The sequence below is a fragment of the Rosa rugosa genome, chromosome 2, assembly GCF_958449725.1.
Source record: "Rosa rugosa chromosome 2, drRosRugo1.1, whole genome shotgun sequence".
Classification (NCBI taxonomy): domain Eukaryota; kingdom Viridiplantae; phylum Streptophyta; class Magnoliopsida; order Rosales; family Rosaceae; genus Rosa; species Rosa rugosa.
In genome coordinates this window covers 15,896,264-15,968,352 of record NC_084821.1, presented here as the reverse complement: position 1 = coordinate 15,968,352, position 72,089 = coordinate 15,896,264, and the positions used below count along the sequence as shown (strand labels likewise).

At 37.9% G+C, this 72,089-nt stretch overlaps 5 protein-coding genes, 1 non-coding gene and 1 pseudogene across 9 annotated transcripts; 3 read left to right on the top strand and 4 right to left on the bottom strand.

The window, feature by feature from the left end:
• LOC133733704 (wall-associated receptor kinase-like 1) overlaps nt 1–7,062 on the bottom strand; it is a 13,023-nt pseudogene extending 5,961 nt beyond the window's left edge.
• Nucleotides 7,063–15,682: 8,620 nt separating this feature from the next.
• Nucleotides 15,683–16,238, top strand: LOC133732043 (18.1 kDa class I heat shock protein-like). Its single transcript, XM_062159499.1, has one exon. It carries the CDS (start codon nt 15,749–15,751, stop codon nt 16,211–16,213), a length of 465 nt encoding a protein of 154 aa, XP_062015483.1. The 5' UTR covers nt 15,683–15,748; the 3' UTR covers nt 16,214–16,238.
• Nucleotides 16,239–41,190: 24,952 nt separating this feature from the next.
• LOC133732033 (18.1 kDa class I heat shock protein-like) lies at nt 41,191–41,715 on the top strand. Its single transcript, XM_062159491.1, has one exon. It carries the CDS (start codon nt 41,226–41,228, stop codon nt 41,688–41,690), a length of 465 nt encoding a protein of 154 aa, XP_062015475.1. The 5' UTR covers nt 41,191–41,225; the 3' UTR covers nt 41,691–41,715.
• A 4,665-nt stretch (nt 41,716–46,380) lies between these two features.
• On the bottom strand, nt 46,381–47,898 carry LOC133733814 (uncharacterized). Of its 2 annotated transcripts, none has more exons than XM_062161452.1 (2): nt 47,548–47,898; nt 46,381–47,263 (listed from the first exon to the last, which is right to left on the bottom strand). In XM_062161452.1, the coding sequence occupies exons 1-2, from the start codon at nt 47,602–47,604 to the stop codon at nt 46,622–46,624; spliced, it is 699 nt and encodes a 232-aa protein (XP_062017436.1). In that variant the 5' UTR covers nt 47,605–47,898; the 3' UTR covers nt 46,381–46,621. The 2 variants fall into 2 exon arrangements, with proteins under 2 accessions (XP_062017436.1, XP_062017437.1); XM_062161453.1 differs by having other exon boundaries at nt 46,381–47,264; nt 47,665–47,898.
• Nucleotides 47,899–52,765: 4,867 nt separating this feature from the next.
• Nucleotides 52,766–54,841, bottom strand: LOC133733370 (glycine-rich RNA-binding protein 4, mitochondrial-like). Of its 3 annotated transcripts, none has more exons than XM_062161009.1 (5): nt 54,637–54,841; nt 54,105–54,173; nt 53,902–54,008; nt 53,759–53,802; nt 52,766–53,648 (listed from the first exon to the last, which is right to left on the bottom strand). In XM_062161009.1, exons 1-5 carry the CDS (start codon nt 54,737–54,739, stop codon nt 53,561–53,563), a joined length of 411 nt encoding a protein of 136 aa, XP_062016993.1. In that variant the 5' UTR covers nt 54,740–54,841; the 3' UTR covers nt 52,766–53,560. The 3 variants fall into 3 exon arrangements, with proteins under 3 accessions (XP_062016993.1, XP_062016995.1, XP_062016996.1); XM_062161011.1 differs by having other exon boundaries at nt 52,766–52,892; nt 53,907–54,008; XM_062161012.1 differs by having other exon boundaries at nt 52,766–52,892; nt 54,637–54,840.
• A 566-nt stretch (nt 54,842–55,407) lies between these two features.
• Nucleotides 55,408–55,490, top strand: TRNAL-UAA (transfer RNA leucine (anticodon UAA)). The gene has a single exon. It is a non-coding gene; the product is annotated as a tRNA-Leu (tRNA).
• A 9,200-nt stretch (nt 55,491–64,690) lies between these two features.
• Nucleotides 64,691–70,622, bottom strand: LOC133730431 (uncharacterized). Its single transcript, XM_062158023.1, has 4 exons — nt 68,386–70,622; nt 66,216–68,277; nt 65,411–65,651; nt 64,691–65,268 (listed from the first exon to the last, which is right to left on the bottom strand). The coding sequence occupies exons 1-4, from the start codon at nt 70,620–70,622 to the stop codon at nt 64,691–64,693; spliced, it is 5,118 nt and encodes a 1,705-aa protein (XP_062014007.1).
• Between the last annotated feature and the right edge of the window lie 1,467 nt (nt 70,623–72,089).

The window sequence follows — 72,089 nt, the reverse complement described above, 5'->3', positions numbered from 1 at the left end:
TTTGAGATAAGTGGTACTTAAGCGAGCTTTGCTCTACCGACATCTCTCTACTCACCTAGTCATATTTATTTTGGAGTTACTGAAAGAAGTCAAATGATTACCTTTGTTTTGCATTAGCTAGCATTCAGATTAGATTCTCCTAATGGTTAAGAGAAAATGATGTACTCCGTTGACTTATGAATAAAATTTCGAGTTCTTTTCATCGCACCTATGAGTAACCAACGGATTCCATGCGAAAATGCATGTAGAGAACAGAAATGAGTAACTTTGCAATGCCTCTAACAATTACGAACAAAGGCGAATCTTAGAGAAGTTTATGTGTCTCTCTAGTGGACTCTATGTCACTATTCGAGCTATTAAATATAATAAAGTTATGAGAGAAGATCTCTTGGATTTAGACACATTGGCTTTGTCATGACAGGATAGGTCATCCTAGTCATGACATGATTATCCGTCTACTAAAGACTTCACATGGATATCCTTTCTCTCGAGCGAATTGAAGTATGAATCAAAAGTTGATTATTGGACTAAGTGTGACCGTTGTCGCTGCCTCTGGCGCCGCCGCCATCCACCACCAGCCTAGGGCTAGCTTAGTCTTTATCCATGATGCCATGGATAGCATACATCATGGTGATGACGCCCCAGGTGATGTTGCGATCACCAATTTTGCTTCAAATAGCGTTTCAGACGCTTAGGCTCAACCAAAATCCTCATTGGTTGCTTCTAAAGCCTCTCGCTTGTCTACAAAGCTTGTTCCTTAGGGAAATTAGGACTGAGACCGTCCTATGCAAATGATATGAAAATACTCATTCTGTTCTTACATAGAATCCGTGGGGATTCTGTGGACTGATTCAACCAACCTGCGAACGTTTAAATATCTCATGATGTTGGTTGACACGCAAACACGCTGATCACGTGTTATGCCATTGTCCACCTGTAAATACTGCTTATATTACACTCCTAGCACATATAACAATGGGCTCACTCCCCGAATCATCCTATTCAGTCAATTGGATTTGACTATGCTAGAGAGTTTACATCGAAGACTTTCGATAGTTATTGCAATTGGACTGATGTTGGACATCATGTTCCCTTGTACACACCCAAATGGTCTCGCGGAAACAACTACGATGGTAGTCAGAACATTGGTAATGCGCACCAATCTCCTTATATCAGCTTGGGGTAATGCAATATCGCATGCAGCTATGCAAATTCGTCTACGACCCACCGCCACTCAATCTACCTCTGCTTTACAGCTAGTGACTGGGTACAAGTATCGTACCTACACATATTTGAGTGTGCCATTTATGTGCCAATTGTGCCGCCACAGTGCTCTATGATGGGTCCTTACAGACGAATGGGCAACTACGTTGGATTTGAGATTCCAACAATCGTCCGCCATTTAATGCTCTTGCTAGTCAATCTCCTTACCGCTATATTTGCGGATGTTACTTTGATGAGACAGTCTTCCCACCGTTAGGGGGAGATAAGAACACAAATGTTCGGTAGGAATGACAGGAATTGCCATGGCTTGTCCCCGCTATGTCTCATCTCGATCCCCGTTAAAGTGACAAGATCACACAAGTATGCTGCAAACATGCCTGCAAGGATGGACGTCCTTACGAGAGGACGTCACACCACCTTACACGGAGGTAGGCATGGCGCCAAGGCCAAAGACAGTTGCACTCTGGCTTTATAGGTCATTGCCCCAGCTCGGATGCGTGAGAGGCCCGTGGATTCAAAGGATACTTTGGCACAACCCAATCCTTGGATCATCGACACTTAAAATCCGTCTCATGAGAATCTTCCGGATTATGGTTATCGTTGGGGGACACCTCAATGTCAAAACCTATTCTTGAGAATATAGAGCTCTTTGAAAATTACACTAGTGTACCTGAGACGTGGGATAGAAACTCTATCATAATTGATGATGTAGTCACGCATTTCGTTGCGCATGAGTCTGTTGAGTTTGATGATATCGAACCACGCTCCGTTGATGAATGAATGCCAACGTAGAGAGATTTGACCTAAATGGAAAGATGTGATCTAGGTTAAGTTGGATTCTCTAACGAAGAGGAAGGTTTTTGAGCCGGTAATGCCAACACCTCCTGACATAAAACTTGTTGACTAATGGGTCTTTGTTAGAAAGCGTGATGAGAAAAAGAGATAGTAATCTCGCCTTATGGCGAAGGCTTCTCACAGATCGCCGTGGAATCGACTACGATGAGACATATATAGTCTCTCGTAATGGATGTCATTTCACTCCACTACCCTGTCAGTTTGGTAGTTTCTGAATAACTGAACATCCAGCTTACAAATGTGGTCACTACGTATCTCTATGGGGATCTAGATACAAAATATACATGAAGGTTCATGGTGAACTTCATTTACCAAAGTTAAGTGGCTCTAGATCACGGAACGCGTTTACAATAAGGTTGAAACGCTCACTAAAGTGACTACTTGATTGGGAAGGGATATGCCCACGCGTTTCCGCAACAATAGACTCTCCTCAAGATCAAAGTGAACTAGGTTCGATCTAAGGACAGTATGGCAGACTTGCTCACTAAGTCATTGCCTAAATTCTACTTTCGAGAAACATGTTGGTAGCATAGTTTGCGAAAGTTATCCGAACTCCCATGACCATAGTCATTAGGGCGATATGCAGACATCAGGGGGAGATGTCTACATGTATGGTCTCGAAACGTAAAGGGTGTGTTGTGCTCTTTTTCCCCTTTGACAGAGGTTATTTTTGTCCCACAGGATTTTTGTTACTCGATCGGTAAGGTTTTTAATGAGGTAATGAGAGGAGCACCACGTTTGGGCGACACAAGGGGGAGTGTTTAAGTAAAACCAAAATATGTGTCTGGTCCAAACTCTAGGTTACTTGACCTAGTTGTAATAGGGTTTAGAATTAGAGATATTCATAGATATCCGATTAATTGTACGATTATCTTTCCTTATGCAGCTCTGATTCTATGTCTTGTAATCCTCTATATAAAGAGGTCCCTATTATCAATGAAAGCATGACTCAATTCTCTCCCAATTCAGTTTTCTTTAAACAGATGTTTCATTAAAAAAAATTATTTTAAGTATTCAATTGATTCTATATGACGTGGCAAGTTTTAATAGAATAGTGATATCACCACAAAATAAAAGTGGTGAGCAAAATAAAAAGAAACAATTGCAATATGCTTCTCAAAACTACTTTCAAGTACTTTTAAAATACATTCTATATTTTACAATTTCTTTATTTATAATTAATTGTTTAATTACTGGAAAACAAATTGTTTAATTAACTCAAAATGTTTTTAGGTCTCCAGAATTCAATTGTAGCTGATAGGCATGGATGGTTTTCAAGCAAATTGTATAGACATATAAATAATGGCACACATGGTAATCAAAATATCTCTAGTTTGGTTGGTTTTTTCTGGAAAAGAATTTTTAAATAAAGCTTTGAAACATGGAGTAGTCCGATTGGCATACCTGAGAGGACCCATTTCACAACATGGCTATCGGCCCCACAATAATACATTGCAGGATGGTTCACACACTTACTGCCCGGTGAGCATACACTGGGCCGAATTGCGCATTCATCAATGTCTAGAATTTAATCACAAAAAGTCAAGAACAATAAAATTGAAAGAGAGTTTTTATTGGGACCTCCAAATCTGCTCACTTGACCTCACTTTATTATGAATTATTAAATGACATATATAACCTACTATAAAATGACAATTAAGGACAATAATTATACCAAAAAATATTATATTTATTTTATGTAGACTTTCTAATTCAATAATATTAGATTGTATTTCTTATTATTTTCCTTATCTATTTTCATTTTCCAATTTCACTACATACTCATTAAAACATTCATATATATTTAATAAGAATTAAAAATATGATTAAGATTATGCATGTGACATAAAAATGTATGATATATATGTTGAACGCATATTGGTGAGGGGAAACAAAATAAATTCTCTTATGATTTATGATCTAAATCTAAGTCAATCCATTATATTTGTAAAAAAAATTTTTTAAAAAAAACTAGCAGTTAAAAAAATATATATATTTAAATAATTAATCATGTGGTACAAAAAATACAGAAAAAAAAAAAACATTAAAAAACAAATGATTTTTTTTTTTGAGAATAAAAACAAATGATTTCTTCATTTTTTTTTTTTGCACAGCTAAAATAGAAAAACAAATTAAAAAAAAAAACAGAATAGTTCATGGCATTTTCTTATTGATTAGACATTAATTTTTGAAACTCAAGTTTGATTAAGAAATGTATATTTAGTTAAGATTTATAGAGTGATTAAATCATTGAAATGACTAAATTTTTTATTTTAAAGATAATAATTTGTTTACAAATTATATGAGTGAGGTTATTTGAGGAAGTTTAATGAGGTTTAGTGAGTAAATTTAGTATTTGAAAATTTGATCAAAGGTGTAAAAAGCATAGAGGTCAAGTGAGTAAATTTGGAGATTTCAATAGAAAAACTCAAATTGAAAATGTAAATATAAAAATACTGAATAGTTGAAAATATAAAATTAAAGAGTTTTCCTATTGGAACCTCCAAATTTACTCACTTAACCTCTATGTTTTTTGCACCTCTTATCAAATTTTCACATACTAAATTTACTCACTAAACCTCACTAAAGTTCCTTAAATAACCTCACTCATATAATTTGCAAACAAATTATTATCTTTCAAATAAAAAACTTAGTCTTTTCAATGATTTAGTTACTCTATAAATCTTAATTACATATACATTTCTTAATCAAACAACATGCATAAATCTCTTTTCCAATAAATAAATGAAAAAAAAATTTAAACACAAGGTATTGAGTTTCAAGAATTAATTTCCAATCAATAAGAAAATAAAATGAACTGTTCTGTGTTTTTTTTTTTTTTTTCTATTTTAGCTGTGCAAAAAAAATATATGAAGAAATCATTTTTTTATGTTTATTTTTTTCTCTATTTTTTGTACCTCATGATTAATTATTTAAATATTTTTTTAGTTTTTTTTTTATTGCTAGCTAGCTCTTTTTTTTTCCTTTTTTTTTTTGCAAATATAATTGATAGACTTAGATTTAGGTCATAAATCATAATATGATTTACTCACCAATATGCGTTTAACATATATATCATACATTTTTATGTCACATGATCTTACTCATATGGATTCAAATTTGCTCACTACCACCACTCAATATAAAACTGTCATGTGTTATAAAACATAATTATAGTTAATCATGATGTTTTATTAAACAAATTAATTTTAAGTATTAAATTAATTCTACATGACGTGACAAGTTTTAATTGGGTGGTAATATCACCACAAAATAAAAATGGTGAGCAAATTTGAATCTTTACTCATATTTTTAATTCTTATTGAATATATATGAAAGCTTTAATGAGTATGTAGTGAAATTGAAAAATGAAAATAGATAAGGAAAATAATAAAGAATACAATCTAATATTATTGAATTGGAAAGTCTACATAAAATAAATATAATATTTTTTTGGTATAAATATTGTCCTTAATAGTCATTTTATAGTAGGTTATATATGTCATTTAATAATTGATAATAGAGTGAGGTCAAGTGAGCAGATTTAGAGGTCCCAATAGAAATACTCAAAATTAAATAGACATATTTACACATAATAAGTCACTTTATTTATTTTTCTTATTTTGTTTCTTATTATGTATCACTGAAACACACTTTATATGACAAGCCTGACGCCCTGACATATCTAGGGCGTCTAATTTCAACTACAGGTCATAAAACATCAAGAAACAAAATGTGCAAGCTAAGGGCAAGTTACAATGATACTTCGAGGCCTATTGAAGGACACAAAAGAACAACGTAATGTCCGCAGCTCATGCTCAAACATGCATTTGAAAAGCCTGACTTAGTCACGGTGTACACAGATTAACCTACCCCGGCCTGTGTAGGATAAGTTATGTCTACAACTTTAGTTGGTGATCTAGGAAACTAAATTTTTAATTAGTGAGATATCAAAGCTTTGTAAAGATGGATAGATTTTATAAATCAATGGATTTTATCTTTTAAAATGAAATGGGAAGAACCAATATCTAAATACTAACAAAAATATTGAAGGAAAGGAAAGAAATAATGGCGGCTAACTAGAGGTTTTATGAAGTACTTACCACGACAAGGCGCGAGAAGGTATGGATTTCCTTCGAAGCCAGAACTGCAGTAACAACTGAATGTTGTTCTTGTTCGATTGCTTTGGTAAATCGAGCAAAAGGGTGTTGGATCCGTGAAATACCACTCGGTATCTTCTAGGAAAGATTGAAATGGTTGAAATGAAGAAGTAGCTTGATCGTTGTTTAAAGTCCATTCCAGCACCACAGGAACGCTGCTCATGTTCTCAATGGCATAGTAACTTGTAGCAGTAAACCAATCTTGGTCAACCAGAAACGCCCGGTCTTTGCAACCAGCACCACCAGGTGCGCTTCCATTTGGATCCCTCTGTATGCTAGCATTGATAACTGTGAGAGATGAAGGAATAGTAGTTTGGCAGCAGTTATTACCAGTGTCACAGGGCGTGTCAACGCTGTAGCCGTTCTCTTGACATCTTGACCTGCACCCACCGACGATTAACTCATCGGAGCTAATCACGGCAAGGAAGCCGCAGCTCACTGCAGTAAATCTATTGAATTTCTGAGAGTAGACGAAAGGGCTGCCCGTGAAATCTCTTGGTTGCTTTGCTTCAGTATTGGGGCACAAGGAAGTAACGGGACTGTACGCCTGAACCCTGTCTGCATTTTCAGCAATGGTAATGTTCCCTATCTCGATTTGGGTGTGCCTCAGGACGGGCTTCCACCCGGTGGACTGGTTACAGTCGATTTGGAACCACACATCGTAAAAGCAATCTTCACCGCCGGATTGGCCAATTCCGAAAGGGTATTGAATCGAAACACCGCTGCAATTTGTTCTGCACCCAGGTTTTCCTATCGGCATGGGTGCCAACTGATCTGATGCTTCTGCTGTAAAGGACAACACCAAAATGAATACCAATATATGATGATGAACTAGCATTCGCATTGATCGATACCTCTCGTGAGTATAGTTTCTTTGCAATGAAGAAGTACACTACATGAATCTGTAAGCAAAATCAGTGACCACTGACCACTATCATAGTTTAAAGGAAAACCATGAACTTGAAAACCCCAAAAGAGAAAAAAGAACATGAAAAATTGTTTTTGTTTTTGGTGGATAAAGATTTGTTCACGGCTGCTTCATGTAGAGAAATGGCACAAACAAATAAACAATAGAAACACAAGTGAACTAGTGGATAATGAATTAAAATATGGGTAGATCTTAGATATGGCCTCTCAGGTCAAATAAAAACACAGCAGACATGTGTTGGACTGTTGGTCCAAAAAAACAAACGGCAGACACCTCCTTTTTTGAAATAAAAATATCCAACAATCTTTACTTTTTAAAGAATTTCTGCGCGTGAAATTTCTTATTCGGTGGTGGCAACTCGCAAGTGTTTGTTGGTCCCAAAGACCCACTCGTAACTTGGTCATCAGCATAACTCATGGATCACGTCCTCCTCCAAGTGGGTTTGCCGTTTGTACTCAAAAGTTGTCTGTGCTCCTAGATTTTTAATTGGTTGTATCATTTTATGTGTCCTTGTACTCTATCAATCATCAGTCTTGTCACCAATTCAGTGAACTTTTCACTCAATTGTGTTTAAGGTTAAATAAAATTATAAAGAATAATGAAGCAAAACTTAAACACATTCTAACTGTATCATTAGCCAACTTATCTAATCCGTCAATTAATTTATAAATTGTTGAGTGGTGATCCCCTCAAATTCGTTTTCGGCCTTATCTCACCCAACAAACACATCATATAAATCGTCAAGGCTAAAATTGAATCTGAGTGGGCCCCATCATCAATTTATAAAAAAATATGAAACTAGAATCTGAGTGGGCCCCATCATCAATTTATAAAAAAATATGAAACTAATGACCATGATTAATTAATCAAATTAGAGCATATATAAGGGCATATGTTATCCAATTAGATGCCTATAAAAATAAATAATTTTATGTGTAAAGTATAGAGAGGTGAAATAAATTTTTCTCTAGATCATGATCAAATGTTGGGGAATAATTCATTGCTTTTGATTGACAAACAAATAGTAATTGAGTGCTAGTGAGGATTGATGGTTTTGGAAGGCACTACTAGCAAAATAACAATACACACGGATTTACTGTATCTAAAAGCCACAGATATCCGTGTGAAACATAAATACTAACAGATAACCGTGTGAAATGATCATAATTGGACCCACAATAATTTAAACAATAACAATATCAACGGAAATCTGTGCGAGTTAACACCAGTAACAGATGTCTGTGTGTAAACAAAAACATTTTCACACGGTTATCTGTGTGAATATCAATTCACACTGATTTCTGTACACATTACAAATTAGTTTATTTAGAAATCGTTAATTTTTTATGATATGTGAATTATGGAGGGACGGATTTCCGTTACAATAACTTTTTGGTACAGATTTCTGTGTGAGATGAGCAATACACGAATATCTGTGTGAAATTAAGACACGGATATCCGTGTGAAAAGAAAAATCAGCTACAGAATTCTGTGTGAAAAGAGGAACTAGATACAGATTTCCGTGTAATTAATCAAATGACAATTAACATGACACTTAGCTATTGAGTTACTGAGATAAATACACACGGACATCTGTAGCAAATGTTAATGTATTTCACACGGATTTCCGTGGCTATTCTACTTAATGTTACAGACATCCGTGTAAAAAAGAAGCTACATACGAAATTCTATGTAAAAAATTCAAAATTGATGCGATGTTCTTTCAGGTAGCTATCTACACACTGATATTTGTGACTTGTGAGAATTTTGAATGTATCTCACACGGATTTCAGTGATTACATTGCTTATACCTCCCCCGCCGCGCTCCCAATCTCATCAAATCCTCCATCTTCTACTCTCTCCTATCCATTCCCAATCCTATACTTTCACTTATCCCCTCAGAGACCCAAGTCCAAAATCCTAAACTTGGAAATTTATTTTTCAATTTTAGGATTTTCTTCACCAATCACCTCGCATGATTTTCTTCCTCTCATTGATATCTTCGAACCCAGATTCGATCTCGGATTTTTTTTTATTTTTTTTTTTATAAGGGTTTGGAACCCAGCCTAGCTGGGAGGCTCAGCCCCACGCCCGATTCCATTTATTTTATCAAAAATAGAATTTTGCATTGGGGGGGGGGACATAAAACCTGAACCCCGAGCTACAGAAAAACAGTGACAATAATCCTCGTAGAGAACATCCTGAATAATAGCAGGAGTCTCATCTAACCAAACATCATCAATAGCAACAACACTAGCAAGGTGTGCAAGTCTATCGGCAACATCATTTGCTTCCCGGTAGGTATGTAGAATTCTAACCGATTGAAAAGAAGAAAAGTACTCTTTACAATCATCTAAAATTCTACTTACCTCCGACAGATTCTCCTCCTTACTTTTAAGTGCAACAATCAGAGTGGTCGAATCGCTCTCAATATCTATGTCCGCCCAACCTTGGTGAATACCAAGAAGAAGACCAGCTCTACACGCCTCTGCCTCCATACTAAGGGCTGAGTGTGCATGTAAAAAAGGTCTAGCCATGGCCGCGATCCCCCTACCCTCATGATCTCTGACAACTACACCAATACCTCCACAACCATCGTTTCGATCTTGGATTTAAGAAAAAGTATATCGATTCCAGGTATGTTTTTAGATCTTATCCTATTACTCTGTTCAATTTGTTATTGGATCTTGAATATTTTTCTTTTTGTGGTTCTTGGTTCCAGTTGTTTGTGGTGGATTGCTTTAAATGTGTTCATTGTGAAAAGGTTCGTGAAATCTAGATTTCTTTTCTTTCGGATATTGATTTTATGGTTGGTTAATTTCATTCAATAATATTCTTGTTTCTCTCTACTTGGTTTTGCAGCTCATTTAATTTCATTCAAGTTTACTGTCTTTATAATTTTTTCATATATTTGGTTCATGGATCCGATCCTTATGGTAATGCTTTTGCAGATCCATGAATTTCATTCAAGATCCATCCTTATGGTTGCGTTCGCGGCAAGCATGGCCTGGGCTTGAAGCACATTTACTAGAGGGTTAACTTTTACAATTGGGTTTAGATGTAATTAGTAATTACTGGGAGGCTAGAAGTAGTTTTATCTCATGGTAATTGGGTACTTGAAGTGGTTGTTGATTCTGAATTTCTGACCAGTCATCTTTCAATTGTCTATAAGAGCAAGTTCACCTGTAGTCAAGAAATGTCAAGGTCGAAAAGTCAAGACGTCGACCAGTCAAGTAACTGTTCACTGTCATTGGACATGGGTTTCCACCCGTTTTTTTTCTTGACCAGTCAAGACTGTTCATTTATCACTATTCATCAATTTTAACTGTTCATTGAAAATTTTTAGAAATTTTCAGGATGCTCGAGGAAATTTTCATAAAGTGAAATCCTCAATCTAAGAGTTTGATAATAAAGTATACGACACGATGAGTTCGTGAGAATTTTTCGGACACCCGAAGTGTTTATAATGAATTTTCGAAGTTTGGAAATTATGAAAATGCCTTTAAATAAAAAGAAAATTTCTGCGGTGCGATCGTGGCCTTCCATTTTACCACCGCTTCATCCTAGCCATTGAAATATAGTGAACTTAGGGTTATAAATGCCCTTGATCAGATCAAGGATCAAGATCACGTACAGAGGCTTCGAGGTCTCCCAACTCGAAACCGAGAGTCAGCAACTCGATTCCCTAACCCGACCGGCGCTCCACTGTCAGGCCACCTCCGACCGGTGCACGAGCACCATCTTCTTCGCCTCGTCGTCACTGTTACGCCCGTGGTCTTTGATCGTCCATGCACGGGACGAGTGAGGAGAATCGATGGTGAGAAACTTGGAACTTTTCCAGCGAGTTTCTGCAGACTCCGGCCACCGATTTGCTTATATGTGGTATGAAACTTCAACTTCTCGTCATGTTGTACATGCCTATGTGATTTGTTTTTGAATTCAATTGGGTTCTGATGATTTTCACTTTTGGGTGACTTCGGCTCCATTGCAATTCCTCGACACTGGCGACTTTTCCGGCATTTCTGGTCTGGGTTTCGGCCTTGCTTGCAGCTCCATGCGAGATATTGTGCCAAGCTGGCAGCCACGATACCTTTGGGCCAAGCTGGCAGCCGACCAAGCTTGGGCAAGAAAAAAGTCACGGGCTTGCCTTTTTTCTTAGCCTCGATCATGAAAAGGCAAACCTTGGTTGGTCAAGCTTGGGCCGGTGGAAGTAAAATTTTCCTTCTGCCCGGTCACCACATCATCAATCCTTGCTGGTGCCCAGTCAAAACGAAACCGGTGGACTTGCTCTAAGAATATGATCTATTATGTAGTTCATGACCTGTGGGTTGGCTATGTGATTCGGATTTCCTGAATTTGGGCGTTCTTTTTGTGGTGCAATTGCTGTTGTGATTTTATGCGCTTGTTGAGAGAAAATTGCACACAGTGAGCAAAAATGTCACCCAACATAATTTCACTCGTATTCATTTAGTGAATAGAGTTTTTATTATTTCGGGTTCGACCCATTCAAGACAGAATGTGTCTCTTAATTACAATCTCTTGTTACAGGGAAACACCCTTTGATTCCATTTATGAAGAAACCAATTGATGAGATGTGTGTTTGTTTGTTTTTGCGGCTGCACCCGAACATTTGAATGGATTGCCTACGTACCCTTGGAGAGGGATCAAGCCACTCGTAGTTCAAGAGTTCCAATGAGTGAATGAGTCATTAGAGGGCTTTGATTTTGGAATGAGAGTAGTGTTTGGGATGAATTTGGTTTAAGTGGACCAGAGATTCGATTTTGTGTTTAGGACGCGGTTGCATCTAGATAAATTTGGTTCTAGATTGCCTACATACCCTTTGCGGGATCAAACCACATGTAGTTCCGGCATTTGAGATTTAAATGGGTAGATGACCCATTTATTTTGGATTTATGTTTGGGAAAGTGTCTAAAGCCCTTGAATGTGGTTTGGACTTTATTTGTGTGATTTGGGAATGAATTTGATTTTTCTGGTGTTGGGAGAATTTGACTGGAGTCAGTGATTCATTTGGGACTGGTTGAATTTGACTGGTGGAGTCAGGGATTCTGTTTGGAGTTACGGTTGCATCTAGTGGGTCGCTAGACTGCCTACATACCCCGTGAAGGGGATCAAACCACTGTAGTTCAATAAATTTGACTTTTCGGTTTTATACCGACTTTTGTGTTCAACGGATGTGTATATATTTTTTGAACCAGTCAAATAGACTTGTTGAGTGAGCACCCAACTTGGGAGAGTGTTCGCTAATTTTGATTTGGACACTCATCATGCCAAGCTGTGCAATGAGCTTTGTGTCACTTCGCTGGAACCATAGTGAACTGCTTCAAGTGATTAATTACCTTGGACACCCATCAAGACGAGCTTTGAGATTGGAGCCGAAGATTTGATATGGACGGGCTTGCTTCCATTTTTTGTAGGAGGCCCAACTTTGTTTGAGATTTGTCTGGAAAGCTATTAAATTAATGGATATATTTAATGAATAATCCATTAGTTTATTAGTTTTGTTCCCTATCTCATTTTCACGTTTTGGGTGTTAATTACCCAGCAAACTTTCATAGCATGTATTTTTGGCCTTAGCCTTGTTGTCTTGCTCAAAGACCAACACCGTAGATATCAAGTGGCATATTTCATATGGGATTCATAATTCCCATTCATTTATACTTGAAGGGGTGGAGTTTGTCTTTAATTTGTATCATTTCTCCCTTCTTGGATGAACTCGTGTCCCATTATTAAGATGGTGGAGCTGTAGAGCCTTGGCATTAAGAGATATGTTGCCATATAGCCACCAGCCATGTAGCTTCTTCGATGGTAGCAGTGCAACAATTGTCTTTCATTTGCAGACATAGTTTCGGAGAAGAACACCATTCTGACTAGCTTATTTCTTTGCAAACGTCGTATGAGCCATTGATTCGCAGAGGTAGTTCTTAACGTCACAGAGGTAGTTTTGCCATGGATTGAATGAATGTGTTCGATCAATCCTTCATACCGACTGGGCTTATTCCACCGTGTTGTATCCGTCGAACATCTCTGCAGCCATATTGTGAGGCAACTCCCATCTTTCTTCCATTTGTTGCTGCAGTCTAACTTGTGAGCCACTTTGTTTTCCCGAACGTGACTCTGGTGACTCCGTTGATGCAGAATGAAGCAACAACATGACGTTGAAACACTACACGAGGATCCTTCTGGAGCAGCTTCCCTACTGTTGTGAACTTGAGAACTTTGCAGAACCGTACTCGGTGTGAACTGGTAACCCCCAGGCGTTCACTTGACATACTTATTTTTGCCACCCATATGCAGGACGCACCGCGATACAGGCATCAAAAACAAGCATGATGAACCCCCTTGAACTTGAAGCTTGCTTCCGCCACCTATACGCAGGACGCACCGCAGTATAGGCATCGAAAGCAAGTGCAGCATGGAGTGACACCACGGCTGTGAATGAGGGCTTGATGTCGACTTTGTGTCTTGCCCGGAAGCCGTTGGTGAGATTTGTAAGGATGACAGCAACGAGGGACTTTTGGAGAGAGGATAGACCATCAACTTCTTGTTTGGAGTGCTCATAGTCTTACATGATCACCTATTTAGCTTTCTGTAATCATATAATGTAGAACAAAGAGAACACTTGAGTGAAAATGATAATTGACAGCATATAGAAGAAATTATACCCACTGCTCTATGTTTGTAGCTTTTAGTGGTCTCTTCTTAGCTTCGAATTATTCTTCTCTTCTTCCCTTCCTCTTCTTTCTCTGCTCCTGCGTTTTTCCCCTCTGCTCTCTCTCTCTCTCTTTTCTTCTTTCGTTGCCTCTCTGCCCTCTCTTTTTGTTTTGCTGCTCTCCAGTCTTTCTCCCCCGTTTGCTGTAGAAGACGTGCCTTTTTATAGGCAACTGGATAAACTTGATTAAGATAGCCATCAATTCAATTCAAATTGAGGTTATGATAACCTTTGTCAATTTGAATTGAAACTATCATAGCAGCAACCACCTTCTATCTTCCACGTTGAAAGTTTCTGATGTCTTTTGGTCATTCAAACTTTGTATAGATATCAACATTGACTCGGTCTTGAATTTGCAAGATGGGAAGATTATCCAAGATTCTAAATTTGAATTCTGATGCCTTGAGTACCAATCCACGTGATGCATGCATGATTTGTTCTGTTGCTTTCTTCTTCTCTTTTTTATTTATTTATTTTGAAGATAGAGTTTCTGTTATGCATTTGAAGATAACTAGAACTCTTCTTTCTTTGGTCACAACAAACCTATACATTATCATGCTTTGGAGATAATCAAGCTAACCAACTTGAAAGCTACTGGATTCTCACTTTTGCATCGAACCACTTTTTTATTTTGGGTTTGTGAAAATTTCGGTCTCAACAGCGCTTGATATATGTTGTTGGATAGATTGGCTCTATCTTGTTGAAATGTTTAAGAAAAAAAAAGGTGGTTGCAGATGTATTTGATAATTAATTTGCAGAATTTTTTTTTTGAAAGCTATAACTCTTTCACACAGAAATCCGTGTGAGATAGAGATTATGTATTTGACACAGATATCCGTGTGAACAACTTACTTAATTGATACAGATATCCGTGTGAACAATTTCCTTGTTCACACAAACTCCATTATATTTATGGAAAGATAGTGGGGCTCCACGTATAATATTCACACGGACAAAATAATCCGTGTGAGATGAGTATTACCCCCCTCCAAACCACACGGTTACTCAATCTGTGTGTGTACTGTAGGTAAAAAACATCACACACTGAAATCTGTGTGAAAAAATCTTATTACACACAGATTAAAATATGTGGGTAATTCTTGTTTTGCTAGTAGTGAGGGAGAAGACATTCTCAAAATTACAAAGATCTGATGCCATGCATGAATGTAAAATGTACGTGCATCCACCAACAATGGGTGGTTACCAAAATCTAAGCTGAAGGCAATCATTATTACAAGCTAATCAAAAAGTTCAGTTGCCAAAATCTAAGTTGTAAAAGCAAACTAGAGAGAGAGTTCATCGCACCTAACTTCTTCAAAGTTCAAACGAAATTAACGACCGGTCTTTATATGAGTACTGAGACAAAATTGTATTTCAAAATAACACTTATGTGTAACTTTCTAAAAAAAATAAAAGTACCAATAAGAAATAACGTAAGGGAAGCCGTACTGAAACCTGCACGGAAATATCAGCTCAGTTCATTTTTACTCTTTAATAATTGATCGCCCAATTCTGTTTAGATTTCCAGCATTTGATTCGGTTATGTGCGGTTAGTTCCTAAAAGGCCACTCCTTACTCCCACCTTTCTTCAAGAGCCCATTATTAAGCCCACTTTTGGCCCATTTTCTGATTCTCAATTGTCGAAGAAAGCTTCCCGACCATTCTTCAGTTGCGTATGTAATTCTCAAAAGCCCCGGAAAGTTCGAGAGAAAATCAGAAACACGTTTTCAAGTCGGAGCATTCTCCAGAAAATTCTTGGGTCTCCTTATAAATACGCATCCAATCTTCCCCTCCAATCACCAAACCAGTGAAGCAAATACTCGAACTTTCTGATCGTCCAATCCATTCACAATGTCGCTCATCCCAAATTTCCGACGAAACAGCGTCTTCGACCTCGATCTCTGGGACCCATTCAGGGATTTCCAATTCCCTTCTTCATCTCTCTCCACATTCCCTGAATTTCCTCGCGAAAATTCGGCTTTCATCAACACCAGGATCGACTGGAAGGAGACCCCAGAAGCCCATGTGTTCAAGGCCGACCTTCCGGGGCTGAAGAAAGAAGAGGTCAAGGTTGAGATTGAAGATGACAGGGTGCTGCAGATCAGCGGAGAGAGGAAGATAGAGAAGGAGGACAAGAACGACAAGTGGCACCGGGTCGAGAGAAGCAGCGGCAAGTTCTCCAGGAGATTCAGACTTCCTGAGAATGCGAAGCTTGATGAGATTAAGGCTGCTATGGAGAATGGAGTTCTCTGTGTGACTGTTCCTAAGGCAGAGGTGAAGAGGCCTGATGTCAAAGCCATTGAAATTTCTGGCTAATCTTGCAATTACGATAATCTTTCTCGGTTTTGATCTATCTCGTCCTATCAAATATGATTGTTAATTTGTAACTGTACGTGTCAATGTGTCGTGTAATATTAGGGATTCGGAACTTGTAATTTGATAGCACTGGCTAGTGTGTTTTGCTTTGTGCTATATGGATGTGCTCTGTTTTTCTCTTATACACCAATGAATTGAAATATCCAATTGCCTGAAATTAATGTTGCTTTATAATTCAATTAGCCATTCTTTCTTTTGCCCTCTATTTGTATTTGCTTCTCATGAAGACAAAGCCTGCTTATCTGTTATAAGTTCATGACCACATCTGTAGTTTACTCTGGGTCTACATTAAGTCTGTTCAAGTCATTAGATGAGTGGAAATAAAGCACACTTGAAATAAAGCACACTTATCGGAGAAAAACCACAAAGAATTTTTTCGTTACGGTTTTTTTCTTATTAATATGAAACTTTCCGTTAAATGAATTGTTATCACTCAACCGAACATACTGGAAGCAAAGATTTCGAAATTTGTGACTTAAGGAAGAATATTAACTATTGTTATTTTTCTGTTCATTTAAATACTTCCAATTTAATGTTTAGGATGACCAAAAAAATTATACGTTTCGACCACCAAACTCTTAATTTTGATTTTACTCTGGAATCTAAGGGGAAAAGGATTGTCTCTAGTACATTTATGGGCGAGGTCGCCCAATTTCAAAGCACATTTTAAGTTTTGCAAAAAACCTTTGGATTCACATTTGCTCACTATCGGTACTTTGGTGGTGATACCACCACTCAATATAAAAATGTCATGTGTTATGAAACATAATTTAGTTAATCATGATGTTGTTCAAGTAAAACCAAAATATGTGTCTGACCCAAACTCTAGGTTATTTGACCTAGTTGTAATAGGATTTAGAATTAGAGATATTCTCGGAGATATTCATAGATATCCGATTAATTGTATGATTATCTTTCCTTGTACAACTCTGATTCTATGTCTTGTAATCCTCTATATAAAAAGGTCTCTATTATCAATGAAAGCACGACTCAATTCTCTCCCAATTTCAGTTTTCCTTAAACAAGGGCAAAATACGCAAACAATAAGTAATAAATACATGCACCTTCTAACCAAAAGCATAAAGAAAGAAAAACAAACAATAAACTTTGAAAGGTTAGCAACTTTAATTATTGTAACTTAATGTTGAAATTTAAGCATTTAACTCAAAACTAAGTGGCAAAAAGGAATCTACCGTATCTTTTATATCTCTGACCTAGCCGCACGCTAGGGTTTACTCTCAATCTTTGGGAGATTAATCTTCCGTCCACTTCCACGGATGTCTTGAGTTGGAATTACAGGGGAATCTGCAACACAACTACTACAAGGGCGATGAGGGATTTGATCACACAGAATCAGCCTCAGATTGTCTTTCTTTGTGAAACAAAAATCAGTAATTTGAGGGATTTCAAAGCGTTGCACAAGGATCTAGAGTTTGCGCACTCGAAGGAGGTCTTGAGCGTTTGTCAGGCGGGAGGCCTGGCGTTATTCTGGACAGAGGATGTCGATCTGCATGTACGTACTGTCTCTGTGCATCACATCGACGCAGAAATTAGGGGTGCACCTGGTGAGCCGTGGTGGAGAATAACAGGGTTCTAAGGTCATGCAAGGACAGGAGATGGTGGGGAATCTTAGCAGCTTCTTCGTGATTTAACTGATTTAGATTCTCTTCCTTGGGTGATAATCGACGACTTTAATGAAATTCTGAACAATAGTGAAAAGTTAGGAGGGCCTTTGCATAGTGAAAGACAAATGAAGGGTTTCCGTGATGCATTGGGATATGGTGATCTTACTGATCTAGGGTTTCAGGGTGCAACGATGACCTGGTGGAACTCTGAGACTCAAATACGTTTGGATAGAGTAGTTGGTACCTCTACATGGAGTGACATCTTTGGTTATTCAAGGGTGAAGCACTTGCCGCCCAGTGAGTCTGACCACGTTCCCATTCTGTTACAAGCTAGTTATGTACCTCTGCCTAAGCGTCCTAAGCGGCACAGGTTTAAATTTGAATCCTTTTGGTTACAGCACCAAGAGTGTGATCCTCTTGTGCTATCTAATTGCAAAGCAGAAGATGGAGGTGCTCCTATGTTTGTACTAACCAGAAAGATCATTAACACAAGATGTGCCTTGGAATCTTGGCAGCGTGATACATTTAGACTGCGTCAAAATCAGATGGTGGATATTCGGAGCAGATTGGAAGTGATTATGAATGAGCCGATGTCTGAGGCAGTTTACAATAAGAAGAAAGTTTTAAGGATTTCTTTACAAGATATTCTATCGCAGGAAGAGGCATTTTGGAAGCAACGGGCCAAGGTTTCTTGGTTGCAAGAGGGTGATAGAAATTCGGGTTTCTTTCACAAGAAGGCTGCTAATCGGAAGCGCAAAAATAATTTGTTGGGACTGTTTGATCATGAGGGGCGGTGGAAATATGATGATGAAGGTATATATGGAGAATATTGTTACTTCATATTTTTCGAAAATGTTTACTGCCACTGAGCTTGATGTTGAAGCAATTAATCTGACCTTAGCGGCAATTCAGCCGTGTGTTACTAGTGACATGAATCAAAAGCTATGTGCCCTGTATTCAGAAGAAGAGGTCAAGTGTGCTTTATTTCAGATGTACCCGACGAAATCTCCTGGCCCTGATGGTATGCCTCCATTGTTTTTTCAACATTATTGGGAAAGATGTTACTGAGGCAGTACAAAGCTTTCTGCATACTGGTTCTTTGTTAAAACAAATAAATTTTACTCACATTTGTTTGATACCAAAGGTGCAGAATCCTGAGAATATGGCAGACTTACGACCTATTGCACTTTGTAATGTTATTTACAAACTTTGTTCTAAAGTAATTGCAAACAAACTGAAGGTTTTCTTGCCATCTATTATTTCTCATTTTCAGAGTGCATTTGTGCCTGGGAGACTGATCACGGATAATATCCTAGTGGCTAATGAAGTAGCTCATTTTGTCCATGACAAAAGGGAAGGTCAAGTTGGGTATATTGCTTTGAAGTTGGATTTGAGCAAGGCCTATGATCGTATGGAATGGGTATTTTTGCGCAAGGTTTTGGAGAGATTTGGCTTTGCTTCTGCATGGATAGATGTTGTTATGCAATGTGTTTGCTCTATGAGGTACTCTATTCTGGTTAGAGGGAAGCCTAGAGGCCTGGTTATTCCAACTAGGGGTTTGAGACAAGGGGATCCATTATCACCCTATTTGTTTCTTATTGGTGCAGAAGGCTTCTCGGCATTGTTACAAAAAAACCAACGGTTGGGGTTATTACCTAGTATTGCTATTTGCTTAGGAGCACCATATGTCAATCATTTGTTATTTGCAGACGATAGTATGCTATATGCTCAAGCTACTCCTGAAACTTGTTTTCAGATCAAAGATGTTATACAGACATATGGAAGGGCTTCAGGTCAAGTGGTTAACTTTCATAAAAGCTCTGTTGTGTTTAGTAAGAATGTTGCAGATTGTGAGCAAGATAGGGTGGCTAGTCTATTGGATGTTGAAGTGGTGGAGTCCCATGAGAGATACTTAGGTATTCCTACTTACATAGGACGCAAGAAAACAGCTACCTTCCTTTATATAAAGGAGCGGTTAGCTGAAAAACTGAAGCATTGGCAAGGCAAGATGTTGAGTGGTGCTGGTAAGGATATTTTGATCAGGGTGGTGGCTCAAGCTCTCCCTAATTATGCTATGAGTGTGTTTCAATTGACAAAGAATTTTTGTGAAGATCTTGAGCATCTTGTGTGCTAGATTTTGGTGGGGGAGTACAGATGATAAGCGTAAAATACATTGGAAGAAATGGGATGATTTGTGTCATGCCAAGGAAGAGGGTGGCTTGGGTTTTCGGAGCTTATCAGAATTTAATTCTTCGATGTTGGCGAAGCAAGCTTGGCGGGTTGTCTCTAACCCGGATACTCTTATGGCACAATTGTACAAAGCTAGATATTATCCTCATGGTTCTTTTTGGAATGCAGAAGAACATGCTACTCCTTCTTATTCTTGGCGTAGCATTTTTTCTACTTGAAATTTATTGATTGAAGGTGCTCATTGGCAAATTGGGAATGGAAATAATGTTCTCATGTTGTGGGATGCTTGGATTCCTAATACTATTACTCATAAACCACAGCTGTTGGGACCGGTGCAAGATAATTTGGCCAAGGTGAGTGAGTTGATTATTCCTCCTAATTCTTGGGATGAGTATAAAATTTGTTCCACTTTTATACACCCAGATGCAGAAGCTATTCTAGCAATTCCTTTGAGTGCTAGAAGTCCGGATGATAGATTGACTTGGAATTTGGGGAAACAAGGTATGTTTACTGTCAAATCTACGTATCGTAATGCATTCTCTAAAACTACATCTACTCTTTCTCCTTCTGTTGTGAGTAATCAAAGAGTGTGGAAGAACATTTGGCATGCCAAAATCCCTAGCACGGCAAAGGTTAATGCTTGGAGAATTTGTCATAATATTCTGCCTACTCTAGATAGATTGGCATCAAAAAATGTTATTTTAGAATCTAAGAGTTGTGTTTTTTGCAATGAGGTGGAGACAATTATTCATCTCACCAGAGATTGTGCTTTTACTAGAGAAGTGTTGTTTACCAATTTGTAAATTGCTGGCAGTTGTTTTTTTTTTGGGGGGGGGGGGGGGGGGGGATTCTGATCAGATGGATGCTCTTAATTTGTTGAATTTGTGTGTTGGGAAGTTATCAAAAACAGACTTTGATCAACTGTTGCATTTTATTTGGGGAATTTGGAAAGAAAGGAATGATAGGGTATGGTAAAACAAAATCACTTTAGCTCGTGATATAGCTTTCATGTCTTCTGTCAGACTGAGTAACTTTATTTTTCACAATACAAAATTACATGGTTCTCAGGGAACTAGGAAAATTTTGAAGTGGCAGTGCCCTCCTATGGGTTGGTTGAAGGTGAATTTTGATGGAGCTTTTAGTCCAAGCTCTGGCAAAGCAGCGATTGGTTTCTTAGTCTGTGACTCTCTAGGGACTTTTTTTGGAGCAGTGGGGAAGGTAGTTACTCGAGTTCAGTCTGCTGAACATGTCGAGCTCTTGGCTTGTAAGGAAGCATTTGGTTATGTGATGGAACATGGTCTATGTCCAGTAATTTTGGAGACTGATTGTTTGGTTTTGAAGCAACAAGTGTGTCAGGGGGACCGGCAAAATTATTCTATTCTTGGAAGGTTATATGAGGACCTCAGACAAGATTTGAAAGAGGAGAACCAAGTCAGAATTATTCATGCTAGAAGAGAGGCAAACATGGCTGCACACAAATTGGCAACTCATGCTGCAGATCTTGATCAAACTTTCTTTTGGTCTAATATTCCTTCCTTCATTCAAGATGTAATAGAATCTGAGAAATGTATTCTTTAATCTGTTTATTAGTTATCAATAAAGTCTAACACCATTCAACTCAAAAAAAAAAAAAAAAGTGGCAAAAAGGAGAGGCCAACCTAAAATTTTCTTATGCTGTTAGAAAATATACATTCAGTATTAAGTATTCAATGACTTGTGTTAGTAGTTCAATGTCCATCTGTACGTAAAAGATATCTATAATATTCAGGGCATTTTTAAATATTAACTATTAGCTTGTTTCTATCACTTTTAAATAAATACTTGTAGTATTGTATGCGGACGCTTTGGCCATCTTGCAATATATGCAACAAGCTTGACGGGTCAGTCACAGGTTTGTGGGTTCATCATTGGCCTAAGGATAGTGGTGGTGAGAGGAGGAGACAAAGCAGTATGAAGGGTTATGGTTCTCTACTACAGGCTTGAGTAATCTACTTCGATGGACTTTTATAATTTGTAAGATCAAGATCAATAAGTCAAATAAGACACGATTGAGAGAATGAATTTATCTGATATATTATTACACCCATTCAGTGGTGTATATAAACAGATTACAATCGTACTACAACGTACTACAACTATTGTGTACTACTGTACTACACAACATATACAAGGTAAGTAGTTACAACAATATATTCCCTTGTGGCCTATTCCTAATAGGGAACGATGACTCACACTAACACTCCCCCTCAAGTTGGCGCATATACATCAACCATGCCCAACTTGCTTAGTGAGTCATAAAACGCCTTCCTGGAAACTCCTTTGGTAAGGACATCTGCAAGTTGCTCTTCAGTTGGAACAAAAAGAAAGCTAATAATTTTGGCATCTAGCTTCTCCTTTATAAAGTGACGATCAACCTCCACATGCTTAGTACGATCATGTTGTACTGGATTCTGTGATATGTCAATCGCTGCCTTGTTGTCACAATACAACTGCATGGAATTTTTGAGTTTGAAACCCAGATCACGTAATAGATTTCTCAGCCACAAAAATTCACACACTCCGTGAGCCATACCTCTATACTCGGCCTCAGCACTAGAACGTGCCACAACTTTCTGTTTCTTACTCTTCCATGTAACCAAATTACCTCCCACAAAGGTAAAGTATCCAGATGTCGACCTCCTGTCTGTGATATTTCCAGCCCAATCTGCATCTGTGAAGCCACAAACCTCAAGAATATTGTTGTGTTTAGAAAACAATACTCCCCTTCCTGGAGCTGACTTTAAGTATTTCAAAATCCGCATAACAGCATCCATGTGACTCTCACTCGGATTATGCATGAACTGACTCACCACACTCACTGCATATGTAACGTCTGGTCTAGTATGAGCCAAATAAATCAAGCGCCCAACTAACCTCTGATAGCGAGCTCAATCAGTAGGTACCTGATCTGGATACTCAGCTAAACAATGGTTCTGGTCAATAGGAGTGTCAATAGGTCTGCAATCCAACAAACCTGTCTCTGTCAACAAGTCAAGAACGTACTTCCTCTGGCACAGATAGATTCCTTCTCTCCCCCTGGCTACCTCAATCCCTAAGAAGTACTTAAGTTCACCCAAGTCCTTCATCTCAAACTCAGAGGCTAGCTGTCTCTGTAGTCTATCCATCTCAACAGTATCATTGCCAGTAATTACCATATCATCCACATAAATAATTAGAGCTGTTACCTTCCATTGTTGATGCTTGAGGAACAAGGTATGGTCTGAGTTGCTCTGTCTGTAACCAACCTTCCGCATGAATTGTGAAAATCTTCCAAACCAAGCACGAGGTGACTGTTTGAGACCATACAGAGATTTTCTCAATCTGCAGACAAAATTGCCAGGAGAATCAACTACATACCCAGGTGGAAGGCTCATGTACACTTCCTCGGCTAACTCTCCATGAAGAAATGCATTCTTGACATCAAACTGTCGGAGTGGCCAGTTTAAACTAGCAGCAAATGAGAGCAGAACCCTAATAGTGTTCATCTTGGCAACAGGGGCAAATGTTTCATCCTAGTCTATACCATACGTCTGAGTAAACCCCTTTGCTACAAGGCGTGCTTTGTAACGATTCACTGATCCATCTGCATTATGCTTCACGGTAAACACCCAACGACAACCTACAGCCTTCTTGCCTTGTGGTGGAGGCACAAGTTGCCAAGTATTGTTCTTCTGCAACGCCTCCATTTCTTCCTCCATTGCCTTCCTCCACTTTGGATCCCCCAACGCATCCTGCACTTTGTTAGGTACTGATACAGCAGATATTTGATTCACAAATGATTCATATGACTTAGACAACCTCCTAGTGGACATATAATTGGCTACTGGGTATTTTGATTTGGCAGTAAGAGTAGGTTCATATCTTTTGGCTGATTGACCCCGAGTGGTCCTATTTGGTAACACATATTGCTCAACATTAGACTCACTACTAGTACTAGTGGGTGGACATACCTTAAATGAGTGATCTTCAGTACCAGGAAGCTGTGGGTCAGGGGTAGAAGCGATGGCAGGAGGGGCAGTTGTGTCTTCAACTTCATTTTCAGCCATAGAAACTGGTGCCTGGATGTTTGGAGCTACTGCTTCAAGAGGTGGCGAGCTGATGCTCTCAACTGGATCCGTCAAAATACCTTCTGCCTGTGTGACTTCTTCTTCTCCTCCTTCTGATTCCTCCCCCTCTCCATGATACAGTTCTTCAAAATATGAATTCTCCCCCTGAAGTGCTGTATCTGAAGAGGAAAAATAACTCATGTCCTCAAAGAAGGTAACATCCATAGTGACATAGTACTTCCTGGTAGGTGGATGATAGCACTTGTACCCCTTCTGATACCCTCCGTAGCCAACAAACACACACTTAAATGCCCGTGCATCCAACTTAGACCTCTGGTTTTTAGGAACATGGACAAAGGCAACACAACCAAAGACACGAGCTGGAAGATTATGAAATGAAGGTAAGGAGACATGAGATGCAAGAACCTCAAATGGAATTTTTCCCTGAAGTACGCTAGATGGAAGACGATTGATAAGATGGGAGGAAGCATGTACATCATCGCCCCAAAGATACTTAGGCATATGAGCACTAAAGAGAAGGGCACGAGCCATATCAAGTAAATGACGGTTTTTCCTTTCAGACACTCCATTTTGTTCTGGTGTTTGTGGACATGTAGTTTGGTGAACAATCCCATGGGTTGTAAAAAACTCTTGGAAAACATGATTAACATATTCCCCCCCATTGTCAGTACGAAGGACTTTAATGGTGCTAAGGTATTGTGTTTGAACGAGAGTGCGAAAAGTTTGAAAAGCTGGAAAGACTTCATCTTTGGTTTTTAGAAGAGCAACCCATGACAATCTCGTACAATCATCAATAAACAACACAAAGTATCTCATACCCGACACAGTGGGCTCTCTAGATGGCCCCCAAACATCAGAATGAATCAACTCAAAAGGAGCAACACTTTTATTAGAAATACTAGGAGAATAAGTAGCACGATGACTCTTGGCCAAAACACACGTTTCACAATGTAAAGTAGACTCATCCACACCAATAAACAAAGTAGGCATGGTTTTTCTCATAAGACTAAAAGACGGATGCCCTAAACGGCGATGCCACAACCAGATTTCACTTAGCTTATCAGAACTCGAAGTCAAAGCGGAGCGGGACTGTGCTCCTGGTTTCTCTCCTGCATATGTCTGATCCAGATGGAACAACCTGCCCCTCAGATACCCCCGACCAATTATCTCCCTGGTGAGAAGATCTTGAAAAATCACATACATAGGATAAAATGTTACGGAGCATTTAGACTCAGTATTCAACTGGGGAACAGATATCAAATGGTGAGACAAGTCAGGCACATATAACACATTATGAAGTTCTAAGGTGGGAGTAATACGAACTGACCCTGACCCTAACACAGGAAAGGCCTCACCATTGGCATTGGTTACATATGACACTGGTGGGGAAGACAATTCAGTAAAATATGATTTGTCATAAGTCATATGATCGGAGGCACCAGAATCAATAATCCATGTATCAGAACCAACAAAGTTAGAAACCTTTAAAGCCATACCAATTTTACCTCGACCAGCTATAGAGGCTGTAGGAGTAGCTCCACCTGTGGTATGATGATCTTGGCCAGCCACTCCATAGAAATCCGGTTCTTGGACCAATTGAACAGCAGCTGCTCTCGCCTTAGGACGATAACCTTGCTTTTTTGGTTTAAGGTGTGGGTTCAACTTCCAACAAGTCTCCCGAACATGCCCAAGGTCGTTGCAATAAGAACATTGAGGACGAGGGCGGTTGGTGAAGCCTTGTGGGGAACCTTGCTGATGAAGTGGGGCTGAACTCTGCTGCTGAAGGAAAGGTGCCGGTGACTTGGCCTGAATGGCGAGGCTAGATACTTCAACCTGTGCATGTTTGACACTCTCCTGCTGAGACTCATCCTTACGGATGTATGTAAAAGCTGTGGTCAAACTAGGAGGGTCTGTCATTCTGAGCAATTCTCCCTTGGCACTGCTATGCTTCTCATCAAGCCCTCTCAGGAATACATGGACCCTTTCTAGTTCCTTCTCCTTCTGGTACCACACAAGATCTTCCTGATTCTTGATCTTGCAAGGACGCTTCTGATCAATTTCAGCCCATACATTCTTCAGCTTGGTGAAATACACAGCTACTGGTTGCCCATTCTGTTGCACACTAGCAGCTTTACACATCAATTCATGAACCTGTATAAAATCAGACTCGTTGGTATACAAATCCCCCAAAGTCTTCCATATTGTTTCAGCAGTCTCACACTCTTCCACCAACTGTAACACATCTTCAGTCATGGCTTTGAACAAGAGAGCCATCACAGATCCATCATCATCCTCCCATTTAGCATAAGCCGCCACATCTTCCTCACCAGGAGCTTTGGTTGCTCCATTTACATGCCCCATCTTATGTATGCCACGAAGATGGACAGACATGATCTTCTTCCATGTTCGAAAATTGGTGCCATTGAGTTTTGGACCACCAAAGGAACCACCATCTGAACTTCGAACAGAAACCTCAATCTTTTGGACCTCATTGATCTTAGAACTCTGTCCTTCACTATCATCACCACCCATTGCAACAATATAGTAGTAAAATTACACAAAATATGCAGCGGAAAACAGACAGAAGATTTAAAAAGAATAATAATAGAATGTGCAGATTTTTCTTTTTCTATTCCTTTTTTTTTTTTTTTTTTTTAACCTGTTACACGGGTCGGGTCGACTTGTTGCACGGGTTGACCTGGTGAGACTAGCTGAAGGCGACCGAGTTGAGGTGAATTGACTGGGAGATCGAGTTAACCGAGTTGAGGTCTGGTCGATCTGTGGGAGGCGACTAAGTGCAGAATCTGGTCGATCTTTGGAGAGCGATGAGGAGTGACGGCGGCCTGGGATCGACACGAGGAGCGACGGCGGTCTGGGATCAACGACAAGGAGCGACGTCGGTCTGGGCAGGGTAGCAAAGTGACGCAGACGGCGGCGACACAGAGAATCGATCGATGCACGATCTGGTGTGATATGAACGGGTCTCGGGGCACGGTCGGGCACTGCAGCTGACAAGACAGGCTGATCTTTAGCGCTGGAGGAAGACGAAGGCAGTCTGGGGAGACGAGGCCAATCTGAACGACGTCCAAGAAGAAGATGCACTGATCGTTCTTGGACGGATGGTGACGCTAGGAAGATAACGACAGAATCTCAATAGCGCCGTTAAGAGATTCAATAACCCTAACAATGGGGTTTTTGAATTAATTCCTCAAATTAAAGAATTAGAAAATAAGAGGCAAAGTCCTCTCGGATCTTTGCTCTGATACCAAGTCAAATAAGACACGATTGAGAGAATGAATTTATCTGATATATTATTACACCCATTCAGTGGTGTATATAAACAGATTACAATCGTACTACAACGTACTACAACTATTGTGTACTACTATACTACACAACATATACAAGGTAAGTAGTTACAACAATATATTCCTTTGTGGCCTATTCCTAATAGGGAACGATGACTCACACTAACACAATAGAGGTGGTGGAGTTTTTTTCTCCGGGTTCCTTTTCTGGGCTCGGCGAAATTTGGATATGGTTACTTTGCTCAGGTTTCGACTTGGTCATTACAACTGTGGTGGTTTTCATGATTTGCTGGCTAGGCAGGCTGCCTAAAGTCATGGCAGTATCATTGATGGGGATGTCAATGATGCAGGTTGGCTGGGTGGCTATTGCCTTGTCCTGACTTTGCTTCTTCTGTCTTGGGTCTAGGGTTGGACATATTTGGTTCGGTGCAATCACTACCACAATTATAGTCATTTCCAAGGGTGCGATTTGGTCGGAAAAGCCACTTTCCCCGTCGGAAAAAGCTATTTCCGACCGCTAGGTGCCCTCGGTGGTCCTCGGAAAAAATACCATCGGAAATAGTCTTTTTCCGACCAACCCTCGGAAAAAGATATATTTCCGACAGCCAGATGTAGTCGTAAATAATTTTTTGGTGGTCGGAAATTGTTACTCCTCATTGACGACAAATAGTATTTCCGACAAAAAATGTTTGTTGGAAATAATTCGTTGCTTGTAGGAAAACATTGGCTGCTAGCCAATCCATTTTTTTCCAAGGACTTATTTCCGACGAATAGTTGTGGTCGGAAAAAACTATTTCCGATAAGAATATTTAATTCCGACGACTATTTGGCATCGCAAATAAATAAGTTTCGAGGGTCATATTTTCCTCGGAAATTGATATTTTCTGTCGGAAAAATATAATCTAATATTTCCGAGAATGATATTGTGGTCGGAAAAAGTGGTCGGAAATGTTTTTCCACGAGATTTATTCGTTGAAATTTGTCAGCAATTTTTTTTTCCTCCCACTCAATTTAATTGTCAATTAACCTGATTGGAAGAGGTAGATGAATCAAGGAGACAATTAAATCTTCATAAAAAAAATTGCATTAGAAGAAACATAGTTAATCATTCATACATGTTCAAACAAAGATATAATCATTTCTTAAGCAAGGAAGCTAACAATATATCTAATAAAAGTCCTCATTAGAGTTTGCATCATATTCACCAGCAACATCTTCATCACCATCTTCATCAGTACCATCTTCATCATGATGTGCACTTGAATCTGTTGCAATATTGTCCTATTGTAAAAGAAAAACAAAGAAGTTAGAATGCAAAATAAGTAAGAGCTAAAACATGCAGTAAAAAACATGAACAATAGAAACATATACAAATATTTGAAAGACAGAAATAGTACAACAGAATTTAATTTTGTTGCTTTAGAATTGTCTGAGGTATTAGGCAGCAAACTTTGAACAATTTGAGTCAACTTGTCCAATTTATCTGTCAGAGATTCAACTTGGCCTTTTACTCTTTCATAATCTTCTTTTTGTTCCAAACATGTAGGCTTATTACAAGTTTGGTTAGGTGAAGTGTAATCTTTTAGTTTCACCCCAGCACCTAAACCAAGTACACGACCATGACTAGGCCCACCAATCACTTTCTGATATATTTCCCAATCATCAGCTTCACCAAACACCTCTTCCACTCTATTTTTTTTTTCAGTAAGATCATCCTTCAAATAAAATTATATAAATTTAATCATATGTAAACCATCACAATAATATATGAATAGAAAAAATTTGACTTACGAATCCAGTATAGAAACTTACATAAATTTCCTTAGCCTTGTCACTTTTCCAATGTTCTTCTTTTTCGTCATTTGCTTTACTTACATGGAACTTCCTCCAACACTCTATTGGGCTAGGTTCGACTCCATTTCGATCAAGCTATTAGATTAAATAATTAGAGAGTCATATATAGCATTCACTTCCAATTTATATAAATGTAATAGATTATTCAAATTAATAACCAAGATATATATTGAATCAATAACATAGAATAACAAACTCCAATGTTTCTATTTCTTACCTCCTCTTTGAGCCATTTTGCCATTGGAACCGAGCCCGTTGTGTGAACAATGGTTGATTTATCCCGATTAGTTTTGTTTCTTTCACTCATCTCCTGTGAAAAACATCAACGAATGAGAAAAGCCTCAAGGAATTTTAAACAGAAGAAAACTAGTATATTTAATTACCTGCCATTCAAGTTTCAACCATTCTTCAACCAATTGGGCCCACACATTTCGTTTTATTCCTTTTGGGCAATTAGCATAACGAGCTGCAGCGGTTTTATGCTTTTTGAAAATGCTATTCCTTATTGCGCTCATCCAGTCAGGATATCGATTTTCAATATGCTTTTCAAATGCATTCTTTACATTTTCTTCAGAGCATGTGAATTTGAAGTTACATTCTTGCCAACGTTCATACACCATTTTCAAATTCTTTCCTTGTTTTTTGTATTGAGGCCATGTTGTAAATGGCTCCGTCAGCTCTTGCTTGAAGAGTGGGAATATTGCACATGTTGCTTGAGGGGTTATGATCCTAAAAACAGCCCAAACATACATTTAATTTGAACAAATATCAACATCCTTAGAGCCTTATATATACAATCCAAAAAAAAAAAAGCAACTGAATTTGAAGAAAAGAATATGAAATTGTTGAATACCTTCCGTCATGTATATCAGCTGGCATGCCATGTCCCTTTTCACCCTTAGCTCCCCCCTCTACCTTTCTTCTTAGGAGGACCTGAACCTGATAAAAAAATTTGATTATAATGTTTGACTTAGAGTAAAAAAAGGAGATGCCAGTGCACATCAGACCGCACAAGTCTGTCTCTATTTAAACCACATACTTTGCATGGACATATTATCATGTCATCCTCTACCCACTTATCATGGCTATATGCATAATCCAGAAACTCTGTAACTCCTTGATCATACTTCGAGTCTGATCTACTTAATTGCATCCACGATTTATCAATCGACATCTCCTCTCAATTTATAAATCTATGGTAATGATAAAACAAGCATTTTCATCAACACTTAAGTTCAGAAATTCATAAGTAAATGTAGAAATATTATTTTTGAGTGATTCCAGTTCTGTATTAATCATCACGTTGTCTATTTAAATTGTCTAGAAGAAACTATTTCCAAGTTATTAATGGATTGGTACAGTTGTAAGAGAATGTCTACCTAGGTCAACAAATCAGAAAATTTACTAACACTTAAGTTCAGAAATTCATAAGTAAATGTAGAAATATTATTTTTGAGTGATTCCAGTTCTGTATTAATCATCACGTTGTCTATTTAAATTGTCTAGAAGAAACTATTTCCAAGTTATTAATGGATTGGTACAGTTGTAAGAGAATGTCTACCTAGGTCAACAAATCAGAAAATTTACTAACACTTAAGTTCAGAAATTCATAAGTAAATGTAGAAATATTATTTTTGAGTGATTCTAGTTCTGTATTAATCATCACGTTGTCTATTTAAATTGTCTAGAAGAAACTATTTCCAAGTTATTAATGGATTGGTACAGTTGTAAGAGAATGTCTACCTAGGTCAACAAATCAGAAAATTTACTAACACTTAAGTTCAGAAATTCATAAGTAAATGTAGAAATATTATTTTTGAGTGATTCCAGTTCTGTATTAATCATCACGTTGTCTATTTAAATTTTCTAGAAGAAAGTATTTCCAAGTTATTAATGGATTGGTACAGTTGTAAGAGAATGTCTACCTAGGTCAACAAATCAGAAAATTTACTAACACTTAAGTTCAGAAATTCATAAGTAAATGTAGAAATATTATTTTTGAGTGATTCCAGTTCTGTATTAATCATCACGTTGTCTATTTAAATTGTCTAGAAGAAACTATTTCCAAGTTGTTAATGGATTGGTACAGTTGTAAGAGAATGTCTACCTAGGTCAACAAATCAGAAAATTTACTAACACTTAAGTTCAGAAATTCATAAGTAAATGTAGAAATATTATTTTTCAGTGATTCCAGTTCTGTATTAATCATCAAGTTGTCTATTTAAATTGTCTAGAAGAAACTATTTCCAAGTTATTAATGGATTGGTATAGTTGTAAGAGAATGTCTACCTAGGTCAACAAATCAGAAAACTGCAGTAAAGTATGAACGTATATACCTAAATTAAATTAAAGAAGACACTCCCATATCAATGTACCAGGAAAAAAAAAAAAGTAAACTAGAAACAAAATGAGAGACAAAACGGAGAGATCGAGTTGTATATGTACCTAATTTTGCTTTTGTTTGCTGCACCGCACCGAAAGAATTAATCAACAACGAATCCGACTTCACTTCACTCTGTACATATCCAAAAAAAAAAAAATGTGTAAGAAATAGTCTGAGAAAACATACAAGCATTACCACTGAATCAATCCAATTCATTACTCTACACCAGCACATGTATTTGAGAAAATCAAGCTTTTTGAAATCTCTAGAATGCTTATTCATATATCATTGGATGGCATATTAACAATAAGCATCACAATTACATATGGATATGGATATACGTATGGATATGGATTTTCTGCAGGTCTAATACCCTAGACAGAAGAATCTTATATATGTATGAATATGGATTTTCTGGAGGTCAATCCAAAACCCTAGACAGAAGAAAATTCACCAAGATTTCGGTTCCGCAGAGTTATACTAGAACAAATTTAAAACTAAATTGCTGTCATGGAGAGCTCCACGTACAAGTTAACTCCTTCCACATAAAAATAATTGAATGAGAGAGAGGGCTGTAGTTGTGTTAATGGCGGATGGTCTTGTGGCGGATGGTCTTATTCAATTTTATCTCGTCTAGATATTCTATATAATTGTATATGATCAATCAATGTATACTGTATACGAATGCATATATGTGTGGAGGGACAGTCGTACTATATATGTAGTATGTATGTGATCGATAATGAATAGTACTATGTAACAGTATAGTGTGTGTGTGTGGACAAGCACACATGATCGATCGACAATGAATTGTGTGTGTGTGTAGAAGTCTTTCACTATCATTTTTGCCATTTTAAGAGATCTCTTGTGAGACCCAATTTTCGATTACATATATCGACATCTCCACTATTCAATTTTAGGTCTTCATGAGTAGATCACTTATACAAGTTTCCAGCACAATTGATGATTGTTAATGTAGTCATAATCATGATTTACTATTAAGGTTTAGGGTTTTAGGGCGAAATCTCTCAGTTAGCATGATCGATCTCTTATCTAAATATGTGGAATCTCCTAGTTAGCATCCCAGTTAGCACAGAATCTCCCAATTAGCATAATCGTGATTTACCATAGATGATCTCTTATCTACTTTCGCAACTAATAATATATTGGGTTAGGGCGGAACCTCCCAATTAACATGATCGATCGATCAAGTCTAGCTCTTATATAAATTCAAAACACGCACATACGTACGTATCATGTATATATAACTATGAGACTTATAATATATATATATATATATATATATATATATATATATATATATATATATAATATGTATATGTGTGTGTGTGTATATATATATATACTATGAGATTTATCCGATCTTACCTTATAACCAATATATAATAAAATTGTTTTGTTTATATGCATCAATTCTAATCAACTAATAATATACTCATCAATTAACATGTGGAAAAATGGTCAAATTAATTTTGAAAGTTGGAGATCCTATGTTCAATTCTCCTCTTTGACATAATATTTTTATAAAAATAATACAATTTAGAGAAATATTTCCAAGGGTCACTAGCTGTCCGAAATATTTTGTTCATTACCGAGGGTACTTTGTTGCCCTCGAAATTAGGAAATCATTTCCGACAAAGTCAATTGCCTCTCGGAAATAGGTCTATCATTACCGACGACACAAAATCTTGTCGAAAATAATACTGGCGCCAAAAGGTCCCGCCAATTTTTTTGTTTTTCCGACAAAATTGGAACTCTTTTCCAACAACATATAGCCCCTCGGAAATAAAATATATTTTGACAGAACATTTCCGACGACCATTTTTTGTGGTCGAAAAAGGAGCTTTTTTGCGAGGGCAATTCTGTGCTGTCGGAAATTTTCGTCGGAAATGATGACTTTTGTTGTAGTGAATTTGGGGTCAATCATCTCTCCAGGCTTGGTTTGCTAGGCTTTCAAGGAGAGGGTGCCTTGTCACCCTCACCCATGGAACCACCGCTACTAAGGATCCACGGATCAATCCGACTCTGATCGGGAAACAGACCATGATCAAAAAATATGACAACCGTTCAACACCAGCATTACCGATTATGTACATGACCTTGGTACCTTGACACTAATGCTTTGTGTTGCCCAACACCCATGACAAGGAGCCTCGACATTGCTAGATTAAATGGAAATCGGAGAAAAACCACAAAGAATTTTTTCGTCACTCTCTGCTCAAACCCTACGGTTTTTTTCTTATTAATATGGAACTTTCTGTTAAATGAATTGTTATCACTCAACCAAACATACTGGAAGCAAAGATTTCGAAATTTGTGACTTAAGGAAGAATATTAACTACTGTTATTTTTCTATTCATTTAAATACTTCCAATTTAATGTTTAGGATGACAAAAAAAATTGTACGTTTCGACCTCCAAACTCTTAATTTTGATTTTACTCTGGAATCTAAGGGGAAAAAGATTGTCTCTAGTACATTTATGGACGAGGTCGCCCAGTTTGAAAGCACATCTTAAGTTTTGCAAAAAACCTTTGGATTCACATTTGCTCACTATCAGTACTTTGGTGGTGATACCAGCACTCTATATAAAACTGTCATGTGTTATAAAACTGGACATCAGTAAAGCTTATGATCGCCTTGAATGGAATTTTTTGCAGGCCATATTAACTAAGCTGGGATTTGACTCCAAATGGATTAATATGGTGATGAGTTGTGTGACGTCTGTCACTTATGCTATATATCAAACCGCAACCGCATTACAAAAGGGCTTAATCGATTATTTCAGTTACACCATTTTTTGGTGCGGTGCGGGTTGGTTTCAGTTTGGAGCGATTTATTAATTTCAACTAGAAAGAGAGGGCCAAAATCAGGCTTATTTTTACCTAACAATTTTAATAAGGCATAAATAAATTTTGAATGCATTTAGAGTCCACACAAATCGGTAAATATCACCCAAACATCAAGCAACTTGCAGAAAGACCATAGCAACTTATTACACACACACACACAGATATATATATATATATATATATATATATATATATATATATATATCAATGATCAAGCAAACATAGCAACTTATTACAAACTGAAAACCTAATCAAAAATGGATTTCTTATATATTGAAAACCAACATTTCCATCAATAGAGAAATAATAAATAAATAAAATGTAATTGAAATAAGGATTAATTTCAGTTTACCCCCCTTAGGTTTTGGGGTGTCATCATTTCACCCCCTCTACTTTCAATTTTGAATTTTTACCCCCCAAACTTTCTAATTTCAATCAGCCGTGTCCAATTTCTCCTATTCCGTCCAAATTGGAAGTTAACTCTGACCTTTGAGGGTTAAAATGGTCATTTCAAGATAAATTTTTTTTTTTCTTTTTCTTCGTTTTTTTTTTAATATTTTGTCTTCAACCTATACACCACAAGTTATAATAGGTTTATAAAAACAAAAAAAATACTCTAGGTGACTGAAAGCCGCTCGCTGGTCTACGATATTTGTGATATATCTCCGATAAAGTGAAGAATTTTAGGATATATATCCCTAATAAAGTGAAGAAATATCTATAAAAAATGATTTTACACTTTATCTGTAAATATCTGTATATCCCCAATAAAGTGAAGAAATATCTGTGTAAAATCATTTTTTACAGATATTTATTTACAGATAAAGTGTAAAATTATTTTTTACAGATATTTCTTCACTTTATTGGAGATATATCCTAAAATTCTTCACTTTATCATAGATATATCACAACTATCGTAGACCAGCGAGTGTGTAAAATCATTTTTTACAGATAAAGTGTAAAATTATTTTTTACAGATAGTTCTTCACTTTATTGGGGATATATCCTAAAATTCTTCACTTTATCGGAGATATATCACAAATATTGTAGACCAACGAGCGGCTTTCAACCACCTAGAGTATTTTTTGTTTTTATAAACCTATTATAACTTGTGGTGTATAGGTTGAAGACAAAATATTAAAAAAAAAACGAAGAAAAAGAAAAAAAAAAATTTATCTTGAAATGACCATTTTAACCCTCAAAGGTCAGAGTTAACTTCCAATTTGGACGGAATAGGAGAAATTGGACACGGCTGATTGAAATTAGAAAGTTTGGGGGGTAAAAATTCAAAATTGAAAGTAGAGGGGGTGAAATGATGACACCCCCAAACCTCAAGGAGGTAAACTGAAATTAATCCTTAAAATAAATTCAGTGTGGGTCGGTTTAAATCGGGCGGTTTATGACCCGAAATCGCAACTGAACCGCTTTTATATGGTTCGGTGCGGTGTGATCATAAAACGACACCGTTTTAGTTCGGTGCGGTTGTCGAACCGTTTTTTCTGTGCTGTTCGAGTCGATAACAGCATTTTCGATACAAAATGCCCACCCCTAGTAATCAAAATATCTCTAATTTGGTTGTTTTTTTTTTTAGAAAAGAATTTTTAAATAAAGCTTTGAAACATGTAGTAGTCTTATTGGCATACTTAAGAGGACCCATTTCACAACATGGCTATTGGCCCCACAATAATACGTTGCAGGATGGTTCACACACTTGCTGCCCGGTGAGCATACACTGGGCCGAATTGCGCATTCATCAATGTGTAGAATTTAATCACAAAAATAATAAAATTAAAAATGTAAATATAAAAATACGGAATAGTTGGAAATATAAAATTAAATAGAAATATATACACATACTGACATACATAAGGGACTTTTATGCATGATTCTTCACTTTATTTTTTTTTTTGGACTAAATACTGTTTAGTCCTTGAACTTTTGCCCTAAAAACACTTCAGTCTCTGACCTTTTAATTTCACACGTTTAGTCCTTGTACTTCAAAATTTCAAACCAATAGGTCCTTGCTATGACTTTCCGTCCAAAAATTCCGTTAAAGCGCTGACGTGGCAGTCTCTCCACGATAAAATAACTATTATACCCTCACATCATTTTTTTAATTAATTAATTAATTAATTATTTTCTCTCTTTTTCTGTTTTTTTTTTTTATTATTTATTCTTTCTTTCTTTCTTTTTTATTTTTACGGTCGACATTATAGCACCCTCTTCCTTCTCTTCCTCCTCTCTCTCTTCCTCCATCACTCGTCACCATACTGCCGCGCCGGAATCTCTTACCAAACCCTTCTCTCCTCTCAATCAGCACAGTCCCCTCACCTACCTAGAGACCCAGAGCCACCAAACCAACCCGACCCGCCCCGACTCACCCACTGGTGCACCCATCACAACTTCAACCCCTTCGTCGATCCCATCGATTCGCGCAGCTCCGACGGCAACTTCTTCTCAGATGCCACCTCTGATTCCCACGATGACGTCAGCTGCTTCGATTTGTAGATCGAGATGGAGAGGCTGGGGCCCTTGGAGGCTAGGGTTTCTGATTTGGGGTTTGGTGAGGTTGAAGCAGGAGTTGAGGGAGTGGGAGCGGGCGGCGTCGTGGGTTGTGCTGGTCTGAGCGGCGATGGCAGCGTCGTGGTCGATGATGAGAGGGACGGCGGAGAACTGGTGGGGGAAGTTGGTGAGCTTGATTTTGCAGAAGCAGGGTAAGGAGGTTTTGATTTTTCCAAATTTGGGGATTTGGAGAGAGAGAGAGAGAGCTGGCCACGAGGCTCGAGCCAAGGGAGGGCGAGCACCGCCGAGGGCTGAGAGAAGGTGATGGCGCCGCAGAAGAGGAACCCAACTTGGGGTAATTTTGGTTGTAGAGAACAGTGTGTGTGTGAGAGAGAGAGAGAGAGAAGAGAGAGGAGAGGCCCTTGGTGAAGATCAGGAAGAAGAGAGAGAAATTTGCCAATTTCCCCGAAAAAAAAAAAAAAGAAGAAGAGATAAACAAAAGGAAAAAAAAAAATTAAATTAAAAAAATGTGAGGGTATGATAGTTATTTTATCGCGGAGAGACTGCCACGTCAGCATTTTAACTGAATTTTTAGACCGAGAGTAACGGCAAGGACCTATTGGTTCGAAATTTTGAAGTACAAGGACTAAACGTGTGAAATTAAAAGTCCAGGGACTGAAGTGTTTTTAGGGTAAAAGTTCAAGGACTAAATAGTATTTAATCTTTTTATTTCCTTATTTTGTTTCTTACTATGTATCACTGAAACACACTTTATATGGCAAGCCTGACGCCCTGAAACACACTTCTTTTTCAGCAATGGTAATGTTCCCTATCTCCATTTGGGTGTGCCTCAGGACAGGCTTCCACCCGGTTCCCGGTGGACTGGTTGCAGTCGATTTGGAACCACACATCTAAAAGCAATCTTCACCGCTGGATTGGCCAATTTCGAAAGGGTATTGAATCGAAACACCGCTGCAATTTGTTCTGCACCCAGGTTTTCCTATCAGCATGGGTGCTAACAGATCATCTTATGCTTCTGCTGTAAATGACAACACCAAAATGAATACCAATATATGATGATGAACTAGCATTCGCATTGTCATTGATCGATCCTCTCGTGAGTATAGTTTCTTTGCAATGAAGAAATACACTACATTGTTCTGTAAGCAAAATCAGTGACCACTATCATTGTTTAAAGGAAAACAATGAACTTGAAAAACCCAAAAGAGAAAAAGAACATGAAAATTTGTTTTTGTTTTTGGTAGATAAGGATTATTTGTTCACGGCTGCTTCATGTAGAGAAATGGCACGAACAGATAAACAATAGGAACACAAGTGGACTAGTGGATAATGAATTAAATTTTCCAACAACTTGGAATATGGTTAGATCTTAGGTATGGCCTCTCAGGTCAAATAAAAACGCAGCAGATGTGTGTTGGTCCCAAAAAAAACAAGCGGCAAACACCTCCTTTTTTGAAATAAAAATATCAAACAATTTTTACTTTTTAAAAAATTTCTACGCGTGAAATTTCTTATTCGGTGGTCGCAGATGTGCGTTGGTCCCAAAGACCTACTCGTAACTTGGTCATCAGCATAACTCATGGATCACGTCCTCCTCCAAGTGGGTTTGCCGTTTGTACTCGTAGATTTTTAATTTGGTTCTATGGGTTCTTGTACACTTGAATTTGATCAATCATCAGTTCCGTCACCAATTCAGTGAACTTTTCACTCAACAGTGTTTTGAGTTTAAATAAAATGGTAAAAAATAATGAAGCAAATACTTAAACACATTCCAACTGTATTATTAACAAACTTATCTCGTCCGGCAATTTATTCATAAATTGTTGAGTGGTGATCCTCTTAAATTCATTTTTGGCCTTATCTCACCCAATAAACACATCATGTAAATCGTCAAGGCTAAAACTGAAACTGAGTGGACTTGCCACATCATCAATTTATAATAAAAAAATTATGAAACTAATGACTATGATTAATCAAATTAGAGCATATAAGAGCATCTTTAGCATACTCTCTATTATGACTCCTTAACTATTTTGGAGAGCATGTTTAACTTTTTATCTATTTTAGAAGCTGCATCAGACTCCTAAGTGGTTCTCTATTATAACTTTTAGCTATCTCTCTCCTAAATATACAGAGCGGGATGAGGCTCTCTATAATTTAAAACATTTCTTTTAAGTTATTTTATGTAATTTATAAATACATTTAAACTATTTAATATTCATTTAAAAAATAATATAAATTCAAAACTAGTTAAAATAGAGAGCATTGATGCAAACGTAATTCTAAAGTGGCTAACTAAACTGACTTTTTAGCTACTTTAGCTAAAATTTGACTCAAAAATAGTTAGTATTGCTAAAGATGCTCTAAGGACATATGTGATACAATTAGACGCCTACAAAAATAAATAATTTTAGGTGTAAAGTATAGAGAGGTGAAATAAATTTTTCTCCAGATCAAGATCAAATGTGGGCGAATAATTCAGTGCTTTTGATTGACGAACAAATAGTAATTGAGTGCTAGTGAGGATTGACGGTTTTGAAAGGGAGAAGACATTCTCAAAATTACAAAGATCTGATGCCATGCATGAATCTAGAATGTGCGTGCATGCACCAATAGTGGGTGGTTACCAAAATCTAAGCTGAAGTCAATCATGAATACAAGCTAATCAAAAAGTTCAGTTGCCAAAATCCAAGTTGTTAAAAGCAAACTAGAGAGAGAGATCATCGCACCTAGCTTCTTCACAGTTAAAACGAAGTTAACGGCCGGTCTTTATATGAGTGCTGAGACAAAATTGTATGGAAATTTGTGCTGGCGCCAGGGTTGACTGATCGTGATGCTGATGACTAGCCATACAAAAGAGGAGCTGCAATGATGGGAGAGTTGAATCAGTTGATGGTAAAGGTCCGAGCAAACATGTGTTGAAAAGATTTACAGTCTAACTGCTATGTTTTAAGGAAAATTCACTATTAAACAGTAACTCATGCTAAATACTATATCCAAAAAAAAGTTCAGATAAATGCAATAACTCGAGGTTAGCATAATGAAGTTTGGAACCCAGTTAAGTTAGGAGACTCAGACCCATGCTCATGTTATATTATTATTTTTTATTATAGAATGTCGCATCAAGGGAGACGTACGTAATATCTAAACTTCAAGTGTTCATATAAGTATTATAATAATCCTAGTATGGTACATCATGGCCTGTAAGAAAGTAAAAGCCTCGATTGATCATCTAAAGACAGATCAATAGCATGATCTAAACTAGCAAAGTAAACTAACCTATCCGCAGCGTAGCGCTTCACGATGGATATGTCGAATTCTAATAAACTCAAAAACTTGCGAGTACTATCTACCATCATCAAAGCATTCAATTAACCTCTAAGTTATTCTCACCTTGGTTGTTCAGGGCAGCAACTAAGATCGATGAATCACTTTGTAGCTTAATCTCCTTCAACCTTTGGTGAATGGCCAACAACATCCCCACTCTACATGTTTTCACTATGAAGGACTGAACACATATGGGGAATAAATTACATGGACCATGTGCCTCTGAAGTTGTCATCCTCATCTCGTACAACTACTTGAATTTCACCATTTTCAGTGTCACTCCAAAACGCCACATCGATATTGATTTTAAAAAAAGATAAGCAAATTGAACTACAGTTAAAAGTAACCATAAGAAATAACTGAAGGGCAGCCGTAATGAAACCTGCACGGAAATATCAGTTCAGTTCATTTTTACTCTTTAATAATTGATCGCCCAATTCTGTTTAGATTTCCAGCATTTGATTCGGTTATGTGCGGTTAGTTCCTAAAAGGCCACTCCCTACTCCCACCTTTCTTCAAGAGCCCATTATGAAGCCCACTTTTGGCCCATATTCTTATTCTCAATAGTCGTAGAAAGTTTCCCGACCATTCTTCAGTTGCGTATGTCATTCTCAAAAGCCCCGGAAAGTTCGTGAGAAAATCAGAAAAACGTTTTCAAGTCGGAGCATTCTCCAGAAAATTCTTGGGTCTCCTTATAAATACGCCTCCAATCACCAAACCAGTGAAGCAAATACTCGAACTTTCTGATCGTCCAATCCATTCACAATGTCGCTCATCCCAAATTTCCAACGAAACAGCGTCTTCGACCTCGATCTCTGGGACCCATTCAGGGATTTCCAATTCCCTTCTTCATCTCTCTCCACATTCCCTGAATTTCCTCGCGAAAATTCGGCTTTCATCAACACCAGGATCGACTGGAAGGAGACCCCAGAAGCCCATGTGTTCAAGGCCGACCTTCCGGGGCTGAAGAAAGAAGAGGTCAAGGTTGAGATTGAAGATGACAGGGTGCTGCAGATCAGCGGAGAGAGGAAGATAGAGAAGGAGGACAAGAACGACAAGTGGCACCGGGTCGAGAGAAGCAGCGGCAAGTTCTCCAGGAGGTTCAGGCTTCCTGAGAATGCGAAGCTTGATGAGATTAAGGCTGCCATGGAGAATGGGGTTCTCAGTGTGACTGTTCCGAAGGCAGAGGTGAAGAGGCCTGATGTCAAAGCCATTGAAATATCTGGCTAATCCTGTAATTAAGATCATCTTTCTCGGTTTCGATCTCTCTCATCCTATCAAATATGATTGTCAATGTGTAACTGTACGTGTCAATGTGTCGTGTAATATTATGGATTTGCTAGTGTGTTTTGCTTTGTGCTATATGGATGTCCAATGAATTGAAATCATCCAATTGCCTGAAATGGTGCTATATATAATTCAATTAGCCATTCTTTCTCTTGCCCTCTATTTGTATTTGTTTCTCTTGAAGACAAAGCCTGCTTATCTGTTATAAGTTCACCATATCTCTAGTCTTCTAGATCGGACTTTATACATAATTAATTAAGTCTGATAAAGTCGTTACATGCAGTGGCATATCCAGGATCTGAATATGCCTTGGACTGGATTTAAGTGCATGCAAATTTTGCAAGCTCGTAAATTTTTTTTCTTTTGGAGGTTTGAAACCCAGTGGGAGGCTCATCCTGACGCCTTTAATATTATCATTCAAAACATAAAATAGGGGGATATAAAACCAAAACCCCTTAAATTAAAAGTTACAAGCATAAATTTGTTGTAAAATAATAAAAACTAACTAAATCGTACCCTCCGAGTTCAAACTCAGCAATCACAGAATCATTGTCAATACTATCAGCAAATTCTTTTTCAATGTTGAGAACCATCAAATCATCAAGAAAGTCATCTCCCATCTTATTTCTAAGTTTATTTTTGATGATGTTCATAGCCGAAAATGCTCTCTTTGTTGTTGTTGTAGAAACTGACAGAGTCAACACAAGACCAACATCAAGATTCAAGCACCAGGTTATAACTTATAACCAAAACAAAAACAACAAAAAACAAAAACTAGTAACTGAAGCAAGTGAACAATATTTATATAAACAGCCTAATATTCTAATGACCAAAAGAATGGACACCAGGACATGGCATATTGGCATATATAAAGACCCCCCTAAGTCGGCAGAAATCTACAAAAGCAACCACATATAATATTGCATATTTCAAACATCCATATTTAATATTGCAAGCTTCCAATAGCCACCGCAAACCAATTAATCCACCGCAAAGCAACTAATATACCAATTATCATTTATCAATAGCCCATCCGCCATCCCTATCCATTGACCATTGATCCACAGATATATCGGAACATCCACCGGCCACCTCATGACCTCAAAGAAATTAAGCAAAGAATTAGAAAGAGAGAACTCACAGGAATGACAGGATTTGGAAAGATTTCAGACTTCTGCCATGCCCATTCAATGATCTCTTACGAAGTTCCGGTCTTCCGAATACTTCAATTGAAGCCTCTGAAATTCAAAGCTCACAGTCAATTGCAAGCAAAACCCATCAATGGGGCTTGGGAGAGATGAAATTAGAACTTAGACGTACCTTTATGTGGGTGATCTGGAGCTAATCGGGTTGGAGGAACTGAGAAAGAGGAACTTACGAACTGATGAACTCGGTCGGAGGAGCTGAGGATTAGGAACTGAGGAAGTCAGGAAGAGGAACGCTGTCGGCTACTCTCTGGTAATGAACTAAATGATCGGAAGTCGCGAACTGAGGATTAATAATTTAATATGATGTGTTATGTGTGTGTGTGTGTGTGTGTGTGTATATATATATATATATATATTTTAAGTGGGTAACTATCAGTACTATGGGCAATACCTATACTTGGGGCTTTTTCTCCTTGATTCTGACTTGGGCTATAGCCCAACCAGCCCTGTGACTGGTTACGCCCCTGGTTACATGGTTGCAAATTGCTACCTGAAACTCTAATATTACAAGCGGGAAGACAATACAACGACTTTATACTTGCAAAGAGGTAGGATATTGAGTCTGATCAAGCTCATCAACTTTAAATGGATCAATTCATCAATAGGACAACTTCATAGTACAAGCAAAAGAAGGATAGAGTTATAAACTATAAACCCTCCGACATAAACCAAGTAAAGACAATAAGACAACTCCTCAGAGTCTCCCAAAAGCTGGAATACATAAACACCTTGTACATGTAACTTACTAACTTGATCCCTTTTTTTTTCTTTTTTTCTTTTTGAATTCATTAAAAGATAACATTAATATCTAACTTGAAAATCAATGCTCATGAACCCAAGCAAATTTAACCATGGCCCGCTGGAGGCGTTTTGGGTAATTCTACCCTCCTCCTGTTTTTGTCTCGTTGATCAATGTGTACATGCAGCCCACTCTTCACTTCTGTAAGCCCAATAGAAGAACAACAGTCAAATGGTGCAATTTGAAGGTTTTCCCAACAAATTAAGCCATCTTATCGTTTATATAATTAAGTTAATTCTTCATGGAATTGTTAAATTTTTGAACTATCATATATGCCCTCACATAATATAAACAACCCTCTTCTCTTAATAATAGTATAGATATTATAAATAAATTATTTCTATATGAAGATAAGATAGTTAATAAAATATATCATATTTGAAATATTTGCAATACCTCCCATGAAAAAATGAGAATCTTCTCTAAAATTAGGAGAGAAATTGTTGTAACTTTTTTAATTTAAAAAAATAAAAGTCAATTGACATGTGCGGAGCACATGTTAAGGGGCTAGTTTAAGTTAATCTAGTAGAATATAGATTACCAAGTTCTAATTGAAATATGATTCCCGTAAATATAATAATAATAATGAATAATTAAAAAAAAAAAAAAAAAAAAAACTAGGGGGCGGAGAAAGAGAGACTAACTGCTTATCGGAATATTCTCAAAAACTTCGGCAAACACAATCGTGGATGAGAACAGTAGCATTAGTACAATGAAAGGAACCAGACAAACAGAGCAGCAGCTGGGTCTGTGAACCATTTTAGAATTTGATCCGTCCACATAAGATATCTCTGCTTTCTTATAAGCGATTGATGGCCTCTGCACTAGTTTGCGGAAATAAGGAACGAAACAACCATATTCGGTACAAACCAAATATCTCATATCCCATGGTCCAAGTCATCTCGTCAACTATGGAACTTCCACCATTTCCAATTTTCTTTTTTCTCCTCTTTCATTTCTCTGTGGACTTTGGTATTGGTATCATGTATCGTCATCGACTCAAGACAATTTGACTTGCTAAAAGCCTAAAACATAGTACGTAGCAGTTGTTTCGGAAATATAATCTACCAAGTTTTCTTCCTCGGATCTATCTTTTAGTAGTTGTTTGTGAGTAATCATCGATGCCAGTAAGCCCTCATCATTTGAACCTCAACCATCGTGCCTTCTTCACTTTGAGCCATGATCACTTGAATACAAGTTTAAGCTACATTATTTGATCATATATAGTAGCTCAACCATAAGCTATAATACACTTCAAAGTTGGACACAGGAACTTGCAGAAATCGGTTGATAGAGAGTTTGTTAGACGCCGAAATGACAAGAACCATCGAATACTATTTCCATACAACACTATTTCCATGAGAAAGAACCAATCATCATAGGTTATGTTTCAGTGGAACAGGTACAGGTCGTGTGAAGTACAATTAAGTCGATCTTAATACGGTGAGGGTTATTTAGCGAGAAGAGGGCGTCAAGAAGTAAACCATGCCTGGCCATCTTCGCTCCTCCAATGTCTAAATGCAAGTGTTAATTTTGACATAGTGGGATTGGTTGCACTCTCAAAAGTTGGAGCCCTTGGCAAGAGGGTTTTCAAGCGATTCTTGATCCGACCCATGGTTTGGTTGGAGAGAGTAGCTCTCGACCAATGACATGGCGTGGTCAGGGAGAATTTCAAGTGACCGGTTTGGTCTTTTTTCTATTCGACATTGTTAATGTCTTGGAATGACTTTCTGCACTTGGACTAATACGTTACATTTCAGCCTAAAGGTATGAATATTATAACCTAGTTAAATTGCTAAGTGAATATTCATATATTCACACAGCTTCACTGAGGTACCACCAGGAAAATACATATACCGGAGCCCAAACCCCACAATAGTACAATGCTATGGCCCAAAGTCACCGGAAACGCTGATATCCCCAGCGAACTGCGTTCCGGAAACGACGTACCCAATCGCGGTGCATCCGCGACCCAGATCGCTAGGTTGAGCGCCCTTATCAGTCCTCCATCTAACTTGATGTTTACCCATCTGGTGTTCTTGAATATGATGTTTCCTCCATCTTCTGCGACCCAATGGCTCTGTGGAGCTAGCCCTCCCTTTGAAATAAATCGATCACTACAGTAGACAAGCCTTTGAATTCCTATTTCCTACGACGGACCTGGTATCATAACTCTAGAATGCACGATTGAAATGGGGCGGCTAGGAAGGAAAAAGTAATGCAGGGCAAAATCCGACTTGATTATCCTCTTATTCTTTTTTTAGGTTTATCTTTTTATTTTTTTTATTTTTATAGAGAATGATTTATCCTAGCTCTTCCTTTTCCGGAAGAGATTTTTATTCTTATTACTTATGAAATAAAAAATAATAACTATCCTTTTACCAAACAAGAAAGAATAATGAATATTTTCTGTTATTTATAATTTTACCTCTTTACCCATTCTAATTAATGAGGTTTTCATAGTATTTGTATAAGGGATAGTTACGTAAAAACAATTTGCTATTAAGATTAAGATTAAGATTAACTAATATATCCTAGCGTACCGCGTACCATAAAGACTGACGTACCGCGTACCCATATCGCGTACCCGTACCGCAACGTTCCGCGTTTCAGGTAACTTTGCTATGGCCATATTCAGCATAAACAGGAAAACAAAATCCGAGCAAAAGTAAGTTTCATTATAGAGTTTACTGCGCCCTTTTTTTAAGTAACTGAAAACAAAAGTAAGCAAAAATAACCTCGACCTACCTACAGTAGCATGATTCAAACAATTAAACTGACAAATCCGCATATCGACTGCAATTGGTGTGTTCAATTCACACTACCCAACATTAGAACAGAACACATACTCCATCAACAACACTAATTCAATTCCCCACTCTTCCGACTCTTAAATAGACAGGATAGTTCACAGCCTTCTGTTCATCTCCGCCACCAGCATTCCAAGCTTGCTTAAATTCCTCCATCACATCGTCACTCAGAAGCTCAACACCCTTGTCCTTAGCCGTCTGATATGCTGACCACGACCTTATGTACGTGAAAAATCCATCCAAATCCATCAATCTCTCCGTCACAAACTCAAACGGTCCTGTACTGCCTTCTCCCCTAACCGGCTCAAACGGAAAATCAACGGTGCTGTACCTGTTGTCCACTAATTTACGCGCCCGATCCCAGTAGGGTTCGACATCAATGGAATAGAACCGATTGAAGACGGTGTCTACATTGTTGTTAACTCTAGGCACAGTGTAGCACCATGCAGCAATGACCCCATGGGGTTTCTTCAGCACCCATTTCACTTGCTCGTAGAAACTTGGGAGGTCAAACCAATGCAGGGCTTGTGCAATGGTCACTAAATCAACACTAGATTTTGAGGCCAATTTTCGTTCAATTTCAGGTATGGTCAGGACCGGAGGAGTGTGCTCATAGCGAACATTGGGGAGTTTTGGAGCGCATTCAAGTTGTTTTTGGCTTGTGTCTGTTGCCACCACATTATTGAAGATCTCAGCTAGCTGAAATGAATCAAAAAATTAAAGCCTACATCAAGAAAAAAGAGATACAAAAAAGCGTTCAACTGTTCAAGTCCAGTACTCTCACAATCCTCACACATTGTTCTTTGTTTGAATGTATATATAATATATGTATGGGAACAGAATAGTTTATATAATATATGTATGGGAACAGACGATTATCTATTATTTTAAAAAGGAATAAGTCAATGATGACCAAATTGCTGCAACAATAACAAAGAAATCTAAGCAAGACTATACGAAAATAGAGGACTATGCGATCTTACTTCCCTATAGTTATGCAATTTGGACAGCAAATTGCCCATCCAGGAAAAGAGGATCATTACTTTCCGGAACCAATAGATTAAGGTTTGAAATTTGGGATGTGAGATGAGAAATTTATGGATCGGGCAGCCTGGCCACTACCGGTGCCGACGTCCCATGCAAGGTCGTGGGCGGCAGCCTTGGAAGCAATGAACTGAAACAGCTTTTCTGAGTAACCTGGCCGAGCCACAGCGTACTGCTTTGATTGTTTGATGAACAGATCCGCCATATCTCTCTTTAACTCTCAAAGTTTGGTACCAGTTGATTTAAGAAATTGGAGGTAATATGAGACGTGAAGGACACCACGTACTCACCGCGTATGTATACACGACTATCTCCATGGATGGGCAGATGGCAAAGTATTACTCGACACTGGGCTTTTTTAGCCCTGAGTGTTGAATGGGCAGGGTATGTGAAGCCCAGGCCCTTTTATAGGGAATAAGAAACCTCATAACAGTGAGATACTGAGATGAACATGGCATACTTTTTTTTTTATACGAAAATGTCATACATTTACCAAAATAGTGAAAGAAAAAGAGTGGCTTTAGATCTCGATGCCTGTAACTATGTGCAAGTTGACTGATGCATGCCCTGTATTTAACTCAGAATCATCCACGATATCGATGGTGCTATGAAGAAGAGATTGATCAAACATTTCTTATTACAATGTGATAAGGAAGTCACCTATTACGATACCATGTAAATTACAAAACGTTACGGTCCAAGGAAAGAAAGAAGAACGTGATGTAAGATCGAGAAATTGGAGGAAGAAATATACTATCAGAACACAACTCATTGACTTATACGCTTCAGATTGATTTCCATGGTACCAGGTTCTGAACAATCTATTTATTATGCTAGGGTGCACTAACTCATCATAATCATTGTAACTCTTTTAACTACTTGAAAGAATTAATGCTTCCTTCAAACATGTATCAGATCAAGCGATCGACTTACTTTGAGATCTCGTTACGACTTGGATCCTACAACAAGTATTCATTCCAATAGTTAAAAACTCTGCGAAGTGCAGGCTTATAGTATCTGCTTGACACTTCACCATAAAATTATTTCTCCGACCCAAAACCCTTCCCAGAATGTTACATTCCCCTGAATCGGTCATGTTTTGTCCATGAAAAGTATTAAAGTTTTCATAATACTTCATCGATGTGCTATTAAAATGAAATGTTGAATAGATACACAAAGTAACAGTGGCTAAACAGACCCCCAGAACTAAATCCTAGCATCATTTTTCTCCATCTCAAACAAGACAACAGCACAACTTTTGTCTACAAACTGAAATATACATAACTTCGATCAAGTGTCTTTACCCCTTATGACGAGTGCTATCTATACTATAAGTTCCAGAAGAAAGCTTCAGCGTTCCTTTATTTTCCACAATCAAAATTAAACTAAAGAAGCTTAACCATGTTCATATAAGCTTAGCAAGACGTAACCATGTACAAGGCTACTTGAGCTGCAACCCAACCCAAATTTGTCCCAAAAACGTTTATGTACATGAATGTACCATACTTACACAAATTTCTCACAGACCAGTTGGTTAAAGCTTTGGTTTCTCACACACACATGTATGTGTGTGTGTGTGTATATATATATATATATATATATATATATATATATATATATATATATATATATCAGTTCACTGGTTCAAACGCCAATAGAAAAGGTTTCTTTTTCTTCTTTTTTTGCTTTTCTTTCTTTCTTCTTTTACTAATTTTCTTTTTCTTTTCTAGGTCTATTCTTTTTTATTAATTTATACATCAAAGTATTTCTAGCTTTATCTAGTCTTTTTCATGATAGAAATGATAAAAAAAAATTAGCTTATTGTTTTAGGTTTTAGCCTACCCGAACTTGACATCCTGAATCCGTCTCTAAATATATGTTTACCACGTACAAATATAATGGAGCAAGAGACACGATATATTGTTTAACTGGGTTGACTGAAGAAGAAGTTTATACTACTTTTGTCTCATGGTCTGCGTTCAGCTGTGAAAACGAACTTTCGGAAATTGTTCCTCATCTACTGAGTTCCCCGGTTTCGGAAGCTAACAAGAAAGTCAAGATTCAGCAAGGTTATTAAAATTATTCAAAATTGTCTATGTAGGTACAATTCTTGTACATGTCAAATTGGCATTCCCATACAAAGCTTGAAGACTCTTTACTGATCTCAGGAAAACAGGTAAATGCATTTGCATAAGCATGGGATTGCAACAGGTGTTGCAATCCCCGAGTCTGCAGTCAGTTTCATGTGGAGTCCGATTTTGGAAAGTAGGTTTTTGGTTTTATGTATTTATGTTTTTAAAGATTCTTCTGGTGGTTAAAATCGCAGTATTGATGCCCTAGGGTTTTTAGGACTTATCTATTCCTAATTGATTTTCCTTAAGATTTGTTGAATTTCTTATATGGAAAGTTTCTTTCATAATTAAATGAGAATTAGGTTAGAATCTTTAGATCAGAGGTTTTTGCCGTTGGTACTGCATATATTTGAGAAACATACACGACAGAAGGTGTGGATCTAGAGAGGCAAGAATATTGATACAGTCTTGCATGTTTGCTTGAGTTTGAGTTTTCACAAAGTGTCAATACGCTTGGTCCATGTATAAGTGTTATTGATCATGCTTTCATATGCATAAAACTCTCTTGAGATCAGTAGAGAGACGGTGAAGAAAGAAGAACAAGATTTGAAGATCGTTCAAGTGAAGGAGTTCTAGAAGGAAGACAAACTTTGTATTAGATTTTGTGTGAATCTTATAGCCGAGCTAGTGCTATTCAAAGTTTGTAAAAGAACATATCATTTTCAATATGATGATCTTTATTTTGGGTTCTCAAGAGTAAGAGCTCCGCAGTGTTTTTAATCTCATACTTGAGGTTTTCACTGCATAACCAAAATCTGGTGTTTAGTTTGTTATTTTGGTTTCTGCTGCCTAGTAAGGATTGATCAGTGCACTGCAATCCTCGTTTTCCAGAAAATCATATTTTGTCCTTGTATTTTCAGTCTAGTTCTAGTTTCGATCAACAGGGATGTAGGAGTCACTGGGCCCGAGATCTCGAGTTAGATACCATATTGATTAATCAGAGCATATATACATGTAAATCAGGCAATCTATAATTAACTTGAAAATCAAGATGAAGCAAGTATATATGTTCAAAATCTGGCAAAAAAATATTCTTGAAAATCTTAATCAAGCAGACCCTTGTTCAACAAGAATAAGCAAGTATATGGTGGTTCAAAACTGGCAAAAAAATCTATGCATGGAAATCTTGAACCGGCATCAACTTCTTTATATACCCCAAACCCCTTTGCTATCTCTCTCACAGACTCGAATTCTGTACTGCAATCTTTAGACTGAATTCGATCACCCCAGTTGTGAGTTGTGACTATGTTCAAATTAAGAAACAAGAGGAGGCCTCAGCCTCAGCCCCAGCATCAGCTCATGAGTCAGCCTCTGCCTCAGCCCCAGCCCCCCCAGCCTCAGCCTCAGCCACAGCCACAGCCACAGCCTCAGCCTCAGCCGCACCCTAGGCCCCAGACTCAGCCTCAGGTACCTTATTGTTATGTTGTTAAACTAATTATATGCCGTACGTTTAATTCTCTTCCTGTAGCTCTTAAGCCCTGTTTTAGTTGTTTTAACTGGCAAATAATTAATTTGCTGTTTACACGTGCAGATGTGCCTACTCGAATTCAACTACTTTGAATGTAAAGGCTGTGACAAGGACTTCGCAAAATTTCAGAAACGTGTTGAAAAGGAATACGGTACGTTTCCGCCATCTGTGCATTGATCTTGATATTGTTCAGTTTGATTATCCGCCCATCTAACATGCATATTGAATTATTGATCTTGTTTTTTCTTTTCAACTAATTAGTTTGTTTGAAATTTGAATGACGTCTGTGTAGGTGTCCAAAAACCGAGTTTGGATAAACAGCACGGGATAGTGACTGTAATCGGGACTGGAGATGAAGCCGGACTTAAGAAGCTTCTTCAAAAAACCACAAAGAAAAAATACGTCGGGATTTTGCGAACTCCAAAGAAGGAAACTACTGAAGCAGAAAAAGGGGGCAAGGACCCTGAGAAAGAGACTAATCACCCACCACCACAACAACAACGACGTCCTGATGCAAATAACATGGGAGGAACAAGTGGAAGCATATTTCATGTTGGAGAGTCGAGCCGGATGGGCCAAATGGGTCAGTATCCCATGGGTCACCCAGGAGCCCCGCATGGTCAAATGGACCAAACAAGAGCCCAATATGGCCGGATGGAGCAGAGGGATCAATATTCCATGGATGGTAATCAAGAATCATCATTCCAGACCAAAAAAAATCAAGAATCATCATGGAACGCTTTCAATGATGAGAATGCCAATAGTTGCACCATCATGTGAAAGTGGCGGAATTTATTTTCTAGGTTTTGGTTTTATTTTTCTTGCGTTCTTTGGTAGCACATTGGGATAGTCATTGGTCACTACCTCTTCTTTTTCTCTTTTTAAAAACAAAAGTCACATTCGACGAGCCTTTGATGATCTTTTTTAGTTGTGTTGGTCTTTTCTTGGTTAAATTTGTTACATGGAGACATCTTATTGAGCAATATATGTTATTGGGACAAATATCATTCAACAATATTATGAAATCAGATTTTTTAATGCTCATTAGTCTATAATTGAATGAGTAGCTAGTATAAACAAAGGATTTTTTTTTTTTTTCCTTTTTACTTTGGGATTTGCTAAAAGTACATAATCCAAGTTGGATGTGGAACAAGAAAACAATCTTCCTCTATTTAAAAATAAATAAATAAATAAATCCATACTCCCTGATTTGCAATCCACATTGCTTTCTTTTTTTTTGTTGAAATTTTTACCAAAAAAAAAAAACCAAATTTAAGTTATTAAAAAAGAAAATATAAATAGTGGATTATATAATGGAAAATGTGAATTTCAATATCCTTAAATACATCATAACAATAATAATAAAAAAATAGAAGAAGGAAGATAATCAATTGAAGCTATACCAATTCCTAATTAGGATAATATTTGAGGGGATATATCTTCCTTTATGCATGCACTAGGAGGCTCTATTTCTGCAATTCGTCCAAATTTCTTTCAACATATTACAAGAACAAAACTTCTTCGTCATTCTCCCAAAAAAAAAAAAAAACAAACAAACAAACAAACAAACTACTTTTCATATATAAGATTATTACCAAACTACTGCAAGAACAAGAAAACTAATCAGATTTGAACTTGCTGGTTCCATGATAAGGGAAACGCCAGCATACCAATCCACCTTTACCTGCTCAACGAAGCAACAACTCTTGATATCAACGATCTAACATGTGACACAGCAGTAAATTCAGGATGCTGATCCTTTTTTTTTTTTTATGAAAGGAAGATGAAAATCCTTAAAAACATATATTAGTCTGGAATACTTAAGCATCCATAAGCAACTTAATTTGTGCAGGGCTCAACCATAAGCTACCATAATTAAGTGCATAAAGTTGGGCACAGGAACTTGCAGAAATAGGTTCATAGAGAAGGTGTTTAAATGACAATATCGAATAGCAAGTTAACCCAGAAAAAAAGGAGCATGGAGATTTGATTTGAGACAGTTGGGCAATCGCAATACCTACTTATTCAATACAAATATTCATAGGAGCAGATGATTGAAAGTTATGATGTGCAGCCACAATTAATACTCCCTTACAATAAGTATCTTACCAAATAGAGCAATTAATAAGACACATGTACATGACCGTCGGGACTAAAGCCTAAAACAAGTATTCATACTAAAAACAATTAACCTTCCAAGAATACCATATGTCCCCGGTTTCGTTAAGTATATAACAGGCAATGTTTTGTACATGAAAATTTGGATAATTTGTATAAAGGCATGCATAACTAGCATGCAGATGAGAAACAACAACTAGTTGCCAAAGAATACACAGCCACTAATAAAAGAATTCAATCCAACAAAATTAGAAGGTATAAGACTTCACCACTGAACTCCATGGAAATATTGACCAAACCATAGAGAAGAGTGACCAAGCACCTAGAGTTCAATACTAATATCAGTCTTCTCTATTATCTCAAAGAGAAAAACAAAAAAAGCAGCAAAGCTTTCATGTACAAACTAAACTATACTGGGAACAATGTCATTACCCCTTGTGTGCAAATTCCAAGCGGATCTGTCTGCCATCCAGTAACTGAGAAGAGTCGCAAACATTAACAGCTGATATTAATTCTCATCCCAAAGAACTGCAACACATAAACTACAAAGATATAACCACGATGGATAAAGTTACCTGACCATCCATTTCTTTTAGAGCAGTGCTGGCTTCAGTTTCAGATGTAAACTTCACAAACCCATATCCTTTTGATTTCCCACTCACATGATCGCATATAACTTTAACTGTGAAATATGATAACAGAGTTCCCTCAAGTAAATAGATGGCCACCAACAAGTAAGTAAAGACCTAAAATGTAATTGACAGCCTCCTAGAATTACCTTCAATTATTTCACCATGCTTTCCAAAAGCATCCTTAAGAACAGGTTCATTTGTATCATAGCAAAGCCCTGCATATTTACAGACAACTCCGGTTACATATCTTTCAAAGCTTATATTTTCTCAAGCAATACATGGCCCAAGCACTAAATGTCAAGTCTTCAATAGCAAGCATTCCATAACCATTGAAAGCTGAAAATTCAAAAGGGTTTTACACGAAATACACCATCAATTTCATTTTGCTCTATCAATTCAAAGATGGTACTTCTCCTACTGGAGCCTGAAGTGATTAAACACCAGTACATCAGACAACTTTCACATCAAAGTACTTCTCTACTCGCAATTTCACACAATGATGAGCAAAAGAAAACAACTTTAGATTAATTTCAAGTGATTTTGGGCTCCTCCTCGCAATTTCATTGTTGATAGATAACAAATATGCAGCTGATTATAAGATTTTGTTGACCCAGAAATTAACTTTGATTAAAAAAAAAATAAAAAAAAACTGATTTGAAGAGAGTAAGATTGAAATACCACCGACGAACAATTTGGTACAAGAATGGCGTGCCCGTGAATTCCTAGCCAATATGCTCCACTTCCGCCAAATGCTAACTCCTCCGCCATTCAACCCTCTCATTTCCGCCTAAGAGGGACGCAAAACGGCGTCGTCATGAGCTGCGAAAACTGAAACAACTCCGGTTGCGCTGAAATTAAGATGTTGGCTTTCAGTGGAGGTGCCGAGAAGCCACTGAGATTGTAAGATGACCCGACCCGTTTTGGGTATCGTGTGAAAATGGGCTTTGCAGGACTTCAACTGGGCCTGACCATTTCAGTCTCCCTTTACAAACGCCCAAGCCCAATAACCAATGAAGACATCTGAAACTTGCTCTTATTTTCTCTGAGATAATAGGTACCGAACAGAATTATCAAAAATGTAGGAGATTAATCTCAAGTCATCTTGGGTATTGCATTGTTATAATTCTGATAAGAACTTATGATAACTATTACTGAGTAGTTGTTAAATTATATAGCCTGCTATTTTTAGGATTTTGCATAAGTCTATTACATTTCCCTTTCTTTTCTTTTTTTTAAATAAATTACGTTGCCGTTTAGCATGGATGATAATGACGAACAACTGAAACAAGGCATGCATGGTATGCAAAAATTGATATTTCACTTTTCCGTTTTGGTTTGTATATGAGATAAAATAACTTTAAAAACACAATGTACAAAAACAAATTTTTTAAATAATCAATCTCATTAATAAGTAGATACATTAAATATATTTTGTCATTGAAACATCTAGCTGGTTTGCCCGAGAGGTTAAGGGGGAAGACTTAAGATCTTCTGCACATAAGTGCGCATGGGTTCGAACCCCATAGCCAGCACATTCACATTCTGTAAATTTTATTATATTTTTTACTAAGCTGATTTACTTCAACCAAAAACATAAATTTTTAATAAATATCTTACAAACATAACTATCCAGGGACCGGATCTTGAGACACCTTATTATACACAAGTTTTTACATCTCTTTTGAGCCATTAGATCTAGCTAAATCCAATGGTCTTGATTAAATTCCCTCACAGTGTGGAAATGACATGGAATTAAAAAAAATTATCAACCAAAAAATAAGAAAATTTAAATTAAACTTTTCTATAAATAAAACTCAAAACAAAAACTTAAGAAAGAGCATCATCTTCTTCGGGCAAAAAAAAAGAAAAATCAAAACCATACTCAGATGATCTGAGATTCTTAGAGGATATGCAATGCTATATAATGGGCATTGATTTCAATGCAACTCACGTTCTCCTCTCTAATTGATAGTCTATTCCATCACAATTCACCTCATTCACACCCTCCGTAAAGCAATGTTTTTGGGTTAAGAGTTCTTATAATTGTCATCATCACCAAGTAGGCAAGCAACCAATTTCACGTCGTACAACAAATATTCTGGGTTCATGACAATCATCCCACATGAACCCTAACTAATTTTCACCCAATTGCAATTATTAGATCATCAAATTCAAGCCCCTATCCTTTATTTAACGCATCACCCCCTTCATCAAATGATTCTTTTCACTCAAAAACCCTAATTTTTAAGTTCCACCTCAATCCAAACCCATGTCACCAGAGTTTGTTGTCTTCACTGCCCACTTCGCGCCGGTTCTTCCTTTTCTTTTTCTTTTTCTCAAGAACATAAGCATGTTCTTCTCATTGTATTCTTGAAACTTTATTTTGATTTATGTTAAGAAAACGACTGTTTAAATTTTTTTTTTTTTTGGTTGAGAACAAAAATTAATTCCATGTCATTTGCCACATCATCCGAGAAATTAATCAAGACCATTGAACCTAGCTAAATCTAATGGCTAAAAGGAAGTGTAAAAATTTGTGTAAAATAATGTGTCTCATGATCCGGACCCAACTATCCAATAGAACTAATTCTCTATTTTATTTAATTTTTTACTAAGTGAATTGGAATTGGTCTCCTCATTTCATTTTATAGTCCCTTTATATAGGGATAGAATTACAATGGAAACATCGATTAACATCAATTACAATAATGATATTAAATGCTGATTGTGATGTGATTGCAATTCCTTGATTCCCTCTTTCGTCAGTTTCTTTGACGAAGGCACATAATGTGTTTTTCCTTTAACATATATATATATATATATATATATATATATATATATATATATATATATTACATGGGGTCTATATGAATTTTTTTAATATATATCCTAAAAATTTAGCGAATTGTTAATTTATCTAGTATTAAATTATCAAGGTTCTACTGTAATTATGTCTCTATGCATAAAGGTTTAAATCATTTTAAGCTTATTTGTAATTTTCTGGATAAATTTTTATTTTTCTAAAAGTACGAGTAACTATGATCAATATAACATTATAACACTAGATTAGAGACTCAGAAGGCATGTTTCAGCATATTGAAAATGTTTACTCCCCGGAACAGATAGAGACAGTTGCAGGGAGGATAGCTGTGTGTATGGTTCAATCAAAAAATCTAGCACCTAGTTCCTTTGAGACAGATGCTTTGAACTGGCTGGTTTTGTAAACCAAAAATCAAGTTCAATCACTTCTACTTATGGACGACTCTATGAAGTTATTTGTGAAGGGCAATCATCTATACTAGGAGCTATGCTTAGGCATATTTCTAGAGATGGGAATGTTGTTGCACATTCTTTAGCTATGGTTGCCTTGCATCCAAGGCAGCAGCTGCGTTGGGAACTTGGGATACTATTTCTCCCTTATTCATTCAAGAGGCTTTAGCATCTTATTGAAATCCACTCATTGATTAATATATTATTATAATGGACCACCCTAAGCAGTGGCGGACGCAGGATTATATTTATGTGGGGGCAAAATCTCTTTGAAAGAAATAGAATGAACCTTAACGAAAGAGTTGGGTTAATATTTACTTTTAATACTTCTACAACTTCACAGTAAAAAAAAAAATCCAATCCATAAATATTTTGAAAACAAAAATGCATTTTTGAGCAAAACATAACAACTATCAATCAATATAACTCTAATTATATACAAGGAAAAAAAATATGAAAAAATAAGAAGAAGAGAATCAACAATCAACAATCTGCAAAATAATTAACAATACATGTAAAATAGACTATAAAGACAGTTTTGTTATAAAGTAGAGAGAAGATGGAGGGAGAATAATTGGGAGGAAGTAGAAGTGTTATCATTCAATCTCATTAGCCTCCTTTATATAGAGGTAGGGTTTACATCAAAGTACATAACTAATGAGTATTTACATGGACATCCACATAGATAATAATATTTACAACACTCCCCCTTGGATGTCCACCAATGAATGATGGTATTGGACGCGCTTATTGTTGCCTCTTTAAAAACCTTGCCAGGTAACAAAAACCCAGTGGGACAAAAATAACCCTGGTCGAAGGACAAAAAGAGCACAACGCGTATATGTCCTAGGTAGCATGCTTCTGGATGCTCCATCTGATTGTTGCAAGCCTCATTCATGTATGCGGTAAGCTACATGTACCATGTATAGTAGTTTGATATGTCTATCACTGAAGTGAGACCATGTGTGCTTTGCATATAGGGGCTCATCACAAATTTTCATACCTACAAAGTTTAAGCAATACCAACAAAACTAGATGATTTTCAATAAGCCTTACCTCATATGATAAGGTTAGAAAACAATCTCATATGCTTAAAATCATACACAAAGTAATAGCTAAACAATATAAAGAAATTGACACATTTAACTTTGTATAGTTTAAAACATTGAAAAATCATCATGGCATACCTAGCCATACACATCAATATCTTTATGTATCGATACGTCTCATCTAAGCTCTTCAAGAGCTCTAAATAATTCATAATTTTGCGAAAGTTAGAATATGTTGCAACATTATATTCATAATTCGAATTCGATTTCGTAGTCTTGTCATATTACTCATTGAGGCAATTTAGGTCACATTAACTATAACAGAATGAGTACATATGAGCTAGCTTAAGACTCTTTGATTCCATGAGTGAGCTTCAGGCTCTTTCGACCTTTCATGGACTTGCATTTGAATTATTCATGTATTTGAATCCCTTGAGGATTTGATAAGCAATACGCTTACAATGACACTTTACTTTTGAGATTTTGATTTTAGCAATGTGACTTTAAGATCTTCATAATATACGATGACAATGTGTCATAAATCTCTCGTCAATATAACAGCTATATGTAACACTGTATTTATAGAAAATTGTCATTCGTATAAGGGAAGATGTTCATAATCTCATGTCTCTATAAATAGACATTGTGTCGTAGTGATTTATCTTCACTTTAGTAAATACCCTTTTGTAACTTGTAGGGTTAAAGGTCTAAGTATTTGATCACGTTTCAAATATTCAATTTCATTGGAATTGCCTCTTTCCCATTTGGCCAGTAATATACTTTGTCGACATTCATAATGAAATGTGGTACAGCATCAATACAACCTTTAATGATTTTTGGTAGCTACCATATGTAAATTATCATCGATGATCATTAATCATAGATCACACACATTCTTATATGCATGCATTAGCTGTAATAAGCTTATTGATATTCGGTACCCATGCCACTTCTGGGGCATACGTTGTCACTTCCAAGACAATCATCTCTCATAGATGAATTATGTAGAATATGGATGTTTTTACGTATAATCTCGTGTATGAGCATTTATAGGGCTTGTATAATCTTCCATGTTTTGGGAGCTTAAAACTTTAGACCTGGTGGAAATAATCCACACAAATTCATGCCGTTATTCAAATGACAGTAGTCTTTCCTCCCCCTAACGGCGAGAAGACTGTCATATTTTGACCATGCTCAAAAGATGCGTTCAAAAATCTATCAATTTCTTTGGAGTGAATATGCTCATTGGTTGGTAGCGAACCCAAACTAAGATTTAGGTCAAAACATGTTTTATTCATTAGCATCAACCATATTGATTTATTATTGTATCACTATGACATCATTTTCTAATGGCGTACCTACACCCTCTGTATGTGTAGCCATATTAGGAGCTGTGATATTGTTTAATGACATTCTCTTCAGGAGAACCATGTCAATTGGATACACTTGCATCCCACAAATCAAATGGAGTCTACATTGTTTGTATTAATATGGTTGGTCTCAGGGACTTTAACCCAAGCAGATGGTCAATGCATTTTGTCACTATCTTTTATCAAATCACTAGCTTAGATATTTCTCAAGATCAAATTGAGATGGTGGATAAATATCTCACACCAATTCATGTTGTTCTTCAGGAACAATCTTTCTCCCCCTCATGGCAAGAGGATTGTCTCATTAAAGTGACAACTCGCAAATCGCAAATATGCGATTTGCTTGTGAGTAAGATTAGCAGTCATCAAACTTGTAAGTGATTCCATGCAACATGGTAGACAAAAGATTACGTAATCGATCATGCCAAATAGTGTATTTGGTTCAATGAACTTCTGGTTCATGACATTATATATATGCCTCAATTTACTGTAAAAATTTGACACAGTATATATCAGATAGCAAATAAATCTTCTCCAACCATATTGAAGGTACTTAGTGCGTCAATATTTCAAATTTGGTAACATGATGGTAGCTCATTTGGAGCCATAGATCAAGATCTACAAATCTTGATATGAGTGTTACCTTAGCTTGAGTAAACATCAATTGTGAAATATTGACAATTGGAATGGACCAAATTCATTTTGAACTGCTGGCCAGAATGATATACTCAAAATTTTAAGTGACTAGTTAATCGGATTAAGAAACATTTAGTTTCAATGGGAACTCAAGATGTTACAATAAATGTGAGGAATAACACAATAGTGCTTTCAACTTTGCTTATTATAAGCAAAAGACATCACGGATGTGTGATAATCTCAACATTCTTATTAGTCAATGCAATTTAATTTGACTAGTGCCATTTTGAAAATGGCTTGATAAACATCCACCAAATAGTGTACTATAGGCGACACAAGCCCAATTTTTAATTTCCTCACGTGTGGATGTTAAGGCAATTTTTACATTGACTCCTAATTTCTCTCTTGCCATGATCCACTTCTTGTGGCATTTCATGGTATAGCCATGTCAATTGGCTTTCTTACTATACAATGAGATCCTTGAGAGGGAGAGGTTATATATCTCTGGTAATATTGGAGGCACATGATCCAAGAAATTACACAGAACTTCTGGTCTGCTTCACTTCACAAAATGATAATTTTTTTTCTCTCCTCTAATCACACAAGAACATAATTTTATCTTGTGGGGAACGTAGCTTCTAGCTTTAGTCAAGTGTTCAAAATTGAACTTCAAATTCACATTGTCATGCGGAGGAGGGAACCCCAATACCCAAGCATTTAGAGGAACTTCCGGCCCTCTTATAATTATTGGGGATCAAAAATATGTGAGTTCATATATTCGATTATATAGCTTTGAGGATCTTCTGGCCCTCGTAATTGTATAAATTTGAGAGACTTCATGTCGCAATTAATCTCTGAGGAACTTCAGGCCCTCATGTAATCATATAAGAAAAATATTTTGATCGCATTGAATTTAATTACAATGGTCATTGAAATCCGTCTGAGCAATAAAATCATATCATACGGCCTTACCTTTTGAGCATACTTACACAGATAATTGTAAGATTGTATAACCTGGATATCAAAAAAAAAATATTGATCCGCCTTTGGGAGTTATTGATCCTGCCATAAATTGAATCAACATAGATAGTGGTCATCACTCTCATCACGTCAAGATTGCTTCTCATATTAATCACTTCGTAAATACATGTGCAGATGACAACGTGAGGCATATATTGATAATTGTAATCATGAAATATATGATGAAGGATTGATGCCTAATGACAATGAAGGAAACACACACAAAAAAATCATATACACTCATAAATACCGACAAAACCCAGAAAATGCTATTAAATAGGCAAGGAAAACTGATGCCTCTATTGCACCTTATGGGATAATACGTTTGGTTTTGTTTGCAAAACCAAAAATAAAGGAGAGAGGCATGATTATTGACAAAAAAAAAATACAAGCAGCATATCTCTCGTTTGCAGGAAAACGTATGATTCTATTTGCATGATCAACTGAAAACTTTCAGCAATTATACCCATATATGAACGCATGTGAAAACAAACACCAACATATTCTCTTAATTATATATGGAAAAAACCTCCTTTTCTTTCTGCCCAGCAATAGAACAATGAAATTCATGTGAATTGAAGGAAAAATAAACTCATAGATCAAGAATATCGGTTAAAACTAATAAAGTTGCACCGAATGACTTATGATCATCATAGAGCTAAACAAAGAAAAAAAATACAGCAGTCGTGCTGATAATGTGTTATAAAGTAGAGAGAAGATGGAGGGAGAATAATTTGGAGGAAGTAGAAGTGTTATCATTCAGTCTCATTAGCCTCCTTTATATAGAGGTAGAGTTTACATCAAAGTACATAACTAATGAGTATTTACATGGACATCCACATAGATAATAATATTTACAACAAGTTTTTTATTTATTTGTTTTATGTTTGTAGGCCAACAAACACAGTTTTTACTAATACTACATGTAAAAGTCTTGTATTACTCTAGAGTAGGGACTTTTATTGCTCTTCAACGGAGGTAATATTGCTGAAACAATTTCATTATGGTAAATACTATAAAGCAAATCAAACAAAACCAAGAAAATCAGTGGGTGCAACTGCACTCACTGGGCCTTAGCTGCGGCCGCCACTGACGCTAGGCATTGCTCTTATATTTCTACTATTAATTTCCTCCAAAATCTCATCTACACATGATGCACTGACTTCCTTTTAGCAAACCTATCATTCTCGTTTCATAGGGCTGAACACTTTTGTGATTCTTAGCACAAGAACCAATATGTCTATGGTTTTAAATTTTTAATAGCAAAATCAAAAGAGTTCATGTGACATATATGCATACAAAACTCCATTCCCTCAAGACAGATTAGCGTGCAATAGAACCTGGCATTGAGCTTATGTGACAATAATAGTAGCTTGTCTATACCAGGAAGTTTGCAGGAATAGATTGTAACTTTTAAGCAAAATTAATTAATTATGCCTGAATTTGGGTAACTCAGCTATATATCATGAGCAACAGAAAAAAGGATTTGCTCAACTTGGCATGATCTGCAATAACTGTTACGATTAGGCAAGAAATGAAATCTCAAAACATCAATTATTAAGGCTAAACTTATGAATATATACAATTCTTTTTTGTCTACCACCATCTGTAAACTTACTCACAGTCAACTTATTGAGAAGGTAGATTATACTGCAAGCTAGCTGGCAAGAATTTTTTAATTTTTTTTTTTTTTTTTTTTTTGTGAATACGGACAACTAACCCGCTAGGTCGGAGTGGTGGTTGTCCTCCCTAGGATTTCATTATTCATAGAAGGATATTGCCACGAGGGGGACATAGAGCCTATACCTCGGGCTAGATTGCATCCATATATCTTCAATAAGAACATCCTGAATAATATCAGGAGTGTCATCCACCCAAAACTCATCCAGCTTGGATGTACTAGCAAGGTGTGCTAACCGGTAAGCAACACCATTTGCTTCCCTAAAGACAAGTCTAAGAAGAATAAAGTTAAACTCTTGCAAATAACGTTTACAATCATCTAGGATAGCACCAACCTCAAACAAGTCTTCACCTTCTCTTGTGAGAGCAGTCAGCATCGTTTCACAGTCACCTTCCATTTCGACTCACTCCACTTTTGATGTATGGCGACTAGAAAGCCTGCACGGAGAGCTTCAGCCTCAACTTGCATCGCTGACTGCACATGCGGGATGTACTTGGCTAAGGCAACAACACACTGCCCATCAGCGTCCCTCTCCACTACTCCCACACCTCCACTACCACTAGCCTTGTGAAAAGCACTATCCACATTTACTTTGAACCTCCCACTCGGTGGGCAACACCATTTAGTCCTCATACATTTCACCTCGCCTCCAAGCTTAGCATGCACACTCTAGTAGTCAGAGAGGATTTTGAGAGCCCATGCAGCCATATTGTGGGTATGGCACTCACCCCCGTTCCACACTATATGATTCCTTTCGCACCAAATGGCCCAAAGTGAGACAAAAAAACAGATCAATCCTTTGTGAGTCCGGACCATCCATCACAGCTATCAACCACTTCATAATGTCATGCCCAGGGACCTCCTTATTCTTCAATTGAACCGGATTATCATCCCAGAGAGACACAATGATGGGACAATCCCTGAATAGATGTAGAGACGTTTCAGTCTCTCTATCATAGAACACACACTTTAAACTGGGTAGACAAATTTTCTTGGCCAATGCTGCCTTCGTTGGTAAGGTACCTCGACACAGCCTCCAAGCAAACGCTCTAATTTTTGGGGGAATGCCTGCCCTCCAAATCTTCCTCCAGAACACCTCAGGAGACCAACCATCACTTCTAGACGTTGAGGTCTGCTCCATTCGCCTCTCAAAAGTCCTGGCAACGTGATATCCGCTTTTGACACTATAGAGACCCCGTCTATCAAAGTGCCACATTAGCTTGTCTGATGAATCTCTTCAACTCAATGGGATACTTGCAATAATGCTCACTTCCTCCTCCATGAAAAGTTCTTCTAATAGAGGTAAAATCCATTCCCTGTCTTCCAGGTCAATGAAATCAATAACCTTAAAGTCCTCCGTACCCACCATCGGGAGTGAATAAGGTCGAAAATGGTGAGGGAGTGGCAACCAAGGATCCTGCCACACCGTGACAGAGCTGCCATCTCCAATTTGAAATCTCAGGCCTAGCTTTAACACACCTCTACCCACTAGAATACTTCTCCATGCATATGAGGGGTCATGACCAAGAGTAGCATTCATGAAAGAAGTATTAGGGAAATACCTGGCCTTCAGAAGATGAGCCACTAGCTAGTGAATTAGGTAGCTGAAGGAGACGTCAACCCTGTTTTGCAAGAAGGGCTCAGTTAAAGAAGATCATGTTCCTAAACCCCAACCCCCCTTCATGCTTAGGGCTACAGAGACGATCCTATGCCAGCCAATGGATCTTTTTGGCCTCATCTTTATCCCTCCACCAAGACTTCGCTATATTCTGATGCATGGCAGTACATAAATGTTGTGGGAGTTCAAAGCAACTCATCACGTAGTTAGGTATGGATTGTAAAACTGATTTGATGAGCACTTCCTTCCCTGACACACTCAATGTCTTGTCCCTCCGACCCTGTGTTCTCTTCTCAATCTTCTCATTCAAGAACGGGAAAGCTTCATCTTTCGAATAGCTTAATTCCGTAGGGAGGCCCAAGTATTTGTCATGCTTCTGCACTCGAGTCACTCCCAATAGTCCCGCAAGCCCAAACTGCTCATGGAGTGGCACATTTTTGCTGAAACATATGCAGCTTTTTTGGAAATTAACTTCTTGCCCTGATGCCTTAGTATAAGTGTGCAAGATGTGTTTAATTGCCCTACATTCTGACTCATCAGCTCTGAAAAAGATGAACGAGTCATCAGCGAAGAAAAGGTGGCTGATGCATGGGGCTCCACTGCAGATTGTGACTCCATGCAACACATCTTGTCTCTCCACCACTGATATTAACCTGGATAGAGCCTCTGCACTCAATAGGAATAAATAAGGGGAGATGAAGTCCCCTTGCCGTAATCCACGGGAAGGTGTAAGTAACCCTCTAGCCTCTTCATTAACCATGAAAGAATAGGTAACCCGTAACTGTCTCCACACATCCCATAATCCAACCTATCCATTCCCTACAGAACCCAAATTGCTCCATTACTGCCTCCAAGAAACCCCACTCCACACGGTCGTACACTTTTCTCATCTCTAGTTTCAAAGCACAAAACCCTACTCCTCCACTTCTCAGACGCTTCAGATAATCATGAGAAATCACAAAAGCCACAAGGGAATTATCAGAAATCAATCTGCCTGGAATGAATACGCTTTGAGATTGGGAGATGAGATCCCCAAAAGCGGCTTCAATCTAATTGCCAAAATTTTCGAACCAATTTTGTACAAAACATTGCATAAACTAATTGGTCGAAGTTGACTTACAGTCTCAGGGGCTTTCACCTTGGGAATGAGAGTAACATGGGTACTTCTTGACGCGGGCGGAAGTAACCCTAGGTTTACAAGCAATAAACCTAAAACAAAGATTCTGGAGTCCACCAGAGATAAAAGAGAAAACTCTCAATTTTGATTGATAATATGATAAAAGATGCGTTCTGCAGCCTTAAGGCGGCTTATTTATAAGAAAATAAACCCTAGGGCGACTAACAATGAAACCCTAAAGCCCATGGGTAAAAACGAAAACAACCCAAAAATAACTAGGAAAACCAAAACACCGGAAAATAGAAAAATGCAGTTTTGAGGCCCTAAAAGGCCACAGGTCGTGGAGATGCAACGAGTTTGATTTCTGGCGCGATTCCCTTTCCGGAAAGGTAAGGTGCGTCCCAAACGGACTCCGCGGAGCTGTTTCGCGTCTACTAGTCACTTTTTGTTTTCCTCCTTTAGCACGATCCAATTGTTCTTCAAATTGGGCTGCCACCTGTTCTGCATCAGTCTCCTCCACCTCCGAAGAACTCGACCCCGAGTTCTCTTCAGGATAAAGAGCCTCATCTTCACGAAACTCATGCAGATCAGCAACATTGAAAGTGTTAGAAATGCCCATCGAATCTGGAAGTGCAACAACATAAGCATTATCATTGATCTTCTTCACCACTTTAAAAGGACCATATTTTCTGGGCTTCAGCTTGTTATAGGTACTAACAGGAAATCTCTCCTTCCTCAGGAACACCATCACATCATCACCTTCCTGGAACACTTTAACTCGCCGATGCTTGTCAGCTGCAGCTTTATACTTTGCATTAGTTTGTTCCAGCTTGGCCTTAACTGATTCTCGAACAAACTGCACATCCTTGGCCATGCTTTCAGCAGCAACACTAACACCAGGAACTTTAGGAAGCTTTACCAAATCCACCACATGTCGAGGAACAGCAGTATAAACTAATGAGAATGGGGACTTCCCTGTTGCACTATGTACAGCACTGTTATAAGCAAACTCCACCTGCGGCAAAACATAATCCCACTGTTTGGGCCTATCTCCACAAACACTCCGAACCATGTTACCCAAAGTTCTATTAGTAACCTCTGTCTGTCCATCAGTTTGAGGATGAGCTGTGCTGCTACGGTTCAAGGTTGTTCCAAACATTCTCCACAACGTAATCCAAAAGTTACTAAGGAATTTCGTGTCTCTATCAGAGGTGATGGACTTGGGCACTCCATGCAAACGAACCACCTCCCTGAAAAACAGTTTGGCTATATTGGACGCATCAGCAGTCTTCTTACAAGCTATAAAGTGCGCCATCTTAGAGAACCTGTCAACTACCACAAACACAGAATCCACACCTCTTTGGGTACGGGGTAATCCCAGCACAAAATCCATAGCAAGATCCTGCCAAATATCATCAGGAACAGGTAAAGGAAGATAAAGTCCTGTGTTTTGGGACTGACCCTTAGAAACCTGGCAGGTGTAGCACTTCCTCACGATAGTTCCTGCATCCTTTTTCAACTGTGGCCAGAAATACCTCTCCTCAAGGCTAGCAATAGTTTTGTCTCGGCCCAAGTGTCCACTCAAACCCTCTCCATGCAGATCTCTAATCAGTTTCTCTCTCAACGAAGAACTAGGGATACATAGCCGATTGCCTTTGAATAAATATCTTTCATTCACATAAAAATCTGCAACTGCATTATTACTACTGCACTTGGTCCAGATCTCCTTAAAATCAGTATCTTCCTCATACAACTCTTTCAAGAGCTCAAACCCCACAATCTCCTGGGCTAAAGTGACCAGCAAGGAAGTCCTCCTACTCAAAGCATCTGCCACCCTATTAAGAGTACCAGATTTATGTTGAATCACAAAAGAGAATTTCTGCAGAAAACTCACCCACCTTGCATGCATCTTATTCACAGTTTTCTGACTGTTAACGTACTTCAAGGCTTGATGATCCATGAACAGTACGAATTCTCTCTGAATCAGGTAGTGCTCCCATTGCCTCAATGCTCGGAACACTGCATAAAATTCTTGATCATAAGTACTCCACTTCTGACGAGCTTCACTCAGCTTTTCACTAAAGAATGCTACTGGTTTCATCTCTTGTGACAATACAACACCTACTCCCACGCCACTAGCATCACATTCAACCTCAAAAACCTTATCAAAATTAGGAAGAGCGAGAACTGGTGCAGTACAAAGTTTCTCCTTGATCAAGGCAAAACTCTTCTCTTGTTCCTCTCCCCACTGAAATTTTCCTTTCTTCAAACATTCAGTAATAGGGGCAGTAATGATACTGAAATTCTTCACAAACCTCCTGTAGAAGGTAGCTAAACCATGAAAGCTCCGCACCTCAGAAGCTGTTTTTGGAGCTGGCCATTCTCTTATAGCTCGTACCTTCTCTTCATCAACCTGAATGCCTTCTTCTCCAACCACAAATCCCAGAAATAATAACTTGCTGGTGCAGAATGTACACTTTTTCAGGTTGATGTACAGTTTATTCTCCTGTAAAGCTCCCAAAACCTGCTTCAAGTGTACCAGATGTTCTTCTTTGGTCCTGCTATATATTAGTATATCATCTAAATACACCACTACAAAGGAACCAATAAAAGGTCGAAGAACCTAGTTCATAAGCCTCATAAAGGTGTTGGGTGCATTAGACAACCCGAATGGCATAACCATCCACTCGTACAAGCCATCCTTGCTCTTAAAAGCTGTCTTCCATTTATCTCCTGGCTTGATTCGAATCTGGAGATATCCACTACGAAGGTCTATCTTGGTAAACACTTTGGAACCTTCTAGCTCATCAAGCATGTCTTCCAAACGAGGAATAGGAAACCTGTACTTCACAGTTATCTTATTAATGGCCCTGCTATCAACACACATCCGCCATTGATTGCCCTTCTTAGGAACAAGGAGGACTGGAACTGCACAAGGACTCATACTCTCTCGAATGAACCCTTTTTTTAACAAGTCTTCAATCTGTTCTCTCATAATCTCATTCTCCTTGGGACTCATTCGGTAATGTGGTAGATTGGGCAAGCTAGCTCTAGGCACCAAATCAATCTGATGCTGAATGTCTCTCATAGGTGGTAACTCATTGGGCAACTCATCCGAGATCAACTCTTCAAACTCTCCTAACATATTCTGCACTTCCTTAGGAATCACCACCTCTTCCTTTTCTGCAGCCAACAACCCCTTAATCACCACTGGACAGAAAACCTCAGATTCTTTAAAGGCCTCCTCCATCTCAAATTCACTGCTAGACAAGGTCAGAAAACTCTCCCCTTTCTTTCCACCAGATTTCTCAAATTGACACACAGGAGCCATAGCAATTTTATGGTTATTCCACATAAACAACATCACATTATCTCTGCCTTTATACGTCACATCCACATCAAATTGCCAAGGTCGTCCAAACAAAATATGACAAGCATCCATATCAATAATGTCGCACATAACTTCATCTTTATAATGCTTACCAATGGACACCGGTACTTTGCAGGATTCAACAACTCGAACTTGTGGACCTTTCTTGACCCACCCGAGGGAATAAGGTGCATCATGAGGCTGCGTAGGTAACTGCAAATACTCCACCAGTTTCTTGGCTACAAAATTTTCGCAGCTGCCATTATCCATAATTAAATTGCACACTTTGTTATTAATGGAACAAAGGGACCTGAAAATATTGCGTCGCTGCCCCTCCTCTTTAGGACATAATAGTACCCGCTGCAACACAATATTAACCTTTTCAGGGGACTCCTCCTCCACAAACTCAGCCCCATCATAATCGCCATCTCTTCCAACTTCTTCTTCATCCTCATCATAATCATCTATAAGGGCAGTTCTCCTCTCAGGGCATACATTAGATCTATGGCCAGGCTTGTTGCATCGATAACAAATGTCTGTTGTAGGCCTAGCATAAGGATTATTAAGCCTCTGGTTCGGGGCCCTGTTTTGAGCACCACTAGAACTGCCAGCCCCTTTAAAAGGAGGATAGGAAGCCCTAAAAGCACCTTCTGTTTTCTGCAGTGTGGTTTTACCCTTCTCAGTCGAGGCGTTTGCTAAATCTGTGCTCCTTTGGTAGTTATATCTCTGGAAAGAAGAAGCTCGTGAAGGCTTCTCTAACAACTTTGCCTTCAATGCTAGGTTTGAAGCTTCTGCCATAGTATGAACAGTTTGTAACCCAATTTTGTCCTGAATGGAAGGCTTCAGCCCACTGACATAGCGAGCCACCTTCTGGCCTTCAGTTTCTCCTAGTTCATTATGCTCTGAGTAGCGTAAGAACTCAGCGATGTAATCAGCCACTGTCCTAGTTCCCTGGACACATTCAATATACAACCTGTACAGAATCTGCTCATAATCGTCCGGCAAGAACCTCTCCATCATCAGCTGCTTCATTCTTCGCCATGTCTTAACACCCTGCTTCCTCTGCTTCTTTCGAGTGTTCTGCAATTTATCCCACCAAACTGCAGCAGTACTCTTCAATCTCCATGCAACATGCTTAACCTGCTTGTGTTCAGGAACTTCCATAATCTCAAAGAACCTGTCCACCTGAAGCTGCCAATCTAGATAATCTTCTACACCCAAGTTACCCGAAAAGAAAGGAATTTCGGCCTTGACTTTGTAATCTTGGTCAGCTTGTCCTTGTGGTTCATATTGCACAACCTCTTCTTCAGACTCAGATTCTGAAGTATGAACAACAACCTCTCTACGTGGAGCCCTAACTCGCTGGCCTCCTTCCCTGCCTCTATTCTGATCGTTATTGTTGTGGTTGTTCCTCTCTCCCAACAACCCACGAATTTCTCCAATCTGTTGGTCCATCCGATTGTTCATGGTGTTGATGGCAGCGGTAAACGCTGCTGTGAGAGCTTCGATATCTGATTTTGTAACTTCACCCATTGCTACCAAGGTAAATAGGAGAGACAGGGAAGACCTGCTCTGATACCAACTGACGCGGGCGGAAGTAACCCTAGGTTTACAAGCAATAAACCTAAAACAAAGATTTTGGAGTCCACCAGAGATAAAAAAGAAAACTCTCAATTTTGATTGATAATATGAAAAAAGATGCGTTCTGCAGCCTTAAGGCGGCTTATTTATAAGAAAATAAACCCTAGGGCGACTAACAATGAAACCCTAAAGCCCATGGGTAAAAACGAAAACAACCCGAAAATAACTAGGAAAACCAGAACACCGGAAAATAGAAAAATGCAGTTTTGAGGCCCTAAACGACCCCGAAAGCCTGAAAAATGCCACAGGTCGTGGCAATGCAACGAGTTTGATTTCTGGCGCGATTCCCTTTCCGGAAAGGTAAGGTGCGTCCCAAACGGACTCCGCGGAGCTGTTTCGCGTCTACTAGTCACTTTTCGTTTTCCTCCTTTAGCACGATCCAACTGTTCTTCAAATTGGGCTGTCATCTGTTCTGCATCACTACTAATTTGGCGCAACACCTCTCTTGAGCTCAGGAAGGTCCTAACTGCATCAACCACGTCTGAGCCAACAATAGACCAGAACTGTTGGTAAAAACAAGGAGCGAATCCGTCGGGGCCAGGGGCTTTGGAAGGATTCATTTGTTTCAGGGCCAACCAAACTTCCTCGTTACGTATGGCAGCTTTCAAACTCCTGTTCATCTCTTCCATAATGACTTTGGGAAGCGCCGATGTTACTTCCCTAATATTCAGTGGGCATGATGAGGTGAAAAGGTCCCTGAAATAAGAAAATATCACACCCTCAATGTCATCATCTTCTGTTCTCCAGATGCCATTAGAGTCCCTCAGACCGTTAATTAAATTCTTCCATCTTCTGTTCGTAGCACATTGATGAAAGAACCTCGTATTCATATCTCCATCAAAAAGCCACAGAACCCTAGACCGCTGCCTCCAAAAGGTCGATCTCCTCCTTTTGTAGTAAAGTTTTGAGCTTTGTTTCTAGGATTAATCTATCATGTATCGGTGGAACTGAAGGAGCTCTATCTAAAAAACTCCCCAACTTTTCTCTGACTTCTTCTATTTCCCTTTTCAGACCACTAAAGCGCGCATGACTCCATGTAATTAATGCCTCCCTCGTATTAGTCATCTTGTTACTAACCCGAGAAAAGGGATCAGCTCCAGTTGCACTCTCCGACCCCGCTTCAACAACTGCTTTACAATCATCCTTTCTTGTATAGTCCAATTTCCCATTTAAATTCATCCAAAGATTTCAAATCATTCTTTTTCTTACTCTTATGAATTTGAGAGACATAACAACGTACCAAGACATCCTGTTCATGCAAGCCTACAGAGTTGGGTAACTTTCTCAATTGATTTCTCTTGTTGAAAATCCAAATCAATCAGACAACAGAACAAGCAGATAACATGAACACAAAAACAA

Bases quoted from the DNA above. Each gene is read 5' to 3' on its own strand.
- LOC133732033 (XM_062159491.1), top strand. From the start codon at position 41,226: ATGTCGCTCATCCCAAATTTCCAACGAAACAGCGTCTTCGACCTCGAT.
- LOC133732043 (XM_062159499.1), top strand. From the start codon at position 15,749: ATGTCGCTCATCCCAAATTTCCGACGAAACAGCGTCTTCGACCTCGAT.
- LOC133730431 (XM_062158023.1), bottom strand. From the start codon at position 70,622: ATGGGTGAAGTTACAAAATCAGATATCGAAGCTCTCACAGCAGCGTTT. The intron at 68,278-68,385 runs GTTGTCTAATGC...AATATATAGCAG, and splicing joins TGGATGGTTATGCCATTCGG to GACCAAAGAAGAACATCTGG. The intron at 65,652-66,215 runs GTGGCAGCCCAA...TTTGGCAATTAG, and splicing joins AGGAGACTGATGCAGAACAG to ATTGAAGCCGCTTTTGGGGA.
- LOC133733814 (XM_062161453.1), bottom strand. From the start codon at position 47,813: ATGGCGGATCTGTTCATCAAACAATCAAAGCAGTACGCTGTGGCTCGG. The intron at 47,265-47,664 runs CATAAATTTCTC...TGATTCATTTCA, and splicing joins AGTGGCCAGGCTGCCCGATC to GCTAGCTGAGATCTTCAATA.
- LOC133733370 (XM_062161009.1), bottom strand. From the start codon at position 54,739: ATGAGAGGGTTGAATGGCGGAGGAGTTAGCATTTGGCGGAAGTGGAGC. The intron at 54,174-54,636 runs GTATTTCAATCT...GTAAATATGCAG, and splicing joins TACCAAATTGTTCGTCGGTG to GGCTTTGCTATGATACAAAT. The intron at 53,803-53,901 runs GTAACTTTATCC...GACTCTTCTCAG, and splicing joins TAAAAGAAATGGATGGTCAG to TTACTGGATGGCAGACAGAT.